Genomic DNA, 67,797 nt, shown 5'->3' with positions numbered 1-67,797 from the left:
GGACCCCTTTATAATTTGAGGGGCACACACTTGACTGTCTTGTGGGGCTTCTGCAACAGTTGCAAGACAGGGAGCTTGGTTTTCACGTCTTCAGAGACCCTGAACCCCGAGTGTTTGTGGGATCCTCTGATATAACCGGAGGCCAAATACCCAGGTGCGGAGCGTAAAAACCATGGACGGCTGGTAAAGCTACACTGTTCCAGGTGAGTTAGTCTGTTTTTCACTCTCTTCCCAATATTGGACTTTGATCTCCGTTTGGAAGAAAGGTTAGTCAGGTTTGCCGAGATACGTGATTTTTCCCACTGGGAAATCTTCAGTTATGCGTGCGTCCTGCTCTGTCTCTTCCTATGGGAATTTTTTGATCAGAGTGATACAAGCAATTGTTTCCACCACCTTCTTCATAGTTATCAAATATAGATCCCGCCCCAATGCCGGACTCAGCCGTCCTCGGCAGCCTGGTGTGAGGGAACAGCCTGGGCTGCGGACAAGGGATCTTAGAATCCCAGCTGATACTCAGTGTCTGTGAGCGTAGGAAGAGGGGTGGGTGGTTAGCATTGAACTATTTTTCTCCCTCCCTCTCTCTCTCTCTCCCTTTTCTTCTCCCCACCCTCCCTCCCCTTCCCTTCCCTCCTCCCCTCCCCCTTCTTCCTCTCCTCCCTTCCTCCCTCAGCCAGGCCCCGCAAGGAGCACCGAGGGGCTCAGCCGTCCGCACAGCGATTTCCAACCCTTTTCATCTCGAGGCACACATGAACTAATCCCTAACACTCTGCGGCACACCAAGGACTAATTTTCTGTAGACCTGGCAAGTAAAAAGGGATCATTTTGATTCATTCACACTGGACGACGGCTATTGTTATATCGGCTATTGTCACTTTTCAAGAAATCTGACAATCCAAAAGAAAAGAGGTCCGTGCCCCTGGCTGAAAAGTCAGGATCTGCACGTTTTAAGAGTTCTCGCGGCGCGCCGGCTGAGTCGCTGCTTTGGAAGCAGAAGTGACAGCTGAGATGGGGGGAGATGTTTATAAGAAATGGCAGGGAGCTAAAGACGGGGATTAGCTTTCGAGGAGGGGAGAGAACACTTTTCAGAGGAGCAGGCTCCTGACCTGGGAGTTCTCGGCTCAGGAAACCGCGGCTGGGATGCAGAGGGCCTGGGGGAAGGGCGCGGCCTGGGAGATGCCTGCACAGTCCCTGCTGAGGCCCCAAGTCCCGCCCTGCGTGGCCACGGTGTCAGCAGCCACGCGCCCCAGCGGCCATGAGCAACTCGGGCCGGGGAACCCGTGGGGAAGCAGCGACCGCAGGTGCCCCCAGGGGCCCAGAGACAGGACACAGCTCTTCCCCAGCAGAGAAAAGGGCACTGGGGCTGTGGACACCCGCTCACACAGTGAGAAGGCGCCCCTGCACCCGCGGCTGCTGTTGGCTTCACCCTGTCAACACGCGCCAGACGAGACCAAATCTACTCCCACGCCTTCATGTGTGCGGGAGTCGGGTCTTCTCTTAACAAAAGCAGCTGAAAAGAAAGAGGAAGTTCAGGTTCGAGCTTTAAAGGGTCTTACCTTTAAAGAAAATGTAGTTCACCATAACCATGATCTCAGAGCTGTCGAGGTCCTTAACCAAGTCCACGATCTTGCCGTTGGTTTGCTTGGCCACGTAATCATTGATCTGCTTCTGGGCGGCTTCAGGGTCCCTGAAGTTGGTGGGAAAGGTGTCTGCCAGGTACAGCGTCCTCGCGGCGCTCAGGAAGGCGTCCTGGACGTGCACCGTGGGCAGGATGAACAGGGCGGTGCCGAGGCCCAGCTGGAGGTCCGCCCTGGGCTGGCGGAGCTCCTGCAGCAGCTGGTGGGAGCCCCTGTGGAACGCCTCCTCCTCCTCCGGGCCCCCCTGTGCAGGGAGGCCCAGACCCTCCGAGATCTGTGTCTTTGTGTCAGACGCAGCCGCCAGGTAGATCAGGGCCAGGGACTGGAAGATGCTCAGAGGAGAGAAGAAGATGTTCTGGTCGGGGCTGTCTGCCGCCAAGGCCCTGTAGAGGTCGAAGGTGAAGTTCTGGTTACCAGGGGCCTCAGCGCTGGCAACGGGCAGCTCCCTGGCTCTCTTCTTTGTCCTCCAGGCGTGGTGGTGGCGGGGGAGGCCAGCCGCCTGCAGGCTGAGCAGCACCAGGCAGGAGAGGAGGCACAGCTGCATGGCGCTGCCTCTGGCTCTAGAAGGAGAGTGGGAAGAGGTGCTCAGGGGGCTGTGCAGCCAGCGGGGCTTCTCGGAGAAAAGATGGGGTGGAGGCGTGCAGGGCCGAGCTCCCAGAGGACTGCCCCCGCCTGCCCAAGGTGCAGCACCCGAGAGGACTCAGCAGGGAGAGGGAGAAGGTGGAGGGGTGTGGCCTGGAGGCGGGGCCTGGCCACCAGGGCAAGGCTCTTCCCCTGTCGTTCACATCAAGGGACACACCACAGGGCGAGGGGGCATGGGGGCGGAGATTCTCCCGTGTTCTGCCTGGTTCGAGTCTCTGAGGCTCTTGGGGAGCGAGCAGCCTGCTTCCAGACGTGACCTCTAACCCTCCCTTCTTCCTGGGTGCAGCCTGCGCAAGGCCTCCAGGCTCTCCTCAGGCCGACCTCCCCCCATGGGGCTCGCAGCACGCCTGGATTCATTCGTGCAGCGGCTATTTCCTGAGCACCTACTATGTGACCGCCCGGGTGCCAGTCTCCTGAGAGTCACCAGAGTGCACACGGATGCCAGTCGTCCCCCTTCTCCTTGAGCAAGTGCACAGAAGTGAGGGCTCAGCACAGACCTGGTGCTGCAGGAGTGAGAGCTGTTGGTGTGGCAGCGTCTGGCCAGAGCCCCGCCTGAGACACGCTTTCACACGCACACTGTCACGTGAGCCCGGCAGTGGTCGAGCAGACGATTCCCAAGTCGCCGTGGCTCTGACTGACTCCCGGTGCAGGTGAATTCCCCTCAGCCGGGAGCCCGCCCCTGACCACCGCCCATGGACACCACGGCATCAGGCTGCCAGCCCCAGGGTGGGCGCTGCCAGAGTCATGTGACCCACGCAAAACCAAACTCCAAAGACCCCCGGCAGCTGCCGTGGGTTTCGCTGGCAGAATGGCCCCCTGCAGGGAGAGGGGGCTGAGGGGCGGGGAGAGGAAAGTGGCGGGGGCATAGAAACCAATGAGCTTGGGCGTCAGGCCGAACCAGGCTGCAGTCCTGTCTTTGAGCCAAACCGAGCGACTCAACAGGTCACAGGGACAGGCCCTGGCCTCCAAATTGTGTCTGAGCTCACCAAGGAGGCACATGTAGCATGGTCTGTCTGCAGAACCTCGGACTACCCAGAAGGCAACCACCGCACCGTGGGGGGCCAGGCACAAGGCCCGCACCCACCGTCAGAAGCCACGGGGTCCTCACACACGTCAACTCCTTCAGCCTCACGCCCACCCGCAGAGGGAGGGTCTGCCACCAGCCCCACTCCACAGATGGGCAACCTGAGGCTCGGAGAGGGCGAGTCCCTTGCGAACAGCGGCAAAGCTTGGGCTCAGACCCAGTTCTGACTTTCAAAGCCCTCACTCTGAAATGCCTTACCACTTGGCTTCCCCAGGCCCCCAATCCTCCTCCCCGGACCCCCGGTCCTCCATCACTGCGTCACGGCGTCCCGATGTTGTATTCCAGGCATTCCGGGCAAGGCCAGCCCTAATCTGCAGATAATTCAGAAACATGCTCTGACCTTGCCATGCTGAGACTCCCTGTCCCTTCCCAAGAGTGGCCTCCCCTCCGGCCAAGTGTGGGCCGGTCAGTGTAGCAGGTTGCTGCTGGAGAAACAGTTGCGCTCAACACCCCCACCCACCCCTGCTGATTAGCACTGAGCTGGTCAGCACCCCAAAGGGAGGGCTTTCAAAGAAAAGCTACAGACGCAGAGGGAGTTTCCTGCTTGGATGGAGCGGGAGTGAAGGCTCTGGCTTCTCGTCCTCCCACCCTCCCAGCCGGTGACCTTGGGCCAGGCCTGCCCCCTCTCTGGCCTCGGTTTGTTCCTAAGCAGCTGGAGGTCTGTGACTGTGACAGCCAGTAACCCTCCTCCCCACCACTGTCCCCACCCCCCAAGTGCCCACTGGCTCCCCCTGAAGAGCAGGGTCTCCTTGGAGAGGCCCCGCCTCCCTCAAGCCCCGCTGGCTGCAGGTTCGAGACCCAGATGTCTTGCCCTTTTTGGGGTCCACTCTCTTCCTTTTATTAAAGCCACTATCTATTCCTGGCTGGCGTAGCTCAGTGGATTGAGTGCAGGCTGCGAACCAAAGTATCGCAGGTTTGATTCCCAGTCAGGGCTCATGCCTGGGTTGCAGGCCACGGCCCCCAGCAACCGCACATTGATGTCTCTCTCTCTCTCTTTCTCCCTCCCTTCCCTCTCTAAAAATAAATAAATAAAATCTTTTTTAAAAAGCTGCTGTCTATCCAGAACTTACTAAGACACTGTAACTATTACTGCACTTAATCACCACCAAAAGCAAGCATTGTTAACGTCATTTTACAGGTGAATAAACTGAGGCCCAGAGAAACGGACTTGCTTGTCCCAGCCAGAGAGTGAGGGCACCGGACTATAATTCAGATTCCTCTGGCTTGTCCCTTCATGGCCCCGAGGAGTGACACCCGACACACGTCCCTGCCTCTGTAGCTCTCGGGGTGGACCCCGGGGTCTCACCCAGACTGCTCGCCTGTATGAGCTCATGCACAACAACGCGAGCTGGTAGCATGGTCACATCGTACAGAAGAGGAAACCGAGGGTCAGAGAGGTCCTTCCCCAGGACGGGGAGTTCTCAGGGCCTCATTTCAGTTTCCTAGTTTCAGAGTCCAGGCCTGGCCGTCACACTTCTGGGCCTGTGGTGGGAGTCCGCAGCTCTGACAGCTTTGCGCCAGCTTGGAGCTCGGGGTAAGCCTGCTCCAGGCCCCGGGAGCCTGGCACCCGGGAGGCCGGCAGCTGGAGCACTGGCGGAGCCAGGCCTGGCTGACTCACTCCTGGGTGCCTGATGCCGGCGTTTCCTCAGAGATGCCTCTGCACGTCAGGGGGAGGGCAGCAGAGGTGCCAAGCTCCTGTGATGTCCCAGGCCTGTGACATCCCAGGCCATAGCGACCCGAGGCAGCTGGAGGTAGGCAGACCCTGGGGCGGTTCACTCACTGATCCCCCAACATCCATGGACCCCAAATCTGCCGGCTTTTATTCCAAGGGGCAGGCAGAAAGGTCCCACCCACCCAGGTCCGTTTTGGCCTCGGCTACAGGCGATGTGGACCGAGAAGAGGCCAGCTGTGATCTGCTCATCACAGAAGGGAATGGACCCCGGGTTCCAGGCAGACAGGGAAGGGCAGAATCCCAGTTTCCCTGGGGTCCTGAAGACCCCGGGCACAGACTTCCTAAGAGCGGTGATCTAGAGGACTTTGAAAACCTCCCTCCCATCTGCAGACCGTCCGCAAGCCCCGTGGTTTCCAGCTCCAAAAGGTGTCTTAAATCTGCCTGCTCCTCCCCATGGTCCCCGCCATGGTCTTAATAGAAGCCCCTTCCATATTTCACCCGGCCCACCCCACTTCTTCAGTCCCCACGAGCCGTGCTACATGGCATCTGAATCTCCTTCCATCACAGCCAAGGTCACCGCACTCCCCTGCCTAGGTGTGTCATTGCTGCCCATTCATCTGGGGTAAAATTTAACTCCAATCTGTGCGGTGGCCCCGTGCAGTCTGCCTCTGCCCGGCTCTCCCCAGCCTCGGCTTGACCCGCTCTGCCCTCGGACACGTGTGTCCTCTGGACACGCTTCTTTATTTACTTCCTGGGACACAGCGAGCCCATCCCAGCCCCGGCCCTTGCACATTCCGCGCTCTGAAGGAGACCTCTCTCCGCCTTTCTCACCAGGGCCAGCTCCTCCAGAGACCTCGGGCCTCCTCACTGCTCTCTCCTCTCTCAGGGGATAGTGTAAGTGCGGTTGCACGTGCATCTGTGCTTGGCCCCTTCGGTTCCGACTGCTCCCCGCCACTAGCAGATGCGCTCACAGCGGGCGAGGGCTAGTGCACAGGCACCTCTGTGCCATGAATGAGTGACTGAGTGAATGAATGAACCTGTCTCATTCTCTGTAATTCAGAGGTGTCAGGCCACGCCCCGGACACTACAAGTGGTGAAGAGCAGTCAGGCTGGGCGTCCGGAGCTGAGCTGCGGCGGCCTTGGGGCTCACTTGCCGGGCGACCTTGAACAACGCCCCCACCATTGCTCTGCTCCCATTTCCTTTCTTTTTTCTCTTTTCAAAAAACCACCCCATTAAGGTGGGACTGACCCACCAAAAGGCTCACTTACGTCTTTCATGCGTACGGCTTGCTGAGGTCGGTGAGAAGCGTACACCCGCCAGACCATCCCCACGGCCGCCCACCACCCCCCAGAGTTCCCTCCTGCCCAGGGCAGCAGTTCCCCTGTCACTCCGACATTTCCTGCCAACAGCCCCACCTGTAGAAAAAACGGAAAGTTCCTCTCACCGTAGGCCTCTGTTTTGGTCACTTAACCAATGGCCGTGAGGCCATGGGAGAGCAGCGGGAGTGGGCGCAGCCTCCCGGCAAAGCGGCCTCATCTCAGGGAACCGGACGACAGTTGGTTATTTTTCCTGCTTCCTAAAGGTCAGAGGTTCCCGGCACAGACGACAAGCTGGGACTCACTGAGCACCTCCTGGGCACTGACACTTGTCCCCACTGCCTCATTTCAGGGTCTCTCAGCCTCAGCCCCAGTGGCAGTTGTCGGACCTGAATCATTCTTCATCGTGGGGTGGGGGTGGAGGGGGTGGGGGTGCTGTCCTGTGCGTGGTAGGATGTTGAGCAGCATCCTTGGTCCCCACTCACTGGCTGCCAACAGCAGCCGCTGCCCCCCACCCCCCACTGTGACAACTAAACCTCTCCAGGCGTGGCCAGATGTGCCCTGAGATAAAAATCATGCCTGGGGACAGCCAGCCGCGTAATTAATCGTCATGTCACCCATCCAGAGGGTATAGTAAGTTGCATCGTACCTGCAAAGAAACTGAGGCTCGGCCAGATTTCGTGTGGTGCCCAAGGTCACCTCTGCTGCCCGAGAGGCCCTAGTCCTGCCCCAGCACCATGGGGAGCTTTTCCTGCTCTCTCCGGGACCCCTCCAGCACACTTAAGCCCTCCGAACGCCCTACGTCCAGAGTGCATTTCCTGACCCTCTTCACACGCCCCTTGGGCTCTCAGTGTGCAGCGCCTGTACTTACTCTGTCCCGTGGCCGAGGGTGCACACGGTGGAGGCGACAGGCGGGGGGCTCTGGACCGTGCAGAGAGCGGGCTGAAGTGGGGCCGGCACTCCTCACTGTCAGCAGCCAGCCTGGGCCGTGACTCCGCCTCGCCCTGGCCCCGCCCACCAGCCCTGCCCTGTCCCGCCCCGCAGGCCTCCGGCCAGCACTCAGGTTTCTGGCAAAGCTACCCAAGCTCTGACCAGGGTCACCACCCACCGCCCTGCCCGTCCCTAAAGGGGAGCAGAGCTTGCCACCCCGAAATGTGCCTCTTTGGGCACATCGATTGTTTTACTTTGGCTGATTTTAAAAAAACGGCCCACAGGGGAGAAGCTCTGAAACCCAGTTTGTAAGTGTTGCCGGTGGGACTTCTTCCCCAGGATCTCAAGAAACGTGTTATCGGACCCACCCACGGGAGACTGTGGTGTGGTGAGGTTTATTCAGATGGAAATCTGCCCCTGTGTTTCCAGCGTCCCGTCTCCATGGAAAAGTCCAACCTTGTCCTCAGTGAGGCCCCAGCAAAAGCCAGGGTCCAGAGTCTCTGCTTCCTGTTAAAGCTGAGCCCTGTGGAGCCCGCGCCGCCTTTTGCGGGCGCGCGGCCAGTGGGCACGCATGGTGTGGTTGTTCCTGGCCGAGAGACGATGCGAGAACAGGACAAGTACGAGTCACCGGAAGAGGGAGAGACAGAGAGGGCTCGGGGGGCGGGGGGGGGGGGGGGCCAGAGGGGGAAAGAGAAAGAGAGAGAGAGAGAGGTGGGGGGAGAGAAGGAGAGAGAGAGAGAGTGCGAGAGCCTTCTTTCTTCCCCTGGGACTGTATTAGGGTGGGTTTGAGACAGACCAGGGGCTTTTTAAAATAACCAATCAACTTTCCAAGCTTTCGTGGGCTTTTTGATACGTCCGCCCCCCTAGTTAGACTGGCAGGCCTCTGCGGTCAAGCTCCTCCCCCTGTGCCATTTTTACTTCTCTTGCTCCCCCTCCCCCCATCCCCAGCAGTTGAGTTGGGTGGGGGTGGGGGAGAGAGTCACCCCCCGGCAGAGTGGTGCTCTGACGCCCTGGGGTGTGAAGCTGCAGCCTCCTGGTGAAGCAAATAGGCTCCTGCTCCCCAGTTCATTAAGCTCCGTGTCTGACTCTCTCTGCCCTCTGTCCTGTTAATAACTAATTACCTGTGGCGACAGAAGGCCACCTGCCTGTGGGAGGGAAGCCCCCACCGGTGAGGGCATTGGCCTGCCTTCGCGTCAACGGAGAAGGCGTGGCCTTTGAACTGCAGAACAATGTCACCTCATCTACTGCGAGGGTCTCCCCGTAAGGGACTCCCCTCACCCCAACATCTCCTTTTGTCTTTAGCTGCAGGTGGCATCTCAGGGCGGTGGCTTCAGCCTTTTTGGTGACACCCCACATGCACCCCTATTTGGCGATAAGGGCCCAGGGACTCTGGGCAGAAGGGGCTGACGGGCCGCCAGCTGCCCGCCTCCCTGGCCCAGGGAAAGGGAGCCCTTTCCAAGGCTAGCAGGAGAAAATCAAGGTTTAATCCTCATGCATGGGGAATTCATATGGGCGAGAAGGTCCCGAAGACCCGGAGGCAACATGGGGTACGTGCGGCGTTATGGACAAAGGAGGGGCAGGGACGTTAGGTTTCAGGAGCGGGAAGGGATGATGGGATGGCGCAGAAACCATGGGACATGGCGGGTGTCTAGCCCCCAGGCCCTGTGTGAAGCCCCCCGCGCCCACCCCACTCAATTCCAATTAGGAGGAGGTGACCTGCTTCCTCCAGAAGGAGGTCCCTCTGTCTGAATCTCTTAGGCAGGGAAGGGGAAAAGGGTCAAAGATTCTTACCGAGTCTGGTTTCTTTCTTCCTTTCTCTTAATTATTTCATATCAGTTTCAGGTGCACAGCACAGTGCTCAGACAATCGCACACTCCCCAGAGCGTCCCCCGGATATTTGCAGTGCGCCCCCGGCACGGAACACAGTCCTCACAATGTCACAGACTGTGTCCCCTGGGCTGTACCTCACACCCCCGGGACCGCTCTGTACCTGCCCACCCGTGCTTCTCAATCCCTTCACCTTTTCCACCCGGTCCCCCAACGCCCCTCTGGAAACCATCCATCTGTTCTCTGCTTCTATGCCTCTGAGTCTGTTTTATTTGTTTGTTTATATTGTTCTTTAGATTCCACCTGTGAGTGAAATCATGTGGTCTTTGTCTTTCCCTCACTGGCTTATTTCACTCAGCATACTGTCCTCTGGGTCCATCCACACTGTTGTAGATGGTAAGCTTTTGCTCTTTTTTATGGCCAAGTAATATTCCATTGAATATACGTACCACAGCCTTTTTATCCACTTGTCTATTGATGGATGCTTGAGTTATTTCCACACCTTGGCTATTGTAAATAATGCTTCAGCGAACATGGGGGTGCATATATTCTTTTGAATTAGTGTTTTAGACTTCTCTGAAGATATACCCAGAAGTGAAATGGCTAGATCATGAGGCAGTCCCATTTTTAAGTTTCCTGAGGAAATCCCACACCGCTTCCCACAGCGGCTGCACCAGTCTGCATTCCCGCCCACAGTGCACCAGGGTTCCCTTTTCCCCACAACCTCACCAACACCGTTGTTTGTTGGTTTGTTGATGACATATAATAAGCAGCTTAAAATCAATACCCCAAAAGGCAGCTTTAGGATGACAAAACTTTGGTTCCCTTCACTGTCAGTCTGGGGGAGTGGGGCACGAGACTGACTATGTGCTTACTGCAGTTTCGGACCCCCTGGCCAGATTCGGGTGGAAACGAGAGGGATTCAGAGTCTCACGATAACTGAGATGAAACGACTTTTGTACCAACCCCGCCCCCCTTATTGCCCCAGAACTGAGTGGAGGCTCGGACACAGGAAGGGACTTTTCAGAGCTGCACATCGAGGTAGCGACAGAGTGGGGCTCAGTGCCCAGGCTGCTGGCTTTAAGGCCGGCGCTGCTTGCTCGGAGAAGGGCCATCTTTACGATCTCCGTGGCCTCAGCTCTACGTCCTTACTCACCCTGACCCTGGAACTCCTGGACTCAGGCCCACACCTCCAAGGGCATTTCTGAGAAGCTGGTGCTGGTTCAGCCCCTGTTTAATTCCCAGGTGTCCCCACCTGGGGCTTCCTACTTCTGGGGTGCACTATGTGTGGCCACGATCCAGAAGGTCACGTAGGGGCACGTGGGGCGCGGAGTCGGCAGAGGAGACAGGGCCTGGGCATCACCCAGCGGAAGTGATCTCGATGCTCAGCAGACCGGGTCCCTCTACAGCCTCAGAGACCTTGCCCTTCCTTCCCCATTTAGGGCCCGTTTTCTCTTTTTGCCCTTACAGCAGTCTAACCACGCGGGCCCGGAGCTGCCCCTTCACCTAGAGACAAACACAGTCGCCCCCAGGCACTGCTCTGTGCTCCCACTGCGCCGCTGGGCGGTGGGCACCAGCCTGGCCCAATACCCCAGACCTGCGAGTGCTGCTGGGACTTCGCAGGTGCAATGAAATTAAGGGTCTGGAAATGGAGGGGTTATCATGAACTACCTAGGCGGGCCCTACATGTACCCACAAGGGTCCACGTGAGAGAGAGGCGGAAGATCAGCGTCAGGAGACAATGTGGCCGTGGGAACGGGAGGAACTGGGACACGAGGTGGGTGGAGCCGTGGGCCCAGGAGCTCCAGGAGGCAGCGCTGCCGATTTCCTGACGCGGGCCCAGTGGAGGAGCGAGAGAATCAGTGTGTGCCATTTTGAGCTGCTTCGGCCAGAGACACTACTCCTGCAGCCCCAGGAAACTGGTTCAATACCCTAGAACGTGCTTCAGACAAAACCGCTCGGAAAGATGGGACTGACCGAGATACGGAAGGACCTGTCTCAGCCTGTGTGTGCTCCTCCTGGCCGTGTCCTGTGCTTGCACTTGAAGGAACACCTTGAGAACTTGGGGGCTGCCTGTGGCGGCCCCCTGGACTCCCCTCTGCACTTAGCAAGGCTTCTGAAGGAACGGGGGCATCCGGCATGGGTGGGCTAGAGGCTGCTTGACGCACGGTGCCCTCCCTGGCTAGGACGGCCACCGTCACAGACTGGGTGCCGGTGGGACAAACTCAACCAGCATTAGGCGGTTTTGGCTAGAAATTCGTGGTAAAGGTGTTTCAGGGGCTTTCAAACCGCAAGCACACTCTACAATACCCAGAGTGTTCTGAAGAAGAAAGAACAGCTGAGAGTTTCTGCAGCTTTTTGGGAAGAATCTGCCCCACATAACCAGCCTCTGGCCCGCTCAGAGGTGACCTGTGGCCTGACCCCTGGGTGTCCAGCAGTCCGGACTGGGAACTTCCTTCCCTTGGCCCTTCAGGGGCCTTCGGGGGGTCCCCTGAAATTGCGACGCAGACCCAGGAATCACCGCAGGGCTGGAACGCTTACAAGTTTGATTCCCAGGCGAGTGAAAACAGCCATGGAGCCGACCTGAGGTCAGAAACTGGGCCACTGGACCGCACCGGCGGCGGCACGTCCAGCCTCACTCCGGCCCTCGGGCCTGACCGGAGGAATGTGGTTCTCACTGTGTCGGAGGCCAGAAGGCCAAGGCTAAGGGGAAGTCAGGGCTGGCTTCCGGTGAGACCCATCCTTCCAGGCTGCAGGTGGAACTTCGTGCTGTGTCCTCACGTGGCCCCTTTTGCACACCCGGGGTGGGGGGGGTCGGTGGGGAGAGAGAGAGAGAGAGAGAGAGAGAGAGAGAGAGAGAGAGAGAGAGAGAGACTGAGAGAGAGAGAGAGAGAGAGAGAGAGAGAGAGAGACTGAGAGAGAGAGAGAGAGAGAGACGAAGAGGAAACCAGCTCTGGTGTCTGTTCTTCTCATAAAGACACCCATTCTGCAGGACTGGGGCCCCACCCTTATGGTCTCATTTGACTTCATTTACTTCCCTGAAGTCCCCGTCCCCAGACACAGTCACCTGGTGGGATTCCGGCTTCATGATGCGAATTTGGGGGCACACAATTCAGTCCATAACAACCGGGGTGAAAGGGCAGGATGGGCCAGGGGTCAGGAATGGACCAGGTAGGTTTATTTCTCCACAGACGCCAAAAGCAACAAAGAGCACCACCCCCAGCAGGTCATGTGGAGGTACCGCTATCTCCGTTTTACAGGTGAGGGAACTGAGGCCCCCGAATTGAAGCCTTAACCCCAGGACTCCAGCAATCACCCATCTGGAAGTGGGGTGGCTGCGGATGGAATTAGTTAAGATGAGGTCACTCTACAGTAGGGTGGGCCCTGATCAGATAGGACTGGCGTCCCTATAAAAGGGGGACACGAGGACAGAGACACGCACTCAGGAGAATGCCACGTGGGATGAAGGCAGGCGTCTACGAGCCACGGAAGCCAAAGATCCCAGCGGACCGCCAGGAGCTCGGGTGGGGCCTGGAGGGGGTCCTCCCTCCCCCTCAGAAGGGACAGCCCTGCCGATGCCTTGCCCTGGGACGTCCAGCCTCCAGGACTGTGAGACAATACACTTCTGCTCCTTAGACCTCGCAGTTGGTGGTCCTTTGTCACAACGGCCCTCACAAACTAGCATACTCAGTAACTGGAAGGGTCTGGATTCGAACCTGGGCATTCTGGCTCCAAAAACCCAGGGTCTATGCTCAGTTCTCTGTGGTCTCTTGATGACTCCAAGAACACTTGTCACCGAGCTGTGCCCCCGGGGTCGGGGGGCTCAGAGCACGGCAGCTCCTCGCCCTGCAGCTGCCCGTTCTCAGGGACGGGCGCCGCCTTCCCGGGCAGCCAGGGGAGGACTGGGCTGCTTCCTGCCCTTCATCCACCGCAGTCAGTCAGAGCCCGGTCTGTAACCCCAGGGGGCCCGAAAGGACCAGGCCAGCCCCGTGAGCTCTGCGGCAGCATTTCCGAGCAGGCCTGTGACCCTCTTGAACACGACGGCCATTTACTCCTCTGAGCTCGTGTCCCCAGGACGGGAAATGGCTGGAAACAAGAGCAGAACTACCTGCTCCCTACAGCCACGGGCGGAAAATAACGTCGGAACAAACTGCAGCCTCGTGTTGCGGCACCCCAACAGCCCAGGGGCCGCGCCACAGCACCCCCACCCTTTTTAATCCAGTTATAATCCAGTGAAAGCTTGAAAACCCCACTCCCTGCTCCCCAGTGCTGTGTCTCTCTCCACACCATGTCCCTCTCCTCTCTTGGAGAGTGAGTAAAAGCTCAACTCTCTACGCTTTCCTCTCTTTGTGAATTCCTTCACAGCCCACGGCACTGACCACCCTAACAGGACTCATGTCAGTAGCTGCGGGGCCCTGTGCCCACTTACGGGGGCAATGTGAGACCCCAGGGCATCAGGTGCCTGCCCCCCAGCACAGGGGGAGTGGAGATGCTGGGACCACAGCTCCCCCCCGCCCCCGTCTCCCTCCAAAACTGAAGTGCTTCCCCTCCAGTGGGGCGACCCCTCTAGCTTCCTGGGGAGTGGCCAACCCCACTAGTAACCATTGGTTGAATGAGAGAACAAATCACCGAATGAACCCATGATGCGTCTCCACACGCCCAGTGGTGCGGGCCATGCAGGCTCCACCCCCTCCACTGGCACCTGGGGTTCCCCAGGCCACACCACAGGGGCTCACGGCTCTCACGCTGCCCCCTCTTCCTCCCACTCCAGTGGCAGGAGGACTGTGCCTTCCTATTGGCAGAGAACTTCTGGAATCACAAACACACAGCCCCCCTGAACAAACGCCAGTCCCGAAGAACTGTACCTCCCAAGTGGCATCGCCAGGGCCCCACACATAAGGGACCCCGTGGGACAGCAGCGAACGGGAAGAGAAGGAGGCCCAGGGCCCACTCTCAGGGAACAGGGTGTCCCGCACAAGGTCTTTTCATGTGTTTATTTTTCTGATGTTCCAAAGGGCATTTTTGAAATCGGAGAAGCAGGACTAAATATTTACCTGATCGATGCCAGGGGCCTGTCGGGGGCAACGCAAAGCAAACAGCTCCGGACCCTTGCTGAGCACGTAGCCTTTTCCACTCACTCATTCATTCATTCATTCATTCATTCACCAAGTATTCGTTGGGCCTCAGCCTCCTCAGACCCTACAGTCAGGGCTGGGGCCAGGTACCGGGTGCACCGGGCCCTGTCTTCAAGGTGTCCTATCTAATCAGGGCCGAGATGTGGGGGCGGAGATGAATGTCAGCCAGCCGTGTTTGACGCTAGGGTGTAGGATGACAGTTTGCCGCAGGGAAGAGATGAGGCATTAATGGGAGGCCCGGGCAGAAGGCGGATTCTCAGAGGTGGGGAAGAGCATTCTGGGAGACAGGGACCTGCAGGAGCAAAGGTCAGGGGCTCAGAAGCTACGAGCCCCCGGCCTGCTGGGTGAGCTGCAGGACTTTCTGTGACCGATGTCGCTGGGTGGAGGAGGCAGGAGAGGCAGGCAGGGAGCAGATCCTGGAGGCTGTGACTTCCAAGAGAGGACCCTGAACTTCACCTTGTAGGCAGCCCGGGGCCTTGGGTGCTTCTGAACAGGGGAGGGGTAAGCCCAATCAGGGTTGGTAGGCAGCGCTGTTTCCCCATTTTCTCCCCTCCTTCACCCCAGCAGCGACATTGCCACAGTAACCCTGGGCCTGTGGCTTCTTTCTGGCTCTTGGGAGACTCGTGAATCCACCCACGCACCTGCCAATGTAGGGCAAAGTTGGGGGTGAGTCAGCCTGCCTTTATGTCTTGCCTGGTTGTTAAAAAACAGAATCCAACTTCCCAGCAGGTGCAGGAGGAGATGGACCAAGATTCTCAGTAGCACTCTTGTTTTTGGCCAGTAAACCCCGAGGGAGGGAAGACGGGCGTGTGGCCCTGTGACTCGTGGAGGGGCCGGGGGTCTGGAAGCATTTCCTGGGCTTGGTCCATGCAGCCCAGCCCGGAGCCGGTGTGGGGACAGTCCTGCTCAGCCATGGCCTCGCTGGGGAGCTTTCCTGTGTCGGCACTTCTGGAAGCTGTCCTGTCTGGCTCAGGGCTGTGTTTCAGAGGCGGGGAGGAAGAGGACCCCAGAGTCCTCCCCTTCTTCTCTCCACTTTACGCCATAAAAATGTAGTCTGTCTCTTGCTGTAGACATTGGATTCCCACAATGAGCCTGTTCCGACAGGTGTGGCATTATCGGGGCCAGAGACCAGGCCACGCTATCCCTGGAGATGGTGGCCCGAACAGTCGTCATCGGTGCTGGAGGTGGCCCTCAGCGTGCCCTGAGTGACAATTCCGGGTCGGTGATGGTGAGACCTCCTATCCCTGACACGCGGGGCCATCAGGATGACCATGGGGCTCTGACCCGAGAAATTTGTTTGCCAGACTTTACTGAGGTCTGGCCAGGCTCTCTCAGCCTGCCTGCTCCTGTGGGAGGGGTTCAAATGGGGAAACTGAGGCTCGAAAGGGGAAGGGGTTTGCCCGAGGCCCCAGAGCCCGTCGGTGGCAGAACAAGATGAGAAAACAGGTCTCCAGGCCCTGACACCGAGCTCTTCCCCCTGTGGTGCCACCTGGGACCACAGTCACCTGCTCTGGAGAGACTGGCCGCCCCTCCATAGCCACAGGTGGGGGCGGCCTTCCTGACCAGGTCGCTGCAGTGGTCCTTGCTTGGTGGTCTCCCTGCCAAGGCCTTCTGAGCCCCACTCTGGAGCAAGGCACCCACTCTGCCTCCTTCTTCCACAGATAGCTCCCCGCTCCCCTGCAGAACTCAGAGGGCCTCGCCCCTGTGTCTGCGACCAGGGGTGCCAGGGGAGTGCAGGACCAGCCCCTCGGGGGGGGGGAAAGGCACGAATTTACTGAGCATTTACTACAGACGAGGTGCCAAACCAGGCTCCTCACAGCCATCAGTTTAATTCACACAACCACCCTGGAGGGCGCCTCCTGTTCTCCAGGGTGGAAACTCGCTCAAAGAGATCACACGAGGGGCCCGAGGTTGCACAGCCCTGGGGAGCTGAGTGTCCATCCACGCCCATCTGGTACCAACCCCCCCCCACCCCTCCCGTCACCGACAGCTCCTGCCTGGACTCTTGGCATCTTCCGCACCCCCCAGCCCAGATGCGGGGCTGCACCCAGCCACGGCTCCTGCACCTGCGGCTCTGGGCAGGCTATGACTCCATGGGGTTGACCACCTTGCCCAGAAAGAGGATGCTCTGGGTGCTGGTGGAGAAGATCACCACGAAGAAGGGCCGGTTGAACCGGAGGATGTAGGGATTGCGTGAGGCGGAGAGGAAGGTGGTAGAGACTCTGGTGGCCGCCGCGGCCTGGGTGCCGGCTTCATCCACTTCCAGGACGGCCTTGTGGAAACTCTGTGAGGCAGATTACGAGCGTTACTTCCAAGGGAACGCGGGTGGGAGCTGAGGGAAGACTGGGGACCCCGAGGTCCCTGTGGATCAGTCCTGTGGCCGTTGCACGCAGAGCCACTTGGGGACCTCCCAGCGGGAATTTCTACACTGGGTGGCTTGTTGAGCTGAGCGACCTCTTAGTAATACAGTAAAGAAAACGATCGTTCACTGAGCACTTACTATGTCCCTGGCGCTCTTTCTACTGTTCAAAACCACCCTAAGAGAAAAACCGATTCAGAGACGAGGTAACTCTCTGATGTCATGAGAGGCAGCACTGGCGATCAAACCGTCACAACGTCAAACCCAAGGCTCCGCCCACCAGCGCACTCTGTCTTACTCAGCTGAGGTCATTGGCCCCTTTCTCTCGTCTGAGTCTGCCTGACACACACCCCCAGCCCAGCCTCACCTGTATCCTTCCCGTTTCTGGCATTGAACCTGTCACTCTCCATGGCCATGCTCTATGAAGTGGCACCCCAACCCGACTGGGAGTGCTTCTGAGGACAGGGACTGGGTGGACACTGTGTCCCCAGCACCGAGCGCCACCCGCAGCATGCGGTGGGTTGGTTTGTGCCTCGGCATGCCTGTGGGTGATGGGACGGACTCGGGCCCCGGGACCACGTGGGGGCAGGGGGAGGATCCAGGGCCCAGCAGCCCCCGGGGGGCAGAAGTGCCCCCGCAGGTCGCTCGGTGTCGAGGGCCACCGAGGACTTACCTTGGACACCAGCATGTTCTGCTGAGTGGTGATGCCGGAGAGGTTAGCCTCCCTCGAAAACAGGTCCCTGATGCCCAGCTGGGGCAGGATCTCGTCTAAGTCGTAGGAGCCGGAAATGGAGAACTTGGGGAAATACAACTCGAGCTTCTTGTAGAAAGACCTGAAAGAGGCATCGGGTTCAGACGCCGGACGGACACCCAGCTGGGGTCCTGGGGTCGCAGGCAGGCCGGGCCGCCCTCCCTGGCCGGGCCCGCCCCACCCGCGCGCCGCCCCAAGCACCCAGCGGCTCGCTCACCCCGTCCTTCAGCGTGGCGCCCCCAGTGGCCGGAGGCCAGGCTCCGCTGCCCCCGGCACTGCCCTCCCGGGAACCTCCCTCCCCCTGGGGCGGTCTCGCCTTCGCCTTTGCTGGGCCCCATGGTTTTCACTCCTTCTCGACCGCGACCGGATGGATCGACATCCCCGTGCCCCAGGAATTAGGGGAATTTCCCATCCACCTAGGGCCTCAGGCGGAGGAGTCCTTTCCTCACAGGTGGCGGGGGACTGTGCCCCCCACTCCCAGCTCCAGGGTGAAGGGACACTTCCTTGGTGTTCGCTGGGGTGGGAGGATGGATTGTTCTCGTGCCCCTCGATGCCCCGGCCGGCCGTTGTACAGGAGTGGACCCAGCAAGGTCTGGGGTCACCTCCCCCAAGGCTTGTGCATTCGAGCATCATCGCTTAACTCCTAGTCCGCTTGTCTTTCAGTGAGGAGGGCAAAATCATATTTTGGATGCAATGGGTGAGTTTATGATTTAAGCAAACCCACGGGAAGTCTCAGAGCAAATAAGAACTCTTTCAGAATTTGGCGCCCACCCCCTACTCCGGACACGGGCTCTGGCCGGAAGGGTCCACTCGATGGGCAGGCAGCCCCGCCCACGCAGCACCGCGGGGCGCCGGTTACCTCTTCTGCAGCAGGCTGTTCCAGCGGGTCAGCATCTCCGGCGTCAGAACCTCCTCCACCTGCTTCATTTTCCCTTTGTCGGGGAGGATGAACAGGGCCCTGGCGTGGCCATGGTAGTCCATCCGGAGCACGGAGCAGGGCAGGTACCTGTCGTGAAGGTACCAGTGGTAGTTCCTGTCTTGAAACATCATCGGCACCTGGACCACCGTCTTCTCGTCCACGTGGAAGTCTTGGGGGTAGCTCTTCGACTGGCTGAATGGTTTTTCCCACAGACCTGAAGTGAGGAAGGAAAGAAGGGGCAGGCAGGCAGTGGACCCGCAAGCCAGCCCTCCGGCAGGGGGCGCAACTCCTCCAAGCGGCCCCAAACCCTCACCCTCCCAGTGCCTCGGCCTCAGCGTGCACAGTTTATTAATATGGTTTACCACCCGCTGCGCCTGGGGGTGGACCCCACCCCGGGCTCACTGAGAGGTAAAAGGGGGAGCTAGCACAGGACATCAGCAGGGGGTGCCATGTCCTCGCCAATCCCCTAACATCGCTATGCTTCTCGTTTCTGGCCCACCTGGCCGTGCAGATGTGAGCTCCCTGTGGTTTTGACGTGCCATTTCTTGGCTGCAAAGCAGGCCGGGTAACCTTTCCCGTGTTTATTGGCCAACGAGACGTCCTTTGTGTTTAGTTCGGCGCCAGTGCACTTTGCCTGAAGCCCGGGTGTCCGCGGGGCTGCTTCTCAGCGGTTGGAGGGGGGCTTTCCAGACACTGGCTGCCCACCGGTCCCGAGCGCTACACACACAGTCTCTCTCTTGCTGACTGGCCTTGTCACTCTCGTTTGCCGGCGATTGGACCCCCCGAACGCGGTGAGCCTGTCGGTGTTTTCCTTCAGGGTGACTGACGTCTCCCGTCGGGGGAACTCGCTCAGGAAGGTTTTCCCCACCCCACGCCGGCGCAGACGCCCTCCTGCGGCAGCTTTTCAAAGCCTTGCTCTCCTTGCCTTTTGCCCGTGTTCCACCCGGAGCAAGGATTTACAATTGGCAGCCCAGCCCGTAGTTCTCCCCATATGGGCACCTAACTGTCCCGGCACCCATTTTTTGTTTTTAAATCCATCCTTCCGCAATGCTCCTCCATGCCAGCTTTGACAAATATCAATGTCCGTATGTACTCATGGGGCGGTTTCTGGCCTCGCTCGACTCTGCCCCATAGGTCCCTTCGCACCACACGGTCTAAGTTACTGTAGACTAAGAATACGTCCTGCACTCGGGCAGGCAAGGTTTCCCGTCCGAGCTATTGTTGGCCCTTTGCACTGTCGTACACATTCTACACTCAGCTTGTCAGCTGCCACCAACGAGGGGGAAAAAAACCTGTCGGGATTTTGACTGGGATTGCATTCAATGTGTAGATTAATTGGGGGCAGAAGGGACATTTTTACCGTCCTTTTCAGGAACGTGGCTCACTTGGTCTTTCTTTAAGTCTGCTTTAACATCTCTCGGGGTCACCTGACCCACAGCGACCCTGCGCAGCGTCGGCTTGGATTCTGCCAGGTGCTCTGCGTTCTTGAACGTGAGCCACCATCGTCCCATTGCTCTCAGAGTGGCCGGCCTCGGGGTCTCGGGGCTGAGCTTACCCCCCACCAGAGCACGGGCACGCGGCAGAGGGCAGCGCTGTCTGCCCCCCTTCTCTCTCTGGAGCACCCCTCTTTCTTTTTTTTTTTAAAGATTTTATTTATTTATTTATTTTTTTTTTTAGAGAGGGAAGGGAGGGAGGGAGGGAGACAGACAGACAGACAGACAGACATCAATGTGCGGTTGCTGGGGGTTATGGCCTGCAACCCAGGAATGTACCCTGGCTGGGAATCGAACCTGGGACACTTTAGTTCCCAGCCTGCGCTCAATCCACTGAGCTACGCCAGCCAGGGCGAGAACCCCTCTTTCTTATGCCGAGGCCCCTAACCCAGCTGGAGCCAGGTCTCTTTCGGGAAGGGAGCACCCGGAATCTTTATTCTTTCTGACCGCAGCTTTGGGTGGGGTGGTGGTGTATATAATATATTTAAATCATGTTTCAAAAGGAGCAGAGTCAGTATAACATTGTGCAGCCAGTAACATGAGCTCTAAATAAAGTTTTCCAGACCATCAAACCACACACACACACACACACACACACACACGTGCATGCACACACACATGAGTGCATGCACACACACATGAGTGCATGCACACAGCTAGTAAAACCTGAATGAAGCCTGCAGCTTGTACCAGTGTCAATGACCTGGTTTTGCTGATGTCCTACAGTTACGCAAGGTGTCCCCCAGGGGACTCTGGGTGAAAGGTACACAGGAGCTCTCTGTTCTGCTTTTGCAACTTCCTGTGAATTTACAGCAATTGCAGAATTTAAAAGGTTCTTTTTTAAAAAAAGCTTTCAACGGTGCGTGAAAATTCCTCACGTACAACGCAAGTGATGACCAGTTTGGCTGGATTGTTAATCTGGGATTTTTCCCCAGAACTTGCTCTCTGCAGATTCTGGTGCGAGCTGGCCACCAGCGGGAGACGGGAGGTCGCGGTGAGCAGCCCCTGCTCCCCAGTGGTCCTCATGGGCAGACTGGACAACGGTCAGACCTGGAGAAGCCCCGTGCACCCCAGCTCGTCCACGCCCTCCTCCAAGTTCGTTGTCCCGACTCTAGCTCTGCCGACTCGTAGTGTCCCCGGGCCACCACCTCATGCCCAGCCCAAGTCTCTCCACCAGCTCCCTCAAAAGGGGACCCCTCTGGAGGCTGGGTGTGCCTGGTCTGTAGGTTCTCGATCAGCTCTACGTCGTCACCTGCACTGGTGACTTCTCCTCTGCCCCTCCCCCAACCTCCCTCTTCCTCCAGACCTTCAGTTCCCAGCCCCTCCCACAGGCAGGCAAGGTCTCTTTCCTGTCTCCGTGTCCTTTACGCTCCTGGTGGCTTTGCTCCCCTGATGGCACCTCACTGACACGCACGGTGCGAAACGCTCCACACACTGAGATTTCCGCTGTGTTAATACACGTGTGTGAACCAGAGACTGGAATCATGCCAAAACGTCCACATTGGTTGCCTCTGGGCAATAGAATTGTAGGCAATGTTTACTTTCTTTTTTATACTTTTGTGTGTTCTTAAAGGTTTTCAAGATGATAACGTTGTCATTAGAGTAATTACAATTACTGTATTTGTTTTTTGAGTGTGCACTTGCACACTCAAGTGCATGAGGAGTCACACAAACACCCTTCGCAAAGGGTCAGAAAGTAAATACTCTCGGCTTTGCCGGTCCTTCTGTCTCTGTGGCCACTGCTTCCCCGTGTGCGCGAGGCAGCCAGGGGCCGTGCAGAAATCAGTGGGCATGCCTGCGTGCCAAGGAAACTTTTCGACAGAGACCGGTGACCCATCAGACGGGCCCGGGGGCTGCAGTTTGCTGACCTCTCTGGGCCGTCTTCTAAGGTGCATACAGACACGGGACAGCATTTGATCCTCAAAACGGAACTTTGAAACAGCAACTCTCACTCTCCCTACTTCCAGAAAACCACCTGCCCTGTTTACACGGTGGGAAACGGCAGAGCTTTGGTATAAAGTGAGCAGGTCGAGTCATAGGAGGCATCTCACAAATGACTGTTATCAAGAGAACAAGTAAGAAAATGTGTGTAAACTTATGAAGAGACGGGAACCTCAACACTACACAGTCTTAAAGACCTGACACTAACAATAGATCTTCTAAGGGGTATTGGAGACAATCGGACCCAAACCATCTGCTTTCCTTTATTAAAAATATGTAATTCGTCAATGAATCAGCGGGGGGTAGAGAAGAAACGGGACGTGCCGACACGCTGGCTCTTACCTTTGAAGTAAATGTAATTCACCAGCACCATCACGACCTCGGGGGTGATCCTGCTGACCACGTTTTCGATCTTCCCTCGGGTCTCCTCCCTGACGTGGTTGTTGATGAGCTGGGCTGTGCCCTCCGAGTCGAGGAAGTCGGCGTGAAAGACCTTGGCCCCGTAGAAGGCTGTGGTGTCGTTGAGGAAGCTGGGAAGGGGCTGCAGGTCCCGGCCCAGGAACAGGGCGCTGCCCACGCGGGTCTCCAGCTTGTCATCCGGGAGGTTGAGAGTGAGCAGCAGGTGCTGGAAGCCCCGGTGGATGTCGGACTCGGGCACTTCGGTGAGGTTGAAGCCCAGACCCTCGAGGATCTGGGCCCAGGTGTCGGCACGGGCCCCCAGGGACAGCATGGCGTAGGCGGCGGAGATGCTCAGTGGGGAGAAGAAGACGTTGCCCTTGGGGCTTTGGGAAGCGACCAGGTGGTAGAAGCTGAGGGCAAAGTCTGTGTTGCTGGGGGCGATCCTGAGGCTGGGGGAGCCCTCGTCTGTGCCCTGATCCTCCTGCTGGTGCTCAGCGGTTTGACTTCGGCCATCGTGAGAAAGGGCCAGTAGTCCGACGAGGAGGAGGAGCAGGTGGTCGGCGAGGGGCATTCTCTGTGATCTCCGGTCTGCAGGAGGAAAGAGAGCATCCAGGAAGCTCCCTCCACAGAACACCCAACACTGCTGAGAAGTCAGACCGGGGGCAGGGCCCCGCCGACTCCTGTACATGGGAGTCAGACTGACTCCCACAGACTGACTCGGGACAGACTGACAAACACCCAGTGCCCTCCACGTGTGTGGTGATGCTGCTTCGTGCGCCCACCATCCCATTTCCCATCTTCGTGAGCTCTGCATGGCAGTGATCACAGAGGGTCCCGGAGTGACATGGCCGAGTCCCCCAGGGGTTCCTATCTGAGATGGGACACGTCTCTGGACTCGCCACCTTGGGTGCCTTCTACCATGTGAGATTTTCACCTTAGTCCAGCGACTCACTGCACCCAGGGAGCTAATCGCCAAAGGTTATTTTAGCGTCTACTCCACACACCTCCATGGTGTGCTTTATGGTTTACAAAGTCAGGCTGATTTGTATGCCATGCTAATAGTATGCTAATTTGTTCCATCCTCTTACCCAGGTGGAGGTCAGAGGACCTGGGACTCTTATCCCTCCACAATGATGAGCCACGGGTGTCAGATAAACGATTTGGTCAAGGTCACAGGGTTCCCTCTCCTAATGAGATCCACCTGTCCAAAGCGGGATGCTTGATTTTTGCCACCGAACCTGCTCTGCCCCATGTGGTGGCCCCCCCGTTGTCTGGCTCTCAGCCGCCAAACCCAGCCGTTATCTCTGACAGCTGTCTGGCCTTCGTGCCCCACCCCAGCCCACCGGCACACCTCACAGCTTCTTCCTTCCGCTGCTCAGCCCCTCGCTGCCACCACCCTCTCCGGGTCTCCAGCACCTTCCACCCAGAGCAACAGTCAGGAACCTTCTCCTGGAAGGGGCCGGAGGGCCCACATCTTGGCTTCGTGGGCCACAGCGTCACGGCTGCGTCTCCTCGGCGCTGCGGTGCCAGCTGCAAACTGGCCACAGGCGAGACGTGCGCGAGGGTCGTGGCTGCGTCGCAGGCACGTGGACGTACGGGCCCCGAAGCCCGAATTCCATTTACTTTTGGTGCATCACCAAGTAATGCCCTTCTTCTGATTTTTCCCAACCATTTACACCTTTTATATTTATATCGTATGTCTCCTACTCTTAGCTCACGGGCACGTCAAAAGTAGGCGGTAGGCCAGACTTGACCCACGGGCCATGGCCAGCAGCCCCGCAGCCCAGACCCCTGAAGTAGCTCCCCGGCTGGCCCTACTCTCTGCTCCCCACGCAGCCGCTGGAAAACACACCTGGCACCCCTTTGTTCATGGCTCGGCACGCCACCCCCCGACTTGGCTTTCCAGCAATCCCCCATGACTTCTCCCCCTGCCCCAGCTCGCGGACACTTCTCGGGAGCTGTCCGGTGAGGGGACCCAGGATTCCCCTCTGCAGGACTCTGCACGGCAGCTGGATTGGGAGGCAGGAGTCCTGGTCCCGGGCTGTGGGCAGCCTTTGCGGGGGGGAGGGGGGGGCGGTCTGTCTCGGGGTCTGGGCACTAGCTGCCCCACCGGGGCAGTGAGAGGGTTGGTGCCTACATGTAGGGGTCCCTTTAGCCTTAGGGTTTGTCACCACTAGGGAGGGTGACCAATTGTCCCCATCTCCCCAGGACTTCCCCAGTGTTAGCTGTGGGCAAAGAAAGCTGCTGTGATTACACTGACAAGTCCCGTGACAGAAAGTAGGGGGGGGTGACCGTGAATTCCTCACTGGGCAGGTGGTGGCGGGCAGTCCTGTCCCGGGGACACAACTTCTTTAGGGGAGGTTTCTCTTTGCCTTAAGCAAGCCTCGCACCAAAGACGCTGCCCACTGTCCTTCTCAGGAACATCCCTCTCAGCTTGCTGAGACCTGTGTCCAGATGTCTGTTTGGCTCAGGTAAAAGTTCTAACGCACTCCTGTGACATGTTCCTACAGGCGTGGGGTTCTCACCTCGACACGGCACTGGACGTCCGGGGCCCCCCGCTCCTCCCTCGGGAGTCTCCGCGGCGGCCCCCAGGGGGTTACTCACGTCGGCACGGTCGATCCTGGCGTGGTCGGTCCCCGTGCAGGTGTCCCCACTCCAGAGGTGGCCCAGGAACGCGACGTGGGTTTGTCAAGCCCCGGGAGATGGAAGAAACGTCTGTCCGCGCTGCCTGCCTCCTGCTCTGTGAGGTAATTATTAATAAACAGACCCGTGAGGGCAGCGCGGGGCCCTGGCACGGGGAGAAAGCACACGGTGAGCTGGCCTCCCTCCCTCCCCCCGAAGGAACTCACCGTGCCCTCCTTGGGGACCCCGAGAGGCCCCACCCCTTCTCGATTCCGTCATGCACTGAAGTTTGCCTGGCACCTGCTGCTCCTCCCTGAGGCTCAGGGGAACCCCTTAGTGGGTCTGGTCCCCCTCTCGGGTTTTGTCTCCCCTCTCGCCCAGGTTCACCTCCCTTCCTGCAAAGTGAAGCATTGGGCCGGACCAGGAGCATTAGCTCCAGGATCTTCACGAAGCAAAGCTGCTTCCCAGCTGACGTGGGGGCCAATGGGGGCATGGGAAGCTGGAAAGACTCAGTTACCTGCAGCCAGACAAGACCCACCTGGGGCCTGGATCCTGCCCAGGGCCTCGTTTGCAGCCCTGGACTCCCTGGTCTTCCAGAGCCTTCCAGCTTTAAGTGGCAGGGTTCTGTGATGGGGCCCATGGAGACATCCCACTCTGGCCTTCAAAGTCAGTGCATCCCGGGGCAAGGGTGGCAGGGGGTGGGACCAGACCCCCTCCCCTTGGGCTAGAAACCCAATTGCACATTTTCCCCTGAACTATGGACCTTTGAGCTGTTCTCTCTCCAACGACCTGTGAGCCTCGGCTTCCCTGGCTGATGCTGGGGCAGCTGGGTGGGTGGGTGACATCTGGCTGCCCCTCAAGCCATTTGGGGAAGGACCACGGGCAGTGACGTAGTCCTTGGTGTCACATTGAGATGCAAATAAGATGCCCTGGACGGCCCAGCTTCCTTTAGTCCACTTTTCGGAATGTGTCTCAAGTACCGGGGGCCTTAACCTGAGTGAGCGGGCACCAGCAAGGAGCAGGATCGGGCCGGAGCCCTGAACAGGGCAGAGCCCAGAGAAGGTCCAGGCTCCGCCCGGACCCAGCCGGCCTGGGGCCCGGGTCCCAGCTCTGCCGTTGGGCTCCAAGAAGCTCGAGGTGCAGACGACAAAAAGGTTTCCATGGAAACCACGGACCACAAACTTCTAACTGGGCAGGTCCTGCGGGTAGTCACCGCCCAGACACATAACTTCTTTAGTAAAAGGATGGTCTCGCCTTTAGCAAGGCCTGTCTGTTGTACCTGTGCATCCATGGCAACGGGCCCTTGGAACGGGTCTTCCCAGACCCTCCCTCTGCAGCCGGGTCCCCACCTCCAGAGCACGGTTGTGTTAACCCGCCTGGAATCCAGTCCCCGCCCCCCGGCTCCCCGCACTGATCTCAGCCCGCTGACAGCTCGCTTTCCAGCAGATCCTGTTTGACTCATTTTTTTATAGAAATTACCTACAGGTTTGCACGTTCGTACATCGACAAAGGGCATGTCCAAGTTCAATGGACAAAAATGCAACAACACCAGGGCCAGCCTGGAACTTGATGTGCCAGACAAGAGTCTCTCCCTTCCCCCGTTTCTGTCTGTCTGTCTGTCTCTCTCTGTCTCTCTCTCTCACACACACACACACACACGGGGTACTATCCTTGTCCCATTTACAGAGGAGAAAACTAAAGCCCAGAGAGGTTGTTAGCACAGATTCCGAGTCAGGATTTGCACTGTGGACCCTTCTCTCTTTGCATGGGCACACCCACCCACCACGAGAAGGCCCTGGAGTGGGGGTGGGGGAAAGGGTGGCAGGTGACAGGTGCCCCAGTCCGTTCCCTGACTGATAATAATGAAGGAAGGGTGGTGTGGAGTTCTGGGCTCATGAACACAAAACCAAACGCTTCCCTTCACGAGAGCCTACAGTTTGGGCCTTTGCTTCCTGAGTCAGCGCCGGCGGTGACCCGGGCTGACGCAACAGCGCGGCAGGTTCGGCTGCCGCGGCAGGGCCGGCGGTCTGACCCCGCTGTGGGTACACAGCCACTGCCCTTTGGTCCCCAGAGCCTGCCCCCGAGACGCTCTGGACAGAGGGGAGGCTTGGGAATCGGACAGGTCCTGCCACGTCTGACCGTGCCACCTTGGGCCAGTCACACTGCCCCCCTGAACCTCACTTTCCTCGTTTGTCAGCTCAGGAGCAATTGCTCAGTGGGAGGGCTGATGGGAAGGGGGCAGGGTGGCATCCTTGGTGTGTCCCCGACCTACGTCAGCCTCCAGGGGTGTTCCCTTCTTCCCTGCCTGCTTGCTGCTGTGCTGCAGGGCCAGAACCCAGCTCGCACGCCCCGCTGGGGCCCGGCCCCGCCACGGGACCCGGTGCTCACTGGCCTCAGCATTCCCACCCGTGGGCTGCGGGCTGTGGCTCTTCCTGAATCTCAGGGGTGCCAGGAGGAGCCAGCAAATTCACGTCCACAAAGTGCTTGGAACGAGGGTTGGCCACAGTGAGGGCGGCAAAAACCGGAGCTCTCCTACGGTAGTGTCCCAATCGGACTGTACGCCGGCCATCGATCCCGACATGTGCGAATACGGCTCCATGAGAGTTTGCAACCCTCTTTGCACTGTGGTCCTGACGGAGCATCTTAAGAGAGTTTCGGCCTCCCCCTGCCCTGCGCTGCGCACACGTGGTCCAATGTAGGGAGATTTGAATTTCATGACGTGCTGCGTGTGATCCCTGCACCGTTTTCTCCCACGAAAAGGAGTGCGTAGAAGGAAAGAGGGAAATGACCGTCAGGACTTTGAGGGGAGTCGCTGCCGAAGAGTGTGGAGGAATGGGGGCGATGCCCATGCGCACGGGGACGGGCTGGGCTCAGCCGCTAGCTCGAAGCCCACTCCCGCCCAGCCCCTGGCTGCTGCTCATCCTGAGGCCTCTGGGGCGGGGGATTGGGGGGTGGGGGTGGGGCTCAAGGGTTATGAAAACCTCACCCATCACACCAAGGACAGACAGGAGTTCCTCATGGATCATCCCTGAGGCCCAGGCAGGCAGCAAGCCAAGTCACAGGCCAATCCGTCTCTCTGAGCCAGAACGGGCCTGGCCTGCAGCGGCCGGCCCCTCTGACGGATGACTCGGACAGAACTCTCTGACAGCACTGCTACAGATAGCCCCGTTCTGGGGGACGCCTCGTCCTGGTTCGCAGCGGGCGACTTCTCCTTGTGTGTTCACGTGGGGGCGGGGCTAGGGAGCGGGCGGGGGGGGGGGTCAGTTTCAAGGATATTAATCCCACTCACGAGGCCCCACTCTTAACAACACTAGTGCCTCCCCACCCCTGACACTGCCATTTTCAGGGGCCAGGATGTCAACCTAGGAATTTTGGGGGGCCACAGACACTCAGACCACAGGGAGGGCCTTTGCCAGGACGCTCGCCCAGCACCATGTGTACCCCATTGTTGGTGGGGGGACCACCGACTGAGGCATGATGCTTGTCTGGGAAAATCTAAAAAAGCAGAGGCAGGTGGTTAGACTATCTGGGAACCCCTGCATCTATTTCTAGCTCTCTCTTTCTCTACCGGATATAAATTTGAGAAATGAAGAAGGATGAGCATTTATTTTCTCACGGTTCCAGAGTCTGAAAGTCCAAGGTCAAGGTGTCTGCAGGCTTGGTCCCTTCTAAGGGCTGTACTGGGGGATCTGTGCTAGGCCGCTCCTTGGCTGGGGTGTGTGGTTGTTTTCTTCCTGAGGCTTCACATCATCTTCCTCTGTTGGCGTTTATGCCCAAATCTCCCTGCTCTTACGAGCACACTGGTCCTTCTGGGTTAGGGCCCACCCTAACGACGCCTTGCAGTCACCTCCACAGAGCCGCGATCGCCCCACGCACAGTCACATTCTGAGGTTGTGGGAGCTGGGACCCTGATCCGGTGCAGCGCCTGGCAACCAGAGGGGCTGTGACTGAGCGTGGGCAGTATCGGTGTCAAAGGCCGTGGGGGGTCAGCAGCTGGGCAGCAAGACAGCGGGCCCACCCTTCAATCTCCCCCAAGTCTTCTTGCCATCGTTTTAATGACAGAGGGCCTTTCACTCTAGTCTGTGGGGGGCCTTCATTCAGCTCTGTGGGGAAACCGTTAGCATTAAAGCCGTGTGGCGCTGAGCAGCCTGGGGTCGGGTTTGTGGTCGTCACAGGTCTGGCTGGCAGACTCCGTCATGGGTGCTGATGCGCTGGGGACCGGCTTCAGTAAGAAGGAAGACAAACAGCCAAGATGAGGGCATTGCCCCAGGCAGGGTGCATGGGCCCCCCACCGTTCCTGTCTGTAACCCATCGCTTTCTATCGAGGACACGCTGTCAGGTAACACACTGCCCCCAGTTCCGTGGCATAAGACAGCGGCAGTCACTCGGCATCATTACCTCCCGCAGTTCCGGGTGGGGCCGGGCTCAGCCGGTGGCTCTCTCTCAGGCTCTCAGCTGGACAGTGGCTGCCACCCACGTCATCTTGCAACCGAGCTTCAAGCTGCCACGTTCCCCCGCCCCACTAGGCTCGGCTCTCTGAAGGCACGGACAGGACAGCTTTCCATTCCTTTTCCTCCCTGCGTCCTGCCCGCCCCCCTGACTCTCCCTGCTCTGTGCAGAACCAGCCCAGGGCGAGGGTCTGTGGAAAAACAATACAAACTACGGCAATAGCAGCTCCTGGCTGCTGAGTGTTTGCTGAAGGCTGGGCTTGTGTTTGGTGCTTGAATCGCTTCCTCTCATCCCAGGAAGCCTAAGAGGCACGTTTTCTCGTCATTAAAGGGACGTGAAGTGTCTTGTTGAGGACACGGCTGGTGAATGGAGAGCTGCTGGGACTTGAACCCGGAGTCACTGGTTCCAGGGTCTAAGATCCCCGCCTCCACCTTTGACTGTTATCATCAGAAAGGAGGCCATTTAACCGCAGCTCATTGGCTGGCCGATCAGACGCCATGCAACCCACATTTCCCCCCTCAAAATGGATGGAGCTTTTCAAAAAACTGGTTTGGTTTATGCTGGTAGACCAAGAGCCCCCGAGGGAGGGACTGTGAATGACTGTGACCCTGCTATTCCCAAGGCCACGCTCAAGGTCGCAGGACTGAAGGACCGGCCCTCCGGACCACAGAGGCGGCTGGGAAACTGAGAGACTCCACCACCCAATTGCCCAAGACCAGCATTCCTCAAAAGGTGGCCCTGGGGGTCCTGTACAAGCAGGTAGTAACTAAAAGTGGAGAATCACAGACGTCCCCCCAAGATTCCTGAGTCAGAACCATGGACGTGGTGGAGCGTGGGTCCAGGAATCTGCACGTTAAGATCCCCCAAGGAGTCTCGAAAGCCACCCATATTCTCAGAGCAAGCGCTTCATTGGGCTCGGTTCCTGCAGTTCACCATCTCACCAGCAGAGGGCGCGCCACCACTTCTTACCTGCACGGCCATCTCCTCCCCTGACAGGTGTTCCTACAACCCGAGACTTGGTTGACCAACAGTGGTTTAGTGTTTGGGAAAGCACACGTGGCTCTCTGCTATTCTGAAAGAGTGCTACAGAGAGCTCAGCTAGCCAAACACCTCCTGTTACAGAGAGGGACAGAACTTGCCCGAGGCCAGTGAATGGCCGGGCTGCTCTCAGAAAGCCGGCCCAGCTGTCCACACTGCCACGGGCCCCCTCTGCCTTCCAGCCCAGACTACAGACGGGAGGGGAAACGGGGCGCAGGAGACTCAGGCCGGTCCCTGCACTCACCCGCTGCACTCCCGGTTCACCCATTCATTCGCAGCTGTGTGCTGAGCCCGAGTTGTTGCGTGAGCATGGTTATCTCATGCTGGTTTGGTGGGGGAGGGGCACTCACCTTTTCGCTCCGAAGGGCAAGTTCAGGAGTCAGAGCTGACTGAAGGGGGACTTGCTCTGGCCAGAGGCAGGGAGGGGAGTTAAGAAGGGTGCACTGCCCTGGCTGGTGTGGCTCAGTGGACTGAGCACCGGCTTGTGAACTAAATTGTCACAGGTTCAATTCCCAGTCAGGGCACCCGCCTGGGTTCTTGGCCAGGTCCCCAGTAGGGGGCGTGCGAGAGGCAACCACACATCGATGTTTCTCTCCATCTCGTGTCCCCTGCCTTCCCCTCTCTAACATAAATAAATAAGTAAATAAATAAATAATCCTAAAAAAAGAGAAGGGTTTATTTACCGAGGAAGGGGCTCTTGAGCTGAGCAAGATGAAACAGATGGAAGGAGAGGAGCTGGAGCAGGGTCAGCGGTCCGGGTAGGGGAGCAGCTCGCGTGTGTCCTGCAGAAGAATGAATCATGGAGTGGTGACAGGTGCAAAGGTGCCCCTGTGCCTGGGGGTTAAGGCAGGAAGGGCAGGTGCTGGGAGAGGATGGGGAGAGGCTGACCTTTGGGGACACACCAGTGCACATGACATGACCTTGTTGACCTCAGTGGTCAAGATTTGACCACAAGCAGCAACGACCTGAGGCAGCCTTCGGAAGGCCATGTACACCACAGAGCAAAGGATTGGAAGGTGGGCGGGGGGTGGGGACGAACAGGGCGGGCTTCATGGAGGAGGTGGCATTTAGGTTGACTCCCAGCTAGGTTTGACTCAAGGGCATCAGGCTCCCCTCCCTGGCTTTGCAGAATGGATAAAATCTTAGCCATGTGGATTTTCTATCCACACCTAAGTAGATAATTCCAGAAGCTAAAAATCATTCTGACCTGAGAGGAGACAAGGATATGTGTTCTCCAGAGGCCAGCTCGGTCTTCTAAACGCCGTCTCTCCCCTCCCATGGCGCCCGCCTTCCCCCAGCTCTCCTACGTGCACGGCCGGTCCTGTGCAGCTTCAACCAAAGGTGGCTTGGACACAGAGTCCAGGCTCTGAGCCCCCTGCCCATGACCCTCTGCACCCCTCCGCCCAGAGCCATTTTAGAGCAGTTGCGGGTTATGGGATAACAGGGAGCAATGGCTGTTATAAGTGTGCCGGCCTTTGTAATAGGGTCTGACTCTATTTTCTGATGGTCTGCTGCTGACAGCTTTTTAGCCTCCTCCCCCCGCCTCCCCCCGCCCCTTTTGGCCCCGCCTGCATGGAAATCCTCCCTCCCTCCCACCTCGGTCTCATCCACCGTAAAAGCCCAGCCACCTTCAGTCCTTGCTTTCTCCTGCCGTTTGAGGACGACCGTGGGAGCCTGCCCTATTCTCCTTACATGAGCAGGAGAACTCCCTGTGCCCTCTGGGGACACAGGTGCTCCCGTCGGTGTTGACACTCAAACCGAACTTTATGTGGGGGGTCTGTTACAGGCTGAATTATGTGCTCCCAAAATTGTATGGCAAAGTCTTACCCCCTGCCCCCAGCACTGAGACTGTGACCATATTTGGAGATGGGGTCTTTGCAGAGGTAATCAAGTTAAAAATGGTGTCATCGGAGGGGGCCCCGACCCAACACCGCCCCTGGTGTCCTTCCAAAGCGGGGAAACGTGGACGCGGAGGCAGACGTGCACCGGAGAGCGTTGTGAGATGACAGGCAGCGATTGGACGGATGATGCAGTCGCAGGACGAGGGACCCCAAGACGGCCGGCCAGCCACCAGCCAGCTTGCGAAGTCTCAGAGGGAGCGTGGCCCTGCTGGGCCCTGATCTCAGACTGCTGGCCCCCGGACCTAGGAGAGAATAAACTCCTGTCGTCTCAGCACCCCCACCCCCGCCTGTGGCCGTGGGTGGCCCCCACTGAAGCACAGTGTCAGGGGTGGTCCCCGAGGTGGGGGTGTTTGGTTCTGCGGGGCAGCTGGGGGCAGGGCCAGAGCTGTGGAGGCGGGCACAGTGCACTGGGATCCCTCTGCCACCCAAGAAGGTTCTGAGAGGTGAAGAAGGGTGGCCAGCCAGGTGGGCGTTGCAACAGCTGCGGGAGGACAGCTGGCCAAGGTCTGCGGTCGGCTTGGGCGTGGGGTCGCCCCAGAAGATTGGTGGCATCAGGACCTGGTGATGGGGACTGAAAGGGTCGGGACTGAGGGGCTGCTGGGCCAGGGTAGTGTCCCCTGGAGCATGAGCACAGGCACAGGGGTTTAGTAAGGACTGGGGGTGGGGCGGCCCCCTGGGGCCACTCGGAGCCCGGGAGCATTTGGTGGGAGGCCCAGGGGGCAGCCGGGCAAACACAACCCGATGGGGCAGCGTTTCCATGGCTGCTCCTCTGCCCTCAGCGCTCGGATCAAACGCCGCCTCCCCAGAGCAGCTGTTCCATAACTAGCCCCTCTCCATCCACCCAGGGCACTTGCCCCCACGGTACCCTCTGACCCTTCACCTGTCCACTCTCTCAGCACTTACGCCCTCTTGTTCGCTGGTGGGCTTGTTTCCAGCGTGTCTGCCCCTCGCCTGTTCCGGCCCGTGTTGTTCGCTGGCAGATCGAGATCACCCCGAGGGGTGTCGGCCCGTGGCCAGGGCTCAACCGAGATTTGAGGTTTGCTGAGTGGAAGAAAGAGGGAAGAGGCTCAGGAGAGAGTCCGGCGCTGCTGGCCGCATCTCCGGGAGCAGAGGCTGAGTTGGAGTTCGGGGCGCGTGCGAGATGCAGGTAGGATCGGCCCCTGTGAACGGGAGTGGGCGGCAGCGGGTGGGGTGGACGGGACCGTGGGTCTGCGTGCCAGCCCTCGGACGCTCTGCCAAACCCTGAGCTCGGGAGGGCACGTCGCTCACTGGAGCTGCCCCTCGGGCTGACGTGGCGGGGCCTTTAAACCCCCATCTTGCTCAGTCGCGGAATGCAGTCGGCCGTGAAGGCAGACCACACAGGAGCTGTCTGCAGAGCACACCCCCCAGGGCTGAAGGCGGCCCGTCCCCACGACCCCCAGACCCAGGCTGGACACAGGTTCACGGAGTCACAGCACCGGTGGGGAGGGGGCTGTGGGAACCAGGGTGGTGAGCAAATGATGGGCACCCAACAGCCTTCCCCCCGTGCCTGCGGCACGGGGGGGGGGGAAGAAGGGTGGGCCCCTTCCACCTGGGAGGGCTCTGGTTGGCTCTGGGAGGTGGGGCAATTTGACCGGAGGGTTTATTTGTGCGCAGCTGTCGGGGCTGGAGTGGAGGGGGTCTCCAAGGGAACTGGCGGCCGGGCGTGGGGGGCCTCCACGAAAAGGGTGTGCAGAGTCCGGCTGTGGGCGGACTTGTGGAGAGCGAGCAGGGGTGCTCCTGGAAGGGTGGGGGGGTGCCAAGAAGAGAAGCCCTCACCCCGCCCAGAAGACACCTCTGCTTTCTTTTGGGACCACAGCTCAGCAGGGAAGCAGACGCACGGGGGCCGCTCAGGGTCAGAGCAGGCCCCCTGCAGAAGGTCGCCTTAGGCAGCCGGTCCAGGGTCAAAGGGCCATGGAAAGAAAAGAGAAGTTCAAAGGCATGCTGGCACGGGTACCTCTTTAGAAACCGCAGCGAAGGACAGAAAAAGAACAGGACCACAGGTGACCCCAAAGGTGACAGAGAAACGTGTTTTCTACCATCACCCCCAGAGGCCGAGTGGAGCGTCCGTCTTCCAGAGAAATCCCGGTGACTGTTTCCGTCCCCTCCGGGCAGGAGATGAGAGCTGTGGACACACTTTGTCCCTGTAACTGGAGAGCGAGTGGCCAGACCCGCCAGCCCGGAGACCCAGGGGCCGCGCTGAACCCTCCTGTGCCCACTGGGCCTGCCTGTGCTGGCGGTGGGCTCCTCGGGTGGCATCCCGGGTCCCAGGGGGGCATCTGCCTGCCCGGACCCCTGCCTGCACCTGCCCGCCTCTCCCCTGCCCTCCCCTGCCCTCCCCTCTTCCCCAGGCCCAAGCCTGGAGATGCTAAGATCTGCGAGACGTTGGCACCCGGGGTTGTCACCTTAATTCCTTTGTCAACTCAAGATTGTTAAGCTGAGGAATCACGCGCCTGCATTTTTTCCCCTTGGTTAAGTTTCTGGGGCTGCGGGTTAATTGCCTAGATCGGCAGACCGTCCGGCACGACAGAAGCAGAGACGAAGTGTAACGCCGGCATTTCTCTCACTGGGTCCTGGTCCTGGAAGGGAGCCCTCGTGTTTCCCGGGGGGGGGGGGTCCTGCGCTGGGGCGGTGTGAGGGGATTCTTTCAGCACTGTGTCCCTGAACCCTGCCTGAGCCAGCCACAGTGCCCGGCACCGAGGGACAGGAATGAATGAATGAATGAATGAATGAATGAAGTGCAGGGCAGGCCAAGGGAGGGCATTCCATTTTCTGTCCCCAGTCCCACTAGAGGAACCCTGTGCTGTTTCCCCCACCTGTCTGTCACGGTCCACCTGACTACCTCCAGAACTTCCGTTCCCGCTCAGGGGCAGATGACCAAGGACAGGCCAAAGCAGGGGGCCCTGAAGGTTGAAACGTGTTTCCGTGTTAAGAGGAGAAAAGGGAATATAAGAGCACTTTTTCTGTCAGCTGCATCACAACTATAATTGGATAGTTATTAAGATAAGGGTGTGTTTAATTTCTGTAGTGACGTCACCACCACCATTACCATCACCACCACCACTGTCACCACCACCACTGTCACAACCACCACTTTCACCACCATCACCACCACCATCACCTCCATTACCTTCACCACCATATCAACCACCATCGTCACCACCAACGCCACAACCTTCACCACTATGGCTACCACCACAGGACAAACTATGTGAAGGCCAGGACTCTGGTGCTTCTGTGAACTACCGAATTCCTAATTCCAGGTACAGAGCAAATGCATAAATCATATTGCTGAACGAAAATGAGCCAGTGAGGAAGGAAGAATAAAAGAAGGCAAGAATGAGGGCAGGGAGGGAGGGAAGGAGAAACAGAAGACACGTGAGGTCTCGTAGGCTCAGTGGGGAGACAGACCCGGGAAATCAATGGCTTCCCCACCCTGAGATAACGGCCATGATCAGAACAAGCCCCAGGACCTCGGACGCAGTGCAGGGGCGTAGTGCTGGGAATGGCCCGTTCTACTGAAAGAGGGGGTTCAGAAAATGCCTCTTGGGGGAAATGATACCTAACCTGAATTTTAAAGATGGATAAGAACTTCCCAGGTGGACAGGAGCAGACATTGTGAGCCCAAGGCCCGGCGTGTGTGAGGCAGGGAGGGCTGGATAGAGGGCAGCAGGCAAAGCCCCGGCCCTCCCAGAGTGCACAGACCAGAGGGGAGGCTGGCCTGGCCGGCGGGTTGAGGGAAGGGGGGCCCTCAGGTGTTGACATTATAACAACGACCTATCTTAGCTGCTGTTATTTTTAAAATTTGGATTTTCTTCCATAGGCAAGGGGGCTTGGATGAGGAAAACATCACTGATTCATTTGCTCATGTATTTGTTAATTTATTTCCCAGTTATTTATCAAGTACTTTTTGTGGACAAGGTCCAAGGGACAGAGCAATGAATAAAACCACCACATCCGTTCAAATGATCTCATTGGTTCCCACAGTTAGTCTAGGAGGTGGTAACTGTGTATCCATTTTGTTATTATGGGTCCAAATAGCTTCCAAATATATTTTTAAGTAAATAAATAAGGGTGTGAACTGTTGATGAGTTAGTAAAAGAAAAAAAAATAGCTTCTAAGCCCTGAACTCAGTATTTTCATAAGTACCCTACACAGTAGCCCCGTGTGGAGAGCGTGATGCCGGTTTCCAGAAGAGACTGGTGCTTGGCAAGGCTACGTCTCCTGTCCAGACCCAACAGCGCACAAGGGCTCTGGCCAGGATGCAAGGCCAGGCTGCTGCGACGCCGAAACACCACCCTTGGCTTCCGAAGAGCATCTGCGGCGATGGGGGAAGACAGCGCTGGAACTACAGACCTCGGCCATCCGTGAATTAGGAGCATCGGATGTTTTTGACACTGAATCTGAAGTACCTGCTGTGATGCCTCCAGCTCCTCCCCCGTCTCATGCCTAAGTGCAACGACAGGGGTATCTCTTGGCCAGCACCCTCCTGGTTTCCCCAAGAGCACCACGGGCTCCTCGGGGCATTTGCTGAGCACGTTTGCCAGTCAGCAGTTCACAGCCTGGCCCACGAAAGCTCAGACCCCCGGTGGGGGTCTCATTCCCCACCCCCACTGCAGCCCTGCCTTTCAGCCCAACTGTCGCAGGGATACTCGGGGTGTCGCAAGCTGGGAGGCCCCGTGGATAATTAGGGGGACCCCCAGTGTCTTGCTGGCGTCTGAAAGGACTCAATTTCGGTTCCTCCAAAAATGAGTGGACACCACACTGGAATCAGCCCACAGGCCCAGCCTGCTGGGCCTTCTTCTTAAGTCTGGACATGCACGCAACCCCGGGGAGACAAACGCAAAGCGTCGGAGCCTGGGGTGGTGGGGTTGGGTGGGGGACACAGCCGATCCGGTGTGCAGAAGAAGAAAACGATGGACGCAACACGGGTCAGTGGGCATCCGAACGCGCAGATGTGCGGGCACAGCGAAGGTCAGTGTCCCCCCGACTCCAGGGTCAGTTGCCCGAGGATGTGGCTCATGTCTGCCACACCCACTGATGTGTCCCAATGCCCAGCACACAGTCGGCGCCACATACGTGTTTGCGGATGAACGGGGCGAGTGAAGGCTGAAGAAGGATTTCGCCAGGAAGCCGGGGTGACGCGCCCCCGCAGGAGAGAAGCCGCTGAAGCCGCTCCACCGGCGTGGAGGGGACAGCAGGTGCGACCGAGACGCCAGGCGGCCACGCACACCTGGGCCTCTCTGTTGTGCTTCCTGTCCCAGTGTGAGGGAGCGCACACTCGTGTGCACATGCGGGCACACGCACACCCTGGGAACTGGGAAACCTCAGAAGGTCCGGTTTCCTTCCTCATCAGGCCTGGCTCCAGCCACCAGCGGCCACCACCTCAGACACACGTCCCTTGGGAATCCTAGATACTTCCACCGGCCCTGATCCAGCCTCTGGGGTCAGACCCACTGGCCCAGAGAACACTGGGGCCCACCTGCCGGCCCCTCCCTGGACACCCACGAAGATCCAAATCACATCTCACCCCAGCGCCAGCCCCAGGGTCCCCACCCATGCCCAGCTGAAGCCGCCAGCGCCACCTCCAAGGACCCGCCCAGGCCCCCACCCAGCGCCAGGCCTCCCTCCTTCCCACCCCACCTGCACTGAGTTCTGAACATTTTCTCCCGCCGCCACCAGCCACACCCGAGAGCTGAGTCAGAGGCCCCAGAGACAGTGCCTGCCCTGGGGGCTCTGGCATCTGGCTCTGCCCACACGCCTGCCACACGGTTCCCGCCCAGCCTGGCACGTCCCAGGGCACCAGAGTGATCCACGTGGGAGACAGCCGTGACGGGAGGTGGGGTGGGCGTGGGGGGTGATGTGGACATACCTGCCTTCCGTGGCCCCATCTCCATTTCTAGCGCCACTATAAAATAATAATCACAGGGATGTACAATAATGACTATGATAATAAAATAATAACAGTGGCTCCCATGATGTAATCCGTGCCAGGCGCAGCGCAAGGGCTTTGCACGCAGCATCTGTCTGCGCCTGTGCGCAGTGGAGAGGCAGGTGTGATCGCGCCCATTCCTACAGGTAAACAGGTGGAGGCGCAGAGACGCGGTGGAGATTGGAGGCAGCGCCGGGCCGCGGTCCGCCCGGTGCTCGCCCAAGCCACACCGCTTCCCAGGCCGCGAGTCTCCCAAGGAGCCTCTGGGACAAAGTGGCTGGTCGTTTGAGGAGGGAAATCACTCCTGCTCCCGGGAAGCCAGGGGGGCTGGTGAAGTCCCCACGGGTCACGTCACCGCGGCTTTCCAAACCTGACTGCGGGACGCTGGCGGCGGCGGCGGCGGCGTCTGTGCGGTGCTTGGGGTTTAACCCTTACGCCACACAGGTTCCGAGCTAATCGTGTAGTGTGTTTTTTATTCACCCCCCAAGGGAAGACTATGAGAGCTACTGGCCCTGGCTGGGTCGCTCGGTGGCGTCCCAATACGCCAAGGTTGTGGGCGGAGTCTCGTTCGGGCCCTGAAGCCAGTTGGACAGACTGCGGGGGAGCCGTGGCCGGGGCAGTGGAACCTCTCTGCTTCTCTGTCTTTCTCACCCCCCACCCCCTCCGGTGCAGGGCCTGACACTCAGAAGGTCCTTCTTGCTCCCAGCCCCAGGTCCCAGGCCAGTGGGAGATGTGTTGCTGCATCGTGCGGAGGGGCCCACGGAGGCTCAGTGAGGAGAAGGAGGTGGAAATCAGCCACGTGTTGGCGGGGCGTGTCCTGAAACTCTACCTGGCTTGCTCTGGGGCACCTCGGAGAAGGGGGGCCCCCCAAAGCCAGCCTTCACCTGTGCCTGTCCCGTGGCTTCCTGGGGCCTTGTTCCGGCCGCTCCTCCGGCCGCACCTGTGCTGGGGCTGCTGGGGTGAGGCAGAAAAGCCTCAGACGTCACCCTGCAGGGGCGTCCAAACTTCTGGCGTCTCCGGGCCACACTGGAAGAAGAAGGGCTGTCTTGGGCCACACGTTGAATACATGGAGACACGTAGTCACAAAAACATCATACCATGTTTTAAGTAAACTTACTGTTTTGTGCTGGGCTGCACTCCTAGCCATCCTGGGCTGCACGTGGCCCGGGGGCCGCAGGTTGGACACGCCTGCCTCAGAGAGACAGACCCCGCCTGCTCCAGAAGCCTTCCTCGCTCTCTTGGGTGGCTAAGGAGCGTCTCTCCACTGGGAATTAATTCCCCAGGGTCTGATCCGGCCTCGTCACAGCCCTGGCTCCAGGGTCCGCCCCCGTCCTGGTCTGCGGGGTCAGGGAGGAGGGCGGGCACTGCTTCGCTGCGTGTGGCACCTGGCTAGCTGCCAGCCAGCCAGCCCAGACACTCAGTCTGTGTTTCCACCTGAACTCTGCCAGTCGGGGACAGACGGGAGGCCGCTTTGGACGGGGACAAGGAGAGGGAAGGGGAGTGGCGCATCAGTGGCTCGGGAACCGAGGGCGGGGCCAGCCGGGCTTCGCCGCACCAGGCGGACCGGAGGAACCAGACGGGCGGTCCGGGGGAATGCTGCCGGGCTTTCGACAGCCGGGCTCTCTGTGGGGCCGCGGAGCCAGCCGGGCTCTCCCCCGGCGTCTCCACTTATTCCGCAACAGTGCCTGCGTCCACTGGCTCTCCCTTAAATATCAAGCTCGTCTTTGGAGGGAGCACTTCCACGTAGTGACCGGTGATATTCCACACGCTGGCCTGGACCCGGCACCCCAGTGTCCTCATCCGCACAGTCCTTCCCTCGCAGGCCAGTGAGAGCTAAATGTGCGCGAGCGTTCATGTGTGAGCACAGCTGAAATCAAATCGGGGGGGGGGGGTGGGGTTTATCCCAAAGGATGGGAAAACACTAAATTAGGGACTCCTTTTTTTTTTTTTTTTTTTTTGCAATCTACAGTGGTTTGCCCATAAAGGTTTTGCTGGAACGTCTTGCTCCCGCATCCTCTGTCACTCTGCTGCTGCCGCGCCGTGCCAGTCCTGGCCCTGCCGGCGCTAAGCACAGACCAGGGGCTGCATTATTCTACCCGGAACTGGTTCACAGCACGACTCCTGAGAGACTGGCCCTCTGAAGCAGCCAGAGGTCCAGTGCATCCCCAGTCCCCACCGAACCGGTGGGTAAGCTGAGAACCAGGGGGAGGGATGGCTTCCCTAGTCACCTGGTGCATTGCGGGTCAGCTGTGTTTGGACCCCGGGATGCAGGCCCAGGCCACTGCGTTCCAGACCTCCCAGGGCGTGGGGTGGTGTGAACCTGGGGGGGCCGGGTGGCTGGAGTTCCGCAGTGGGGCCAGGGTGCCCCTGCCCACCCCTCTCTTGCCCCAGGGAAGGAGTCTGGGGTGGGTGGTTCCACCCAAAGACGTTTCAGACATTGGGGCTGTGGAACCAGGGCCGGAAGGGAGTGGGTCGCCCTGGTTCTGGGCACTGTGCCCTCACCTTCTCTGAGCCAAGCATTCAGGTCCTGGCACGCTGCGTGGATGGGCCTACCGAGCTCCCACGGCGTGCCTACCGCAGGGCTCGGCGCTGTGTGGGGTCGGGGAGAAACAGCCCGCCTGAGCACGTCCAGGTGCTGAGGAAGGGGACCCCCCAGACATGGTGCCACCTGGATGGGGCCCCCAGCAGGGCAGTGGGCCAGGCTGACCTGGAAAAAGGGCGGAGGTGGAGGAGGCCAGGCCAGTGATCCTGGGCAGAAGCCCACCGCATCTCCAGATGAGCCCGTGGTGGGTGGGGGGGGCGGGGAGTCTAGGGAACCACACTTGGAAACTGCGGGCTGAAAGGGGAGCAAGACAGAAGGAGGGGCAGGAGGCAGGGAACAGCAAGACCTGGGGAAAACTGAAGAACACTGACCGAGGGGCAAGGACGGGGCAGGAAGGCCAACCCAAGGAGTGTGTGTGTGTGTGTGCATGTGTGTGTGTGTGTGCATGCACAGTGTGCATGTGTGTTCATGTGTCTTAGGGGAGAGAACCAAGGGCCCAGGTGACCCCTCAAATAACACTGTCTCCCTCCCCACACCTGGTTGGCTGTAGGGGCCAGAGGTTGCTGCCGGCTGTCCAAATACTGCGGCCACCAAGCCCATGGACGGTCTCACAGAGCTATTGATAGAACAGGGACTGGGAACCAGAAGGCCTGATTTTTGATTCCTGGGTCCACTAGTTTTCTGACTATAGGAGCCTCAGTCTTCTCATGTGTAAAATGGGCCTAACGGCACCTAATTTACATAGCTGACGTGAACAATATGTAATATCCATCAACAAATGTGCCTGGTAATAATGTGGATGGAAGTGTCTTGCCCTGCAGAGGTGAGGATGAAGAAGAAAATAAGATAAATAAAGAGAAAATAAAGAGAGTGAGATCAGAGCCCTGGCTGGCGTAGCTCAGTGGATTGAGCACAGGCTGCGAACCAAAGCATTGCAGGTTCGATTCCCAGTCAGGGCACATCCCTGGGTTGCAGGCCATGGCCCCCAGCAACCACACACTGATGTTTCTCTCTCTCTCTCTCTCTCTCCCCCCCTCCCTTCCCTCTCTGGAAATAAATAAATAAAATCTTTTTAAAAACCCCACAAGAATCATGGGATAAAAAAACAGAAAACTATTCAAAAAAAAAAAAGAGAGTGAGATCAGAGGCAACTCAGATCTTCCAAAGCACATTCTCCCACGTCCTCCCCATCCATCAAGGACAGGGGCACCCGTGGCCGCGGCTGGTGCACGGGGCTCTCCCTGCGAAGATCACGGGGTCTCCGTCACGCTCACACGCTTCAGTCTGTAGCCGGTCCACGTTCTGTGTGTGCTCGTGAGTTCTCTGCGCTGCATCGCGCTGCATCCACCTCCTCATTCCTTGTTCTGTATTGGGTTCTGGCTTCTGTGCGTGTCATGCCTGTGAAGCTCTTCCTTACTCCAGTATTATAAAAAGGTATTCTCCCGATATTTTTTATGTTAATTTTGTGAAATTTAAATATTTAAGATTTTATTTTCAAAAGGACTTTTTTGTTTTCCAATAACAGTTACAGAATTGTTTCCCTTTTCGCCATTGTTTTGAAATGCCGAAGCATGTGATGCAATGATTTCTTTTTTATTTACAGAATGCTTTCTAAATTGTTTATGATTTATATTTATATTTCTTTTATTTTTTTTCTTATTTGCTTAAATTTTTGTATAGAACGACCTTCAATATTTTGTGCTTCAGCCCCTTTGGGGTAACGTAGGGTCTTGTGGAAGATTGCTTTAAAAGTGTTGGTTTTCTTTGAAAATCATTTCCGATGCTCTCATTGGAGCTAACTTAATGAATGAAGTTACATTTTTATTAACTCGATCTTTACGTTGTTGCTTGGAGACCCATTCAATTCATCCTAATGTGCTTTGGGCTCCAGAGTATCTCACACCGTTGGCCATTGGCTGCCAAGGCTGCCGGTCATGAGCATGAACTAGGGGTCCAGTGGAAGACAGAACTGTGAGGTCACCTGAGGCAATGGGAATTATGACCCAGGATGGTGGCTGACATCTTTGTATTGCTTTCATTCTGTCAACAGATGTCTGAGTCCTTTGCACTGTGGGGTTACCATGGAGACCCGCTGTGGGCGTCTTGGAACCTGTCTCTCGAGAGCCCACAAGCGCTCTCTCTGAGTCTGTTCCCTGGGACACACCACAATGAATAGGTCAAAGAGTAGCCATAGGTTTGGCTTCCATGGACCCTGCCAAGACTTTCCGGTGGGTGTGCTGGTTCACACGCCACCGGCGGTGTGAGAGAGCTCCGCCTGCCCCAGCCCTGGGAGCTGTCAGGCCTTCTTCACTGTAGCTGTCCGACCCTCGGGGAAGTGCAGAGCAAACCACACGGAGGTGCCTGTTTGCACCTGTCAGAATGGCTACTGTTGAAGGACGACAAACGACAGATGCTGGCGAGGACGTGGAGAAATGGGAGGCCGTGTGCCCTGCAGGCGGGAAGGGCAGTTGCCTCGGCCACTGTGGACAACGGCGTGGAGGTCCCTCAGAATGTTAACAATAGAACTACGGTTCAGCCTGGCAATTCCACTCCTGGATATTTGTCCAAAGAAAACGGAAACAATTATTCAAAGAGATGCACGCGCCCCTGTGTCCACTGCAGCGTTGTTTACAACAGCCGAGGTGTGGAAGCGACCCCGCTGTCCGTCCACAGATGAGTGGACGGAGAAGGTGCGGCGCACGCCCACAGTGGGATAAGACTCAGCCCCAAAACGAGTGATATCTTGCCACTCGTGACCACTTCGGTGGGCTAGAGGGTACCACGCTAAATGAAATAAGGCAGACAGAGGAAGATAAATACCACATGATTTCACTTACACCTGGACTAAAAAACTAAACAAAAAACAGAATGACACAGACACGAACTCACAGATGCAGAGAACAAAGGGACGGCTGCCAACGTCCATGGGGCAGGGACACAGACAGAAAGCGGGGAGGGGATTAGGGGATCAGGGAGCACAGATCCCAGTGGAGAATGCGCACACACATGGGTGTGATGCGCGGCACAGGGGCGGCCGGCAGCGCTGCCACACTAGCCGTGGACGACGACAGGGGTTACTAGACGTGTTACAGCGATCGCTTCATTAGGGGTATGCATTTTGAATCACTCATTGTGCGCCAGAAACTAATATGATATTGCATGCCAGCTATTATTAAAAGTCGATTTTAAGAATAAATAAATAAGCTTGGCTCTCCAGGCGCGTGTGCAGGGGTGTGCTGCTGCAGTTTTGTTTGGCATATTCCCGCTGACCGATGGTGGTGAGCACCTTTCTAGAGGCTGGCTGGCCATTTGGATAGCTTCTCTTTGAAGCATGTGTTCGAGTCTTTGCTTATTTCTCAGGTGCTTTCTTTTCCTTACTGATTTGCAGGAATTTTAAAAATCAGATACCAGTCCTTTATCAAACAAGTCTTACAAGTACCATTTCCCAGCCCCTGACTTGCCTTGGTGTTCTCTTAAGGGGCTTTCGATGAATAGAAGTTCTCCATGAAGTTCAACTTATCAGTTTTTTGTGGTGAGTACTTTCTTTAAAAAAAAAAAGATTTTATTTATTTATTTTTAGAAAGGGAAGGGAGAGAGAAAGAGAGAGAGAAACATCAATGTGCAGTTGCTGGGGGGCGTGGCCTGCAACCCAGGCATGTGCCCTGACTGGGAATCGAACCTGCGACACTTTGGTTCACAGACCGCGCTCAATCCACTGAGCTATGCCAGCCAGGGATTGTAGTTAGTACTTTCTTACGTGCTGTTTAAGAAGTCTTTGCCTACCTCAAATTCATGAGGATATTCTACTAGATTTTCTTCTGGAAGCTTTACGGTTTTGATACGTGTGGGGTTTGAGGCAACGAGAAAAAACATTGAATATCAGCGGTTTCATGTGTTTCATCCTAATACCTTTCCCATTTGGGTCTATGATTTTTTACGTTAACTTTTGAGCATGGAGTGAGACGGGGTTAAGACTCACTGCCCTCCCCCGCCCCCCACCCCCACCCGCATCCCATGTGGATATCCGGTGTTCCCAACACTGTTTGTTGAGAAGACCGTCTTTCCCCGAAGAATTGCAGCGGTTCTTTGTCATACACCAGGTGGCTGTTCTTGGTGGGGGTGCTGTCCTGGATTCTCTGGTCTGTTCCACGGCTCAGTGTATCTGTTCCTGTGCCAACACCGTGCCGTCCTAACCGCTGTGGCTCTACAGAAACCCCAGCTGCCTGCAGTGCACGGAAGCTTATGCTCCCAGAGGTGTCCCAGACCCTGCCCCCCTCTCCGGGGGGGAGTCACCTGCTGGAGAGGAGATCTTCTCAACCCTGGATGCCCACTGTAATCCCTGGGAGAGGTTCTTCAAAGCACCCCGACCCCGGCTTTACCCTAGACCCCCTCAGTCAGAACCTCCCTGGGAGGGAGGTTCAGGAAATGGATATTTTGAAAGTTCCCAGATGGTTCCAATGTGCTCCCAGGGCCGAGACGGTTGCTTCAGAGATAGGTTATTCCCACTTTTCAGAGGGGAAACCGGAAACTCGAGGTCACCTTTTCCAGAGGCGCCGCTCACTGTCTCCAGGCTTCAGGTCCTTTGCCGTGCTGCTCTTGCCCTCGGTTTTTACTTAGAGAACTCCTACTCACCCTTCAGAACCCAGGTCAGGAGGGCCCCACCTATGAGGCTGTCCCAAACACTTCCGGTAGGAGAAGGTGCCTCTTGCGTGCCCTTACCTTCCAGGGACACCTCTGCCTCCACCGTTAGCGGGCTTGGCTCCCCATGCTCCCACCGGACCCGAACCCGGGCTTTGGAGTGAGGGCATGGCCTGGTCACTAACACGTCCCTAGATCTCTCACGGACCAAGGGCTGGGAGAACCAAACAGCAAGGGTGGAGCTGGAAGGTCCCGGCTCCCCTCACTCTTATACGTGGCCACTCCCCAGGCTCGGGCCTCTGCCTCCGGTCCATCCGCTCGCTACGATGTCCCCAGGCTGGAAAGCCGCGGCCACCCACTACCCCTCGGTGAACACCGGCCCAAACCCATGGGCCCCGGGTCTCCCATCTGCGGGTGGCCGGGGCAGCCTCCAGGCCAGGCTGTGCCCGTCGGTGGGTGCTGGGAGTCCACTGGTCCTCTCACAGTCTTCTCCCCGCTGCGCCCACGGTAGGTCCGCCTTGGCTGAGACAGGACCCCCAGTGCCCCTCTCCCTGACAGCGGGGCGCAGCTCCTCACTGAGAGTCAGCACCCGGCCGGGCCTGGCCTCCGGCCCACCTGTGGCTACCCTCTGCGGTGGCCCCCGCCTCTGGGTGCCCGCCGTCTGGGCTCAGGCATCCCGGGGGCAGCCCCCACCCCCGTCCCTCAGCGTCACCCCCACCCCCTCTGGGGCCCATGCCGAGCCTTTCCTGCTCGTCTCCCACGGGAGCTCACCCCGCAGCTGAGTGTGCCTGGCACGGGCTGGCGGGTGCGGCCCTCAGACTCTCATCGGCCCCACCCGGTCATTAGCAGCCATTGTTTTTCCTTCCAAAACAGGGCGCAGGCCAGATTCTGGGTCAGCGTCTCCTGGCTGGCTGTCAGCTTTCACCACAGCGGGATGACCGCCCTCACCTCAACCTGCCCTTGGGTCAGGGGCACGTCGCCCTGTGCGCCCTTCAGTGACCCTGGGCCCGGGAGCGGGGCTCCTGGCCGCCTGGGGTCACTCAGTGTACCTGCCCAGACGCCTTACGGCTGCGGGAAGCAGGCAGCTCCGGACCGCCTTCTGTGGCTCGCCCTGATCCTGGGGGCCCCAGAGCCCCACAGTCCTGGCTGGTGGGGTCTGTGAGTGCATCGGGGTGTGGCTGAGTGGGGCCAGAGCCCTCTCTTTTCTAGAAGCTTCCATGGGGTCATGCGCTCCATAGAGCTGTGGGGATGAGAGCCCTGGCCCCGCAGACAGCAGCGACCCTGGGCAAAGACAGACTGTCCACAGCGCCCGGCGCCACGGCCACGCAACACGACTACGAAGCCTCACTAAGCGGGAAGGGAGGTCCAGCGATTTCTCCGCTCGAGGCAGGGCTGACGGCAGCCGGCTGGGCTCACGGCTGCCCCATCCCAGGGTCGGCGGGTTTGAACGGCTCTCAACGCCCTCACCACCCCCGCTCCGGCACACCTGAAGCTGGGAAGTTCATTTCATTTTCAATCTTCAAAACATGAATTCAAAAGCAATACCTGTTCCTTTAAGACATCTCGGAAAATACAGAAAATCGAGAAGAAAAAATCAACCATAGCCTCATTACTCCAGAATAACAAACATGCAATCAGAAAACAATGCGTATTTGTCTCGAACGATCACAAATTGTGATGTGAACGTTTGATTCCTGTTACCCCTAACAGAAACTACGCATTTAACTCTCCACTCATCTCTTTTGGGTCCTCTTCCCCAAAAGGACTCCAGGTGAGCTCAGGTGATAGGACTGACACCTGGAGAATCCTTGAAACATAGGGGGGAAAAGTAGGGGAGAAAGGGAATGACCCCGAGAAACTCGGCTATGGAGCTTTTCCCGGGGATGACAACAGTGATGTTTGGGTTGCGTGTTTAATGTCAGGACTATAGGCTGATCTACCTGAAAAATACTCCAGGTTCCAGGCCCACAACGATTGGGAAACACAGCCGTTGCAAAAAATATGAGTGGACTTCATCAGGGAAGCCACCACCCAGCGGGTGTGGCCTAAATATCCCTCCGCCGCCTTGGGTCGTGAGGGGAAGGCCAGCGAGGTGGCGCGGCCACAGCTCCCGGCTTCTGTCCCCGGTCCACCTGCACCAGCTCATTTTACTGGCTTCGGTCTACTTGTCCGAGAGGCCATGGAGGCATAGATAGCAAAACAAGAAAAGCAGACCCATTCGGCTGGCTCTGTGGATCTCTCCTGCATGCACTGTGAGTATGACACCTCCCCTTTGAAAAGGCCGCGCTTGCAGGTGCGGGCTGCTCCAGGCTGCGGGAAGAGGCGGACCAGCCCCAGGGGGCTGGTTCAAGAAGACAGTTCTGGAGGAGTCCCGAATCCGGAAACCCCTCTCTCGAAGAGAGAGGCCGGGACTCATTTCCATGGGTGGCTCATGTTCATGGGTGTTTTACCCCAGTGGTTTTTTGGAGGAGGACCCTTCCTGGATGGGGTGTCTTGGGAGTGGGGTGTCTTGGGAATGGGTGGGGTGTCCCGGACCACAGCTCCCCTCCGACACAAGTCTGCCTCGGCCCTAGGGCTCTGGCTACAGCCAGCCCTGTCTGTGAGCTCCCTGAGGCTCCTCATCTCCACCCAAGGACGAAGGCTGTAGCCATCAATTTGCTACTTCACAGGCAGAGCGAGGCCGGCCAGCTTCCCACCCTCATGTATTAGATCCCCACTCTGATCTATCGAAACACGCCTTGTGACCTCGGGTAGCTCCTTTGTCCCCTCTGCGGCTCAGTGTCCCCCTGGGGGCGCAAGTGGCCTTGAGGGTGATGGTTGCTGAACCCACACACTCGTACTCCCTCATCCTAGAACGCAGTCCCGAAGGCAGGAGGAACAGGCCTGGCCGGAGCTGGGAAGGGCTCGAGGATTCGGAGAAGTCTGCGGGGCCGGCTGGGGCCTCACCTCTCAGGTCTGGGCTCCGGAAGCCGCGGGCCCACCAGCAGCGTCAGCCCGGACCGCTCCTGGGGTGGGGTGTCGAGCCCGTGCGCCTGGCACGGAGTGAGGGTTCACAATATTTCTTAAAAGAATGAGGGCAGCAGTCCCCAGGGCCAGTTCAGGGGCGAGGTGATGTGTGCCACACTCCTTGTTTCCCAGGAGGGAGGGTCAAGTGCCCCGACCGCGGTGGCCGATAGGGTCACTTCATGGGTCTTCTCCCACCTCCAGCGGAGGAAGAAGGGCATGTCTACCATCACTCAGCTGTAACTTGCTTTAAAAAATAACAACTTAACTTCTAATATATCTCGAGTGATCTCTTAAAATAATGTTGATCCCTTAGATGGGTGGACCCCAGAGCCTGCCTGGGATGCCTCCTGGAGCCCAGGGTGCTGGCGCTGGTTCTCAGGAGGCCAGCGCTCATCGGCGGGAAGGACCCTCCCGTCACTCGGGCACAGGGAGGGCACTGAGTTCATCCACACGCTGTACGCTCTGTGGGGGCTCCGGGAAGGACTGGGGGAAAGCTGGGGTCTCTGAGGGCCTGGGGTTCCTCAGGCTGGGCGCCTGTGCCCCGCAAAGGCAGGAGGAGGCCCATCATTGAGCGGGCCCCCCGCTGGCTGACAGCGGCCCAGGGGCCGACGTGTGGAAGTGTCCACAGCATTACAGACATCGCTGTTGTTCACGGTGCCGGCCCCTCTCACCGTCCCCGCCCCCTTGTTGCTTTGATCGGCTGATCCCGGGACGACGCTTATCAGGACGGTGTGGGAAGTGAAAGTGCCACCAGCTCCGTGGGTGGGCAACGCAGCCACCATGGGTCATGGGTGGGCCCCTCCTCGAGCAGATCTAAGGCCCCGAGCTCCGTCCTGGTTTGCCCCTGGGGTACACCTGGTTGGGGTCTGTCTTCAGGATGCGTGACTCCTGAGTCAGTGCGACTTTATCTCTCCCTAAGAGAAGGAAATCGCTTCCCCAAATTACCAGGGAATGTGGGGCCAGGGTATCAGAGGGCATCAAAGTGCTGATCACAGCCTCACCGGCCCCCTGTGTGCCCACAGGGCTCGGTTCCTGCCGTGTTCTGTTCGTCCTCATTTTGTTTGCTCGTTTCATCTAGAACCACAGTCCCCGCCTCCCCGTCCCCGACACACCCCAAAACAAAAACCAGAACAGAGTGGCTCAGCTGAGCAATCTATCCATCTATCAGTTTACTAGGGAACAAACAACCAGCCACTCGGCTATTTTAATTGATGGAATAAACAAAAGCAAGCCTTCTCAGGCATCTGGGACGGGTACCCACCTGACAAGTCTGGGTCAGCATGGGGCCTGTGGTGACCGACGGGACAGCCCAGAAATGGGTCTCGTGCGAGCCGTCTGCGGGGAGAAAGGCCAGAACGGCAGGCACCCCGGGCCTGGGCCGGAGGCCGTGGGGACCGCTGTGACACAGGCTCAGAGAAGCGGGGGGGGGGGGAAGCTGAGGTGGGGCAGGGAGTAGACTGTGTCCCCAGGGGTGGGAGCTGTGAGCTGACGAGCAGCATCGAGTGGGGGTAACCACCTCCTCCCCAACCCCACCATTTGAAGGATGACAGTATCGAAGCTCTGGAGGACAGAGGGGCTTGTCTCGCTCGGGCCACCGAGCAAACACAGGAACCAGACAAAGCCAACAGCCAGACTTCCGGTTCCACGCCCAGTTCCCGTCCCTGAAACCAGCGCCTGGGCGCCCCTGCAGAACCGTGCGTGTGCCAGGGCCCCCGGCAGCTTCCCCCTCCCCCCGGCCCCGGGGTCCGGCCCGTCTGCCCGGGCAGGCTGCTGGATGGCTGCGCCCCTCGCCTGGCTGGTGCCCTGGCCGCCGCCGAGAGTGCCCTCTGAGCTCCTGGACAGAAGGGTCTGAGCCCCCCCGCTCCCAGGCATCGGGAAACGGCCCCACAGAGGTGGGGGTCTGCACTGAACACGGGACGCTTCTGTCATTCAGCAGGTGGATTTTGTCCGCAGTCCAGCCCACTAAGTCCGGCCCACTAAGTCCGGCCCACCAAGCCGAGAGATGCAACCCATTTCATCTTCTATTGTCTTCCCTCATTGGAAACATCCCAGGGACTTTATCAACCTGGTCTTCCATAATCTCTTTTCAGACTGTCTCTACAGCCCTTGTTCATCACCAGCTATTTTTAATTTTTACTAAAAAAAAAACAAGTGTCATTTGGAGCAGGAGGTACTTAGACAGCACCTGGGCTCCGAGAGGGAAAGTGCTGTCCACAGTGTCGCACAGCAATGAGGTGAAAGGTCAGAGCCAGGGGTCCTGACGTCCTGGTAGTCCCAGTTTTGTTTTGTTTTGTTTTCCCCCCCTGTACACTTGTATCTGTTAGGAGGCTTTTGGCTTCCGGTAACTGACCAGGTAGCTCACACGAGCGTCCCTGGAAGTGCAGCCGCAGGGTGGGCTCTGGGTCCTCGGCAGAGTCCCGTGTGCACCCTCTGTGCTTTCTGCCTTTGTCCCGGAGTCACTGCCCTCACTGGGCAAACGGCTGTGGGAGTCCCCGGTGTCCACACCTCCCTGCCCAGCACATCCAGGGGAGGAGAAAGGGCCGCACCCCAACATTCAGGCCAAGAGCCTGGAGTTCACCCTCACTGGGTCGCTCACGTCACACGCCCCGCCCTGAACAGCTCTCGGGGCGGAGCCCACTGTGGGCTGACTGGACCAGGCCGGGCTCCTGACCAGTCACTAGTGGAGGGGTGGGGAGGGGAAGCTACCCTGCCCCCATCAGAGCCCTCGTTGGTGCTGGGGACCAGTCCTCTGTTCCTGAGGCGTGTGGGCTGCCTGAGGGAGGGGGAGATACCTGGAAACAATGAAATTTTGTTAGGAAGATGGAGGGGAGTGTGGGAAAAAACGAGGGGTGTGCCCTGGAGTCTTCACACCGCAGACCACAAGCTCCTTGAGGAGCCCTTTCACTCTGACGATGGCTGCAACCACAGTGCCCAGCACAGAGGGGTCAGGGCGCTCCTGGGGGCCCTCCCTGTGCCGGTTTTCCTTTGTCCCCTGACTCAGTCGACCGGAAAGAGCCTCCTCCCCTTAGCTCCCAGGGGCCTGTTGGTGCTGGGCCCAGTGACCCTAGGCTGGTGGTGCTGTGAGGTTGGCTGCTGACGGCAGACGGGTGTCCTCCCCACCTCAGGATCCTGCCCTCGTCCGATAGGAGGTGACTGACCCAGGAAGCCATACCCCGGACCTCACATCCTGGGGACCACTGACTGACCGACCCCCTCTGAAAAGCCAGAACGCTTGCATCACAGCCCAGTGCCACCCTGTGCTTCATGCTGCAGGGGCCGCCCCCTGCTGATCGAGTCAAGGCCAGATGTCACCGGAACCTGCCCTGTCCTTTCTCGGCCCCTCCCCTTTCCTGGCCTCTTCCCTCACTTCCCCAGGGGCTCCTCCTAAGAGCAGTCTCTCAATGAATGATGCACGAGCTCTCTTGAGTCCTCAGCTCAGGTTCTGCGTCTCGGGAACCCAGGCAACAATGGCCACAGATAGTCTTTACTGTTGAGGACAGGTTCAAGTATGTGAAGGTGTCAGTTCCAGGGAAGAACACACAGTAAGTGGTAACAGAGGACCAAGCAAAGAAATCTGCCTTTATTTGGTATAAAAATCATTGCCGGAAGCATGGCCACCCCAAGAAATCAACACACTTCTTGGAAGAGCACCCTTTTGGCAGCTGTCTGCAGCATTAGGGCTGGGGGGGGGGCGGAGTAAAATATGAAATTCCTGTCCCCCAGAGCTCAGAGCCATGCCGGGTGATGTCGGAGCTGAGTGGTGGTGAAAGGCGCAGCAGCCCGGGAGGCAGGTAGACCTGGCGTGTCCTCTCCGCCACACTGCCCCCTTCTCCTCCCTCAAAGGGGAGCAGGGAAGGAGGATTAGTAGAGACCTGGGTTCTTCCGGGTACACATGCCCCATTTACAGACCATCTGCTCTTGGAAAAAGGGCCTGATTTCTGCATATTAGTCAAGATTCTGGGGTTGTAAGGGGAAAAAAATCCAACTCAAATCAGCCGCCCCTGAAAAGGAAGTTTATTGGCTCACAACTTGGAAAAATGGAGATGGTTGGGCTTCAGGTAAAGCTTGATCCAGGAACTCCAAAGATGATACCAAGTATTTCTCCCCATTTTTCTCTTTCGATCTCAGTCTCTCTCTTCTCTCTTCTCTCCTTCTACACATGAAAATCCTGGCCGCACTCAGTTCCAGGCTACAGCATTAAGCCAGACACCTCAGAGTTACCCTGTGCATTCTTAAGAGGCTTGTGTATTCCTGGGGAAAGATGCTGATTGACCTGGTTTGGGGCAGTCTCACCTCTTCGCCCATCAGTGAGGCAGCGGGTGAAGTATTACGGTGGCCTAGCCTGGGTTACATGTCCACACTGTGGCATTTTCTTATTGTCCTGCAGTGGAGTGGAGGGAACAGCTCCTCAAAGGAACTGAGATTCTGTCACCATAAGATGGGGAAGACGGGGACAAAAACAAGAGCTGTTTTCTACGCTCAGGCCTCTTACTTGTGAAACCGGACCATCACTTCTTGTTCCCATGGTGACTATATCGGTTAAGTGCTACCACAGATGTCGAAGCACTGCTAACTGCCGTGCGCCGCCCATGCTAGCCTCTGCATTACTTCTTCCATCTGGTCTTCCTTCTGGGTAAGACGGGGACAACGGGGTCCTTCTGCCTTTTCCCTGCTAACCTCAGGCCTACTACTCCACAGGACAATCTCCAAGGAGCATGAACCCCGCCCTGGGCCTGGGCCTGCTTCTGGCAGGCCTCCTCACGGCGGAGGGTCTTCTGAAGCCCCACCTTTCTCTCAAGAATCAAGAAGCGGCGAGCCAGGCCCAAGCACAGAAGGGAAGGGCGGCAGCCCAGCAGCTGTCGAGGCCAAACATGGACTTCGGCTTCAAGCTGTACAAGAACCTGGCCTCTGCCAGCCCCAGCAAGAACATCCTCTTCTCCCCCGTGACCATCTCCACAGCCTTCTGCATGCTGTGCCTGGGCACCCAGAACGCCACGCTGGCCGAGATCAAGCAGGGCCTCAACCTCAGGAACGTGCCGAAGGAAGAGCTCCATGAGGGCTTCCATTACCTGGTCCAGAGCCTCAACCAGGACGACCAGAACCTCCAGGTGAGCCTCAAGACCGCCTTGTTCATTGACCAGAGGCTGCGGCTGGACAAGAGGTTTTTAACAAGCGCCAAGAACCTGTATGGTGCAAACAGCATCCCCACCAACTTCCAGAGCAAGGACAATGCCCGGAAGAAGATCAACGACTATGTCAGTCAGAACACCCAGGGGAAAATCAACACCCTGATCAAGAATATCGATCCCGGCACCGTGATGCTTCTTGTCAACTATATCTTGTTTCGAGGTGAGGCCTGGGGCAGCGTGGCACGGAAAAGACAGCATGCCCAGGAGGCGGGGATTAAACACCAGGGTCGCTTGCTCTGCGACCTCGAGCTCACAAGTGATTAGTCTCTCGGGGACTCACTTTTACTGTGGGCAAAATGAGGATCTTGCTACATAACTCACAGGGCAGTCATTAGTATTCAAAGCGACAAATGTATGCAGAATGGACTTTGTGAAGTCTAAATTATTCTCCCTATGTGCATTTCCATTATTACTCATGATCCTAAGACAGCATTGGTTGTAGAAGCTGCAGTGACACTCTCTTCCTCATTTCTTTTTTTTTTTTTAATTTTTTTAGATTTTTATTTATTTACTTTTAGAGAGGGAAGGGAGGGAGAAAGAGAGAGAGAGAGAGAAACATCAATGTGCGGTTGCTGAGGGCCGTGGCTTATAACCCAGGCATGTGCCCTGACTGGGAATCGAACCTGCGATGCTTTGGTTCACAGCCCGCGCTCAATCCACTGAGCTACACCAGCCAGGGCTCTTCCTCATTTCTTAGAAAAGGAAGGTAAAATTCAGAGAGACATTAATTGACTTGCTCAGTTTCAAAGCTAGTCAACGAAACTCAGGACTAAAACCCACTTTTCTCGGCCCAAGGGCTGTGTGCATGTTCCCTCAGTCCAAGCAGATGCCCAGGGTGGTGATGGTGTTGTGGAGGGTGGTGACAATGATCACTTTGGTGGGTGCCTCGGGCTCCTGTCAGACCTGATAGATTCCCAAGTCTGAGGGTAAGAGGCTGAAGAAGAAGGTGGAAGAATATTCCCAAATCCAAGCATCGCCACCCCACCATACACACCTACATGTACGCACAAAGGTCAGCTGATGTAGGGGAGAATCAGAGGCAACAGCCCGCAGGCCGGGCAAGATTACAGCGGGATTGTCAGCAACATGGCTCTGAGTGTGGAAGTCCAGCTCTCCCGAAATCCACAGGGAGACTGACAGCAACAGGAGAAGAAAAGAGTGACAGTGGCAGACTAAAACCTTAGCCTACCCAAAACAGAAGAAGAGAGGAGAATTCAGAAATTCCCTGAGTCCCTACACCCCCTAGATCCCAACAAGATCAATGGTGGAAATGGTGCTGATGATGACTAGCACCCACCCAACACTAACTACACACAGTCACGAAGCTACGCTGCCACCTCCCAGTCTCACAACAGCCCTCTGAGGTGCCCATCAATGTCCCCATTCTGCAGATCAGGACACTGACCCCCAGGGAGATTAAGTCCAAGGTTATCCATCTGGAACCGTAGAGCTAGAATTTGAACCCTGAGGGTTCTGAAGGCAGTGAGTGTAAAAAGACCCAGGTCTGAATGTATGGCCAGCAGCATCAAAGAATCCTCGGGATAGAACAGGAGGGGTCCCAACACCCAGCTTTGGGGGTTCACTGCTCTTCAGCAGGCTCCCAAGGGCAGCCTGTCCCATCATTTTCCTTAGCCCCATGTGGGAGCAGCTCCTCCAGTCCAGGCCCGACTTAGAAGAAAACTGAGCAGTTTTGACTCACGTCAGACCCCAACAGCCCGGCTAAGAAGTATCCTCTAGTCCCCTCTGCTGAGACTCCGCCCACGGGCTTTCTCCCCGCCAGGAGAATCTGGGCTTAGGTGTGTCTGAAGCTCTCGGGAAGCTGGTCACCAAGCCCCAGGCCACCCCACCAGACGTCCCGAGAGCATGTCACGAGCACAGGGCTTCCTGGAGATCTGTCCCGACATGCCAGGGTGCCCAAACCCTTCCCATGAGGGCGTGTACACGGAGACCCGTGCGCGGCTGCACTCAGTGGCTGTTTCTCCTTCGGGACACTCACGTCACTGTGTCCTTCTCCCCTCTTAAGCCAGGTGGAAGTATGAGTTTGACCCAAAACTAACCAAGGACGAAGATTTCGTGGTGAACGAAAACAAGCCGGTGAAGGTGCCCATGATGTTCCACGGGGGCAAGTACGAAGTGGTCCGCGACGACCAGCTGCCCTGCACCGTCCTGGCCATGCCCTACCACAGCAACATCACGGCTCTCTTCGTGCTTCCGCGGGAGGGCCAGATGAGGCAGGTGGAGGAGGCCTTGGGGATGGACACGCTTGACCGGTGGAAAAAATTAATGATGCGAAGGTAAAGGTGGGGAGGGGGTGCTGGGGCATGTGGCTTTCTTCTTCTTCTTCCTCCTCCTCCTCCTCCTCCCACTCTCTCTACTTTTTCTGCCCCAGATTGACTGAGCTCTTACCCCAGCCCCTTCTCCCAGTTAGCTCTGAGAAGGTCACACAGGGCTGCAGCCCTGGCGTCCGCCCTGGTGCTTCATGGTCCGCTGGCCGAGCCCCTCTGCAGCCCCCAGAGCTGAGGTTGTCATCAGGGTGCCGCTAACGACATGCAGAGATTTCTGGGGGACTGTCGCCATCTCTCTGGTTTCAGGAAAGGGTCCAGGCTCCCCACTTTGCTCCTCCACCCAAGTGTGGGCAAGGCCCTCTGAGATTTCCTGTAGGCAGCCCAAGCCTTGCTGGAGGTCTGGGGATAACAGAGGCCCAGGGACACGGGGCATAGAAGCGGCTTCTCATGGAGTCCAAGTGCAGGCTCTCTTAGGGTCTCTTCCAGAATATGCCCCCCTAGCGCCTCCCGGTCAGCCCCCCCACCACTTGAGGACTTCTTCCAGCATCTCCATGCCTGAGGCCGGGCCTCCCTCTGGGAGGACTTGGAGAGTGGAGCTCCTCCCACCGAGGCCAGGCCCTCCTCCCCAGTCATGTGTGGCCCCGAATGACTGGGAGCAGTAAATCTGCCCGGTCATGGGAACCGCCATACTCTCCCTCAGGGAAGGAGTCTTGTCCACGGTCCCGGGGGAAAGGGCATTGCATCAGAACAGGACAGGCCCACCTTCCTGCCCTCTGAGCTCCTGTGGTCTGGGGGACAAGTCGCCAAGTGCAGACCACTCCTCTGGTCCTTCACCGAAGAGGGCGGGGTCCCCTCCCGCCCGGAAGGCCCAGGACGAGCTGGAGAGAACAGGCGTCCTTCCCCAGGAGACGTGAGCGAGCCGGCAGACCCACGCCGGCAGACCCACGCCGGCAGACCCACGCCCAGCACGCTTGGGAACTCAAGGCGGGGGGGAGGGGGGGCCGGCTCCAGCCTGGCGCCTGCGCTTCAGACAGACTCCTGCTCTGTGTCTGCCCGGGGGGAAGCTGCTGCGGTGGGTTCCCCCAGAAAAGGCTCAGTTTCCCCAAAGGCAAACCCGAGGCTCCACGGGTAGGGGGCGAGAACTGCTGACGACCCTGAAATGTCCGTTTTCCTGTTCAAAGTTCCACGGGACCACTCTCAGCTGGGGTTCCCCCCCCACCCCCTCCAGTCAGGCCTCTGTCTGTTTCAGTAGCCACGTTGCAGCGTCGGCCCCACGTTTCCCAGTTTCCCGTGTTGACGTGAGCTAAAGCCGTTCTCCCCATCAATGCATTGAACCCTTCTCCTCTCACGGCTCAGGGATGCCACCCCAGCAGCTCTCTCTTCTCCTTCCGACTTCAGCAAACGGCTTGCTCTCTACTGAGCCGTTTCCATCCGACAGCAGGATGCTGCCATTTCTCCCATCAATTTCTCCCACCACAAAGCGATCTCCTCCTGCCCCCACTGCCCCCGCCCCTGCCCCGTTTCTTTGCTCTCCCCTGCAGGTAAGCACCTTGGAGCAGTTGGCCTCTCTCCACTGGCCGCAGCTCTACCCTCCCGGCCTCGCTCACACCCACGAGTTGGCCGATCGTGCTCCCCCCCACGGAGCTGTTCATGCCCCGGGTCCCCCGAGAGTGTCCCTGGGGCTGCGGGTCGGTGTCAGGCCTGTCTTCCGCAGCCGATCAGCAGCTCCTGACCCAGTTGACAACGCCCCCTTCAGAGGTGCCCTTCGCCTGGCTTCCAGGTCCCCGCCGTCTCTTCACCCCCTTCACGCCCTTCCCCAGCCCCCTTGGCTGCCCCCGCTCCAGCCCCTGCTCCGGGTCTCCGTGGAGTGCCAGGGGGCTCACTGCTCAAGCTTCTTTTCGGTGGGTGTTCACGCCCCCCCCCCCGCCCCACCCCACCGGGGCCTCAGGCTCAGGGCGCTCCGCTCCGCGCTGCCTGTGTTACCGGCCACGCCCTTCTATTCCGAGGCTCATTCTCCACCCCAGACCCCAAGGTCACACACCTGTCTGCGCACCCAGGATCTCCGTCCCAGTGTGTCCAGACCGGCTCCCTGTTGGGGACTCCTCAAGCTCCCGTCTCCCTCAGGGGTGAAGCCACCCTTTCGGTCGCTCGAGTCAAAAACGCTGGGGTCCCCCGTGATCACTCTTCTGGCCAGCCCCTCACTCAGCCTGTCAGGGGACCCCACAGCCCCACCTGACGATGAGTCTGAGTCCCAGTCGGTCGCTTCCCAGCATGCCTAGCGCTCCCAGCGTCTGACTGCAGCACCGACCTCCAAACGGTCTCCCGGCATCGACTCTGGTCCCTGCCCGTCACCACCGAGCGTGTATTCTTAACCGAGTGGAAAAAAAATGATCTTTTTAAACCCTAAGCAAGTCATTGCCTTTCCTCTGTTCAGAACGCTATGGTGGCTCCCCATTCCACTGAGAAAATTTAAAAAAAAACACACCCCAACTTGCCCAATTCCTTTGCCTTGGTCCAAGTTTGCACAGAGGTCCCTTTACCCCAGCGTTCCCGGCTCCCATGGTCAACCTGCATTTCCCCGCATCACAGGGGCCTTCCTGCACACGGACGGCCCGCCTGTGATCCCTGCCACACAGGGCTTTCGTTCTGTTGGGCTTAGCGTCTGTCTTCCTGCTGAAGTCCAAGGTCAGGGGCACGGGTTTTCGCCTATTCCGTTCACGGGTGCATCGAAGCACCTAGAACAGCCCCTGGTACACAGTGGGCACCTAATAAATACTTGCTGAGTGGGTGGGTGAGCGGAAAGGTAGGTTGGGAGTCACGATGACGCTGAATGAGATCCCCAGGGAGAGAGGGAAGAGAAGACCGCGGCCTGAGGCTCGGAGCATCAGAGCGGATGAGGCAGGGGACAAGGCGGAGGAACGCGGGGTGAGGGAGGGAGTGGCTGGTGAAGGGAGGAGAAAGCTGGAGGGTGTGGACGAGGCTTGGAATGCTTCAAGATGGAAAAACAGGTCAGCTCTCTTGGCGCTGGCCTCTGAGTGCCCGCTGTTGTATCCGGCGAGCTGAGGCAGCGGCGGCTGCAGGAAGAGCTGCCTCGCTAGCATGCAGAGGACACGCCGTCGGTGCAGAGGGCCGAGGCAGTGCGGGGGGAGGGGAGCCCACTGGCAGACACGACTTCCGCTCCAAATGAAAGAAGAGATATGGGCTGGACGCCCAACCAGCAATTCTGGGCCAACGGACATGCCTTTGCTTTTGTGTTTTAGGATAGGGGTTGTTATAGCAGGTGCTCTGATCCTGAGAATGGCCGAGTAGACCAAAGGAAATAGGCAGGAATGGGGTCTTGGACAGGCAAGAGGAAATGGGGTTTGGGGCCAGGAGGAGAGCAATGCGGGGCCTCCCAGGTGCCTCATGGACACCTGACCACAGACCCTGGGCAGAGCGGCCCAGCCAGGTCCCAGCCGGTGCACCTGCACCAGCGCCCTCACTGTCCCGTGGTGCTGTGGGTATCACCATCATGTTCACACAAGTCACTTAGAGACCATTCGCTGCAAGTCACAGAGTTCAGCAGAGGCGGAGCAGGTTTCAACAGCTCTGCCTGGCCTCAGACCTCGTGGCCCTGCTGCCTCTCGCATCAGGGGGGTCTCGACTGGCTCGGGGCTGAGCCTGCGGTGGGGAGACCTCAGTGGCTGCAGCGGAAGGGCCCCTGAGACAGTGGGGACTTGAGGACATTTCTGTGGGTGAAGGGGCTCGGAGCAGGGTTGATAAGAAGCAGAGACAGTGTAGAGAGCACGGGTGTCCTGAAGGTGAAGGAACCCTCCTCGTTCTGTGGGTCAACAGAAAGACCGAGACCTTCAGGGCCGGGAGGACAAACGTCTCATTTGCTGTCTATCCTGGGGCCCGCCCTGGAGAAAGGTAGACCCTCACCGCTCACCTTTGTCACTTCCCACTTCCCAGGGTCGTGGACGTGTCCGTGCCCAGGTTCTCCATCCTGGGCACCTACGACCTCAAGAAGATTCTCTCCTACATGGGCATCACCAAAGTCTTCGAGGAGAACGGTGAGCTCACCAGGATCGTGCCGAATCACAGCCTGAAAGTGGGCGAGGTGAGCCTTCTTGGCCTGGCAATTACCGCCCCCCCCCCCCGGCCATGCCACCCCCGCACCGGGAGCCTCCACACAGCCCCGGGCCAGAGCCACTGTCACGGCAGCTGAGCAAGCCGGGATTCTGCCCACCAGGCAGGCCAAGTTCAAATCCAGCTCGGCCCCTACCAGCCTCGTGACCCTGGGCGAATCACGAACTTCCCCAAGCCTCGTGTTTTTGGTCTTTAATGTTAGAACTGAACTCCTGTGCTGTTTGGGAGGTCAGTTCCGTGAAACAAACCATTGGCCAAGGTCCAGGACGTGCGTCCGGCCCAGAATGGGTCTAGGCATGACCCAGGGCCTCACTCAAAGGCGTCACAGGCCCGTCGGGACTCAGGGCCCACTGGTTAAGAGATGAACAAGCTAAGGGCCTGTGGTCTCCAGCCAGAATGAGCACCTGCCTCTTAGGGGCAAGCAGAGAGGAGCGCTAGGGGAGGGTCCCCAGATTTAGCAGACAGAATACGGGGCACCCAGTTAAATTCAAATTTCAGATACATGATTCTTGTTTTTTTTTAGTATAAGTATGTCCAATTATTGCATGGGATATACTGACCCTAAAATATCATTTATCTGAAAATTAAATTGAACTGAATGTCCTATATCTTACCTGGCAACCCTACTTTTAGGTTAAAAGGGGATTGAGGGGGAGAGATTTCAACCAGCAGAATTGGGTGTGGGGAGGATCTTCCACTAGGGGGCAGCATGGCCCAAGGCTGGTGGGAGGTGGGACCGGCTGGGGCTGTGGGCGGAGTTCCAGCTGACCTGGGAGTGATCCCAGTTGCCCAGCTGAGCTGAGGGGTAGTCACTGATTCAGATTCATTTTCCAATTCGCAAGAGGAAGAAAAAGAGTTCATAGAATGTTCTCATTTTTAAGCCTTCCTGCCAGAGAGATCTCGTAAACATTCAGTGGCTTTTCCCACGGGCCTTTATGGATGGAGTTCAAGGCTTCTCTCCTTCCGCAGTTAGGTGTGCCGACAGCTGAGCGTGACAGCCACCGGCTTGCTAGGGAATGGTTAGAATTTTGCAGACTGGAATGAAATGTGTCGGCATCTCACGGAAGCCCATCCGTTTCCCCAGGGTCGATCAATTAGTCACGGATGTTGAGGGTATTGGGGAGCATCTGGGGTCTGAGTCACCCCCAGCAGCTAGCCTGGAATCTGGCTCCCCCTCCACCATCCGCCGACAGTCTACCAGGCAGGTGAACGGAGAGTGGTGGGGGCTGGGGGCCTAGGGCAGGCCCCCCACCGCCCTGGCCTCTAGCTAGAGCTCAACGGACACTTCCAGCCATTGTAACCGTGGACACTCCACCCCACTCCACCCCCGTAGCTGATGCCACCCTGCATCATCTTGTCCTTCACGCTGCATCTGCTGGTTGAGTGTCCTTTAAGAGTGACAGATGGCTAGAAGCCCTGGCCGGGCTGGCCCCAGCTGTGACTGCTGTGCAGGGCAGCTTCGGGGGAGGCCGCCCCCTCTCTGAGCCCCTCGAGTCCCCAGCTCACCCAGGGTCCCCGGAGGGTGTGGCAAACACACTGACCTCGCTCCCCGTCCCCACAGGCGGTGCACAAGGCCAAGCTGAAGATGGACGAGAAGGGCACGGAGGGTGCTGCGGGCTCTGGGATGGAGACGCTGCCCATGGAGAGGCCGCTGGTCTTCAAGCTGAACAGACCCTTTCTGGTCATCATTGTGGAGAACCTCCTGTCCACCATACTCTTCCTGGGCAAGATCACTAATCCCACCGGCACCTAGGGAGGAGCTCCAGCCTGCTGCAGACCCCAGCCCCAGCCTGAGGGGCTGGCGACGTTCTCTCTCCCCGGGACTGAGACCACGGGACACTCTAATCTATTCCCACGTCTTGGGCCCCCCCCCGTTGTCGCCCAGCGGGCAGCGCTGCTGGGCTCCGGCTCCTGTGCTGAGCCCCCTCCCTGCCCGTACAAATGCAGGGGGATTAGACACCCCCTCCATCCCCTTGGCTGCAGAGATTCCTCTCCCCGCACAGGCAGAGGACTTCTGTGATGTAATAAACACCCTCCACAGGTCTGCTGACTGTTGGTGGATAATCCGAGGAAGCTGTGAGCCAAGGCGAGCACCTGGCCTTCAGAGAGAGGGGGACCCAGATTCACATCCTAGGGACGGAGTGTCTTTGGAAAAGCCACACAGCCTCCCTGAGTCCCTGTTTCTGTATTTCTGGGATCAGGACCACGAGCTCCCTCCTGGGGCTCTGAGGCAACTAGTGCACTGCTTGAGAAAAGTTTGTTCACCTCTGTGAGCCCTTGACCTTGGGTCTTTGGCAGGTGAACTTCAAAGGCATCTTCCCCAGAGGATCCGCGCAGGACCTCTGGGCTCAGCCAGGCATCCCGGCGGGTGGGGCTGGCCTGGCCTGGCGTGGGGAGGGTGCCGCCCTGCGTGGCAGCGGCTAGGGTTCAACGCCAGCTTTGTCTGCCTGCCGAGCACAAAGAGCGGAGCTTGGTCTTTGCACCTGTTAGCAAGCTCAGCAGCAGAGCGTCCGGGGACTATGGTGCTGAGTGAAATAAGCCATTCAGAGAAAGACAGATACCACATGATTTCACATGTAGGTGGAATCTAATGGACAAAATACCAAACAAAATAGAAACGGACTCATAGATACAGAGAGCAGACTGGCAGCTGCCAGGAGGGAGGGCGTCGGGGGGCTGGGCGAAAACAGGCGGAGGGACTAAGATGCAGACAACAGCAGGCTGCTGACCAGAGGGGAGGGGGTGGGGGAGGCAGAAGAGGGTGAAGGGGGGTACATGGTGATGGAAGGAGACCTGACACAAGATACAGATGAGGTATTATCGAATTTTGCACTTGAAACCTATATAATTTTATTACCCAATGTCATCCCAATGAATTCAAAGAAAGCTAAAAAAAAAAAAAAAAGGAATGAATGGGATTCATGCACCTGCTTCAGAAAACATGGCCCTGCAGTGCCCACCTGCAACCACTAGGGGGCATCAATGCTCAGGGGGCTACGTACCTTCTGAGTGTGGGGTACTCTCATTCCCAGCGCAGATATGGGAACGGAGACTCAGAGGGGTGAAGTGTCTTCCCTGTGGCCTCCTGGTTAGTTAGCCACAGGCCTTCAGGTTGGGGCAGAACAGGAGGGGTTCCACGTGGCCCTGGGTGCCTCAGCTCCTCTCCAAGGTTTGCTGCCCAGCTCACTTGGGCACATGAGTGGTCTGCAAGCGCCTCCTCCTCCGTCCTGGGCACCCCAGGGCCCTGGACACCAGACGCCCCCACCCCCAGGCGGGTGGAGAAGGCGGCCTGGAGAGGGTCAGGGCTAGTTTTGGGGGGTAAGCGCTCAGACCAGGAAGCACCGAAGCCCCTCTTAGAGAAGGTGGGAAGTAGGAGGAGGTGGAGACCCCGCACCAGAGACACGCGGGGGGATGAGGGCTAGGAGCCCCGCAGAGCACTTTGCTGACCATTTCCACTGCCCCGGCCTGAGCGGTGGCCGTGGGGGTGGGGAGACACCAGACAGACAGGGAAACCCAGCCTACATGTCTCAGGTCTGCGGCGTGTGCAGCTGGGGGCGTGGCACAGGCGGGAAAACCGCTTGCGTGGTGGCCAGGTGACTTGAGCATGTCAGTTAACCCTTCTGAGCTTCGATCCCTCCCTCACCAACTGAAAGGGGGTAATAATATCAACCCCATAGGGCTGAGGTGCCCTGAGGGGCCCACGGGAGGCACTCAGCAGAGCCACTGTCCCGATCTCCCGCCCCTGAGGTGACCAGCTGTTTTCTCTAGGCATTTGCCTTTGCCATTACTGGGAATGCTTGCCCCCTGCCTAATGAGCTCCTACTCTTCCCTCAACACCCCGCCCACTACACCCTCTTAATGGAATTGTCTCCACCTTTCTGCATCTTCCAAGCAGCTTTCAGTAAAGCACTCATCTCCGCGCACCATGGCGACTCCGGGGTCTGAATTTCCCCTCAACCCCCACATGGGCTGCATCCAATCCTGCACGATGCGGTGGCTTACCGGGCAGTAGTCCCCAGACCAGTCACTCATGCCAACAGACCGGGCCCCTCCCTTCAGGGAGTTAACGTCCAGTGGGAGAAGCAGCCATGGAGGGAGTAACCTCACACACTGATTTGTGACCAGGAGCCCCAGGGATGAAAGACGATGGTTGTGGTCGCGGAGAACCGTAACCCAGGGGTCTGACCCAGTCTGGGGACTCGGGCAAGGCTTCGGGAGGGGATAGTGGGGGAGAACTCTGAATGCGGGGAGCTTGCCTGTCGTCGGACTATAGATATTAATTAGAACTGCACACTCAAGTGTTTCTCCCAGTGTGGTTAACAGTATCTAAAGTACCGGTTGGTCTTTCACCCTGGCCGGGTGGCTCCGTCGGTTGGAGCGTCACCCCGTACACCAAAAGGTGCGGGTTTGATCCCCCGTGGGACCGAGTACAGGAGGCAACCCATCCATGTTTCTCCCTCTCCTTCCTTCTCTCTAAACGTATCCTCAGGTGAGAATCTGAAATAAAATGCTGATTGGTCACTCAAACAGAGAGTGAGCCTCAACTCTAGTGGTTTGCTCGTCTTCCTTTTAGCTGATTTTATTCAAAAAGTGACTGTTGCAAATTTTAAATATTTTTCCACTGGTTTCCTACTTCACGGCTCTATTTTCATTGTTCAGTACAGGAAGGAATTCTGAGGAGAAAAAAGAGGGGGGAAGCCCTGGGGCGGGAAGCAGAGAGAGACGCCACCGAGCAGCGGGAACAGCACGTGCAAAGGCCCTGGGCTGGCAGGGCGGCTGGGACGGAGACCTGGGACGAGGTTAAGACTGCCAGAGCAACATGAAGAGGCAGGAGGACGGGAGTGGCGAGGCGGGACAGGTAGGCCGGGGCCTCGCGGGCCACAGGGAGGCTGCCGGTCGGCGGCCCAAGAGCTGAGATGAGCTGCTGTGGGTGTTCGGTTGGAGGGTGACCCGGGCAGACTCATTCGTTATGTGTCCCTCTGGCCCCAGTGCTCAGGCCAGTGCCTGTCATGGGGGACATGCTCGGGGTGTGTTTGCTGAAAAGACGCCTGCCGCAGCCATGGCCGACGCTCCGGCCACGGCCGGCCCCCTCCAGGGCCCTCCTCCCCCCGGGAGGGAAGACCACGTGCCCACTTCCTCACTGGAGTCTGCAAAGCACACCCTCCGCCCGGCCACCTCCTGGAACCTGTGCATGCCATCCCTCCTCCCCACACCCCCCCCCCCAATGTTCTGCTTGTTCCCCGTTCCTTCACCCACCCACCAGGCTCTCTTAGATGTTACTCATCCTCCGCCTCCTGTGAAGGCTTCCCAGGCCACATGTTTGTGGACTGACTGACCGGATGAATGAATGAATGGATTTCACTCTGGTGTAACCAGCTTACCGGCCACCTCTCGGAGCCCAGCCCCGTGGCGATGCTTTCTCCAACCCTGTGGCCCACGCTTCCTTCCAGTTAGTGTGACCATTCCACTCAACTGGTGTGACCATTCCACTTGACTGGTGAGAAAACTGAGGCCAGGAAGCCACCGAGCTGGGACTCTTTGGGACATCTGTCCATTCAGACAGCAAATACTTGCTGAGTGTCCGCTCCGTGCCAGGGACCGCTCTAGGGCTGGAGACACGGCAGTGAGCAAAACATACAATGCTTCTTATTCTTGTGCACGTTCCAGGCAGACAATGAACTGCAGGGTGGTGAAGAAGACCATTCAGTGGAGCAAGCCAGGGTCACTAGAGATGCTGGCGCTGCTGCTGGTGGCCAGGTCGCAGGCCTCGCTGGGGACGAGACACCCCCTGTGAGACAGCGACACCCCCCAAAACGATAGATTCTGAGATTCTCCTCTTCTCCGTCTCCGGCGCGGAACCGGCCCCTGGGGTAGGAGCTGCCCTGACAGGGGCGTTCTCGGTGATAGGAGAGGGGTCGGCCCCAGCCAGGCAGGAAAGTGCCCGACGTCGGGAAGCAGGGTTCAGAGGCCCCTTTGGTGGGAGTCGGCTTGGCTCCCCACGACGTGCAGAAAGCCTTGGTGCAGAAGGCCACTCGAGGGCACGCTGGGAGTCCGGAGGCTGGTTTCCTGTTTGGCCAGGCTGAGGTCATCCGCGTGGGCACACACCAGAGGTGACAGGCTGGAGTGCTGGTCAGGGTAGTCACAGGCGAGACGTCCTATTTCCTGGCCCTGCCTTCCCGCGTGTTGGCTGTGTGCCGATACCCTGGGCCGATACTGTCTCCCCTCCCGGCCCTTGTTTCCCGTCTGTGCGGCGATGGGGCTGCCCGTGCAGCTCAGGCAGGACGTGGATGCTTACACTGGAAGTGGCGGAACTGGCCCGCAAACTCCGTCTTCTCATTTCTCCGTGCATTCAGTCGACAGATATTTATTTACTGTGCACCTACTGTGTGCCAGGCGTGGAAAACCCTGGCAGGCACTCAGGGACACAGAGCTGACTCCCTCCCGCCCGGGCCTGGACAGGACAGCGTTACCCGCCTGCTCAGTCACCGTGTCAGTGCCCAGGTGTGACGACGGGAGTGCCAGGCCACGGCGCCCTCTCTCTCGGGGCGACGCGCCCCTCTTCGCTGCCTGGTTCCCCGAGTTCCGTTCATCCCCGAGCTGCTGTCACGACTGTGGCCGAGTCCTCGTCAGTTTTGTACTGCTATTGGCTCGAGGTTGGTCTCTCCTCAACTTTAGAAGAACAGAGGAAATTTGTTTGAACAGAAAATTCGTATCGAACCCCAGGACACCTGCCGCAGATAGAAGCTAACTGTAGAAATGCGCACAGCAGAACCAGCCTTAACCAGCATAGTAAGTCCCTCCAGGCCCGCCGCCTGCGGAAGCCCCAGGCCTGAGGCTGGCTCCGCGCGATCGGACGGAATAGCAACCGTCACCGAAAAGTAAATAGAACTAAGATGAGAGAGCATGCTTCAGCTTGAATAGGCAAAGATGTAAAAGTCGAACAGCACTGGGCTGAGAGCAGGTGGTACAGGCTGTACGATAACACCTTCGTATAAAAACCAAAGGGCCTCTCGCCGCCGGGCGGCTCCGTGGGGAGAGGCGTCAGCCCGGACACCAAACCATGTCATGGGTCTGACCCCGGTCAGTCGGGGCGCATACGGACGGCAACCCATCCACGCTTCTCCATCACGTCGATCTCTCTCTCTTCCTCATTCTCTCCCTCCCTTCCTCTCTCTCTGAAATCAATAAACACATCCTCTAGTGAGGGTTTTAAAAAAACAACAAACAGGCAGGGAGACGATGCCCACAGACTAGGTCACACACGCACTAAAAAACTCGAACAAGGCAAGTGAGGAGCTGGCCACACCGGGAGCCTCCAGGGACCGCCAACTCGGTAGCTTGTGGTCAGGGGCGCAGAGAGGGAGGCTTTCTCTGTCTACCCTCCATCCCGTGCCTTTTGAATTTTGTGTCCTCAGTAACCAGGAAAGATACTACTTATTTTAAAGCATTAAATTCACTGAAAAGATTTACCCAGGGACCTTCCGTCTGAGGACCTGAGAGCTCACGGCCTTGACTGAGTTAAGAGGCGCTGCAGAGACGTCTCCGGGGCTCGTGTGTCTTTCTGTCTCTCCTGCTCGTGTTTCCGGGAGTTTCACCAAATGCCTTTGACAATGAGGTGGTGTTTGGGGTTCTGAAATGAAGTCAAATCTCATCCTAATATTTCCCCCTCCCCCCCACCGCAGCAACAACAACAACAAAAAAGCAAGTTAGCAGTCAGGCAGCACAGTCAGGACTGCTGGCACCAAGCACAGACGTTCTCCTGGAGGGGACCGGGACAGGACCGGGGACAGGACCAGGCCAGGACGAGGGACAGGACCAGGGAAGGCCGGATTTGTGCCTCCGTGTCTCCCCCTCACGGGCAGAGAGCAGAGAGCATCTGAGGCTGCAGCCTGTGAGCTCACACAAGGACCCTGACTCCCTGGGTCTTAGGTCAAGGTGGAATGTGA

At 58.1% G+C, this 67,797-nt stretch overlaps 3 protein-coding genes and 1 long non-coding RNA gene across 8 annotated transcripts in view; 1 reads left to right on the top strand and 3 right to left on the bottom strand.

The window, feature by feature from the left end:
- SERPINA5 (serpin family A member 5) overlaps positions 1-7,357 on the bottom strand; it is a 9,940-nt gene extending 2,583 nt beyond the window's left edge. The window contains exons 1-3 of one of the 3 annotated variants that reach the window (XM_045823721.1): positions 7,221-7,323; positions 3,559-3,671; positions 1,554-2,017 (exon numbers count right to left, since the gene is read on the bottom strand). In XM_045823721.1, coding sequence (XP_045679677.1) covers positions 1,554-2,017; positions 3,559-3,611 — 517 coding nt within the window. In that variant the 5' untranslated portion in view covers positions 3,612-3,671; positions 7,221-7,323. Of the gene's footprint in view, positions 1-1,553; positions 2,195-3,558; positions 3,672-7,220 lie in introns of those variants that run through there. The other 2 variants (XM_045823720.1, XM_045823718.1) reach the window with 2 other exon arrangements.
- An 8,681-nt stretch (positions 7,358-16,038) lies between these two features.
- Positions 16,039-25,380, bottom strand: SERPINA4 (serpin family A member 4). Of its 2 annotated transcripts, XM_045823900.1 has the most exons (6): positions 25,264-25,380; positions 24,708-24,843; positions 22,047-22,691; positions 18,211-18,484; positions 17,274-17,433; positions 16,039-16,525 (listed from the first exon to the last, which is right to left on the bottom strand). In XM_045823900.1, the coding sequence occupies exons 1-6, from the start codon at positions 25,363-25,365 to the stop codon at positions 16,325-16,327; spliced, it is 1,518 nt and encodes a 505-aa protein (XP_045679856.1). In that variant the 5' UTR covers positions 25,366-25,380; the 3' UTR covers positions 16,039-16,324. The 2 variants fall into 2 exon arrangements, with proteins under 2 accessions (XP_045679856.1, XP_045679857.1); XM_045823901.1 differs by lacking the exon at positions 25,264-25,380 and having other exon boundaries at positions 24,629-24,782.
- A 6,697-nt stretch (positions 25,381-32,077) lies between these two features.
- Positions 32,078-39,319, bottom strand: LOC123808897. The gene is made up of 4 exons (XR_006783848.1): positions 39,181-39,319; positions 38,948-39,089; positions 33,017-33,154; positions 32,078-32,355 (listed from the first exon to the last, which is right to left on the bottom strand). It is a non-coding gene; the product is annotated as an uncharacterized LOC123808897 (long non-coding RNA).
- Positions 39,320-47,330: 8,011 nt separating this feature from the next.
- SERPINA12 (serpin family A member 12) lies at positions 47,331-61,885 on the top strand. 2 transcript variants are annotated; one of them, XM_045823399.1, is made up of 5 exons: positions 47,331-47,495; positions 52,948-53,598; positions 55,462-55,732; positions 59,675-59,775; positions 61,413-61,885. In XM_045823399.1, the coding sequence occupies exons 2-5, from the start codon at positions 52,965-52,967 to the stop codon at positions 61,586-61,588; spliced, it is 1,182 nt and encodes a 393-aa protein (XP_045679355.1). In that variant the 5' UTR covers positions 47,331-47,495; positions 52,948-52,964; the 3' UTR covers positions 61,589-61,885. The 2 variants fall into 2 exon arrangements, with proteins under 2 accessions (XP_045679355.1, XP_045679354.1); XM_045823398.1 differs by having other exon boundaries at positions 59,675-59,822.
- Positions 61,886-67,797: the final 5,912 nt, after the last annotated feature.

This window comes from Phyllostomus hastatus, unplaced genomic scaffold (genome assembly GCF_019186645.2).
Source record: "Phyllostomus hastatus isolate PE091 unplaced genomic scaffold, TTU_PhHast_1.1 phas_scaffold_501, whole genome shotgun sequence".
Taxonomy (NCBI): domain Eukaryota; kingdom Metazoa; phylum Chordata; class Mammalia; order Chiroptera; family Phyllostomidae; genus Phyllostomus; species Phyllostomus hastatus.
The sequence above is the reverse complement of the archived record's forward strand: the minus strand, read 5'-3'. Positions and strand labels throughout refer to the sequence as shown.

Bases quoted from the DNA above. Each gene is read 5' to 3' on its own strand.
- SERPINA4 (XM_045823900.1), bottom strand. From the start codon at position 25,365: ATGGGCCCCATCACAGAACCCTGCCACTTAAAGCTGGAAGGCTCTGGA. The intron at 24,844-25,263 runs GTGGGTCTTGTC...ATTACCTCACAG, and splicing joins GGGCAGGATCCAGGCCCCAG to AGCAGGAGGCAGGCAGCGCG. The intron at 18,485-22,046 runs GTAAGAGCCAGC...TCCTCACTTCAG, and splicing joins GAATTACATTTACTTCAAAG to GTCTGTGGGAAAAACCATTC.
- SERPINA12 (XM_045823398.1), top strand. From the start codon at position 52,965: ATGAACCCCGCCCTGGGCCTGGGCCTGCTTCTGGCAGGCCTCCTCACG. The intron at 55,733-59,674 runs GTAAAGGTGGGG...CCCACTTCCCAG, and splicing joins AAAAAATTAATGATGCGAAG to GGTCGTGGACGTGTCCGTGC. The intron at 59,823-61,412 runs GTGAGCCTTCTT...CCGTCCCCACAG, and splicing joins ACAGCCTGAAAGTGGGCGAG to GCGGTGCACAAGGCCAAGCT.